The 72,089-nt window shown below is 39.2% G+C and overlaps 1 long non-coding RNA gene across 1 annotated transcript; it reads left to right on the forward strand.

The window, feature by feature from the left end:
• Positions 1-29,814: 29,814 nt before the first annotated feature.
• LOC142162855 (uncharacterized) lies at positions 29,815-51,870 on the forward strand. The gene is made up of 3 exons (XR_012694331.1): positions 29,815-30,414; positions 44,104-45,678; positions 51,580-51,870. It is a non-coding gene; the product is annotated as an uncharacterized LOC142162855 (long non-coding RNA).
• The last annotated feature ends 20,219 nt before the right edge of the window (positions 51,871-72,089 follow it).

Consider the following 72,089-nt stretch of genomic DNA (forward strand, 5'->3'; position numbering starts at 1 on the left):
GTGTTGATGTGCCGTTTGGTTGGTTTCCAGTTGAATTTCGTCTGGGGTTCTAACGTTTGGAGGTCCGTCTCTTTCCACCTCTTTGATTACCTGTGAGATGGTTTTAAGCATGACATTGATTTTTTACATTTGTTTGAGTCATTGAGTCTTTCAAGTTGGTCTTAGAATCTCTTAATACACAAAGTGTTGGTTGTCGATTTTAGTTGAAATTGAATGTTTTGTGTTATGTTTGAGCTTGACGGTTTAATGGGAAAGCATTTCTATAGTTTAAATTTTAAATTAGCTTGAGGTCAGATTGCCATATGAATTAGTGCTTAAAATATTTTGCAATGTCCATAATGTTAGTGATCAATTATAGTGATGGGTTTCTCTTCCAATGCAAGTTAATATTTGGCCATTTTCTCGTCTAAATTAGGTACTGTTAGTTTTAAAGGGACAATATTATGCTTCAGGTTGCTTTTATCTGCCTTGTTATTCTCATCACTTCTTATTTATTTATTTTGCGTTTTGTTTTCTCTGAATACCATATGTTTCATTGCATGTGTATATCTTATTGATTAAATATGAGGCCAAAAATCAGAACTTTGCTAGTCGCTATAATTTTGAATAGTGATAATAATAAGATAAAGATATTATAAATCCGGGTGTACATTTCATGTGACCCGATTCTAATTTTCAACAAGGTTAAATAGGACGTGTCGTAAACCACGGGTGCATTTCATGTGGCGTGACTTGCGATATGTTTTAAATAACCTTGAATTTTTCTGAAATATTAAAAGCGGCTAAAAAGTTAAACAATGGACATAGGTTTAAAAGTGTTTTAAAATCAGATAATTAGGCTAATAATAACAGTTGAGCGACCATGCTAAAACCACGGAATCCGGGAATGCCTAACACCTTCTCCTGGGTTAATAGAATTCCTTACCCGGATTTCTGTGTTTGCGGACTGTAGAACAGAGTCAATCTTTCCTCGATTAGGAATTTGAACCGGTGACTTGGGACACCATAAATTATCCCAAGTGGAGACTCTAAATTTAAATAAATAAATAATCCCATTTCGATTGTCACTTAAATTGGAACAAACTCCTTTATACCCTTCCGGGGTGTAGGTAAAAAGGAGGTGTGACAGCTCTGGTGATTCTGCTGGGGACCGAACCCAGAATCTCTGGTTCATGGTTCAGAATAAGAGCTTAGATTAATTGTTATATTTGGCTTTATTTATTATCTGGTTTTATTCACATGTTTGAGCCTAATGTGCTAAATGTTGCTTTTTACTGCTTTGATATTGTTTGGGCTGTATATAAATTGTTACGAAACCTTCCTCTCTCTGAGTCTTCTAAATCATCTGGGAAGTGTGCACCTCATGTGACTTCTCTTCTGTTAGAGTCATATCCCAATTTTAGAACGAGGTTCAGACAAGTTGCAAAGCCGGTGAAGCTTCTGTATTCCTGGTACGCTGCCCCCCCTCGGCTCGAGCTGTCCGCTCGGGTAAGCCAGGTCTAGAACAAATAAAACCACATTTTTAAACCTAGAATAACATAGCCTCATGCCAGATCCCTAGTAGGAACGCTTGTTTGCATCACGTGCATCTGACTTTGGGGACTCAGCACAGAGGTTGGGTCCGTCTAGGACAGGTGTACCCAAAATAACAGACCATCTTGATGCATCCTATGTGCTACATGTTGCATTTCTTCAGGGGTAAAAGGGTCATTTGACGGACCAACGATAGTTGAGAGCAAATGGAAAAAGAAAAAAATGAGAAAGAAAAGAGGTTGAAGTATAAAAATGAAGCAAGTGGGGCCCAGTTATAATTTTCTTGCACACCATTTCAAAAAAAAATCAAAAATTGAAAATAAAAAAAATCCAAAAAAAAGAGTTTGCATTTTCCCCGTCATTTTTTTTTAAAAAGGATAAAAGAGAATCCAAAAAGATGTTTACATGTTTCATCATTTTATTTCAAAACAAAAGAAAAAAAAATATTGTTTTTCTTCTCTGAATTTAGTTGTTATTTTTATTTCTCGCCCATATCCAATTTGCCCGAACTACGCATACCTGATTCTCGTCTTTCGGGGCGTGCTACGTAGGCAACCCACATAGGGTCCAGTATTCCTAGTAAATCTTAGGTTCTTGGCTTTGCGGGGTCTTAGCCAAATTTTGCACTTCTAGCCACCTTTTGGCTAAATAAGTCATTTTGCAAAAATAGCCTCAATCATGTCTTGCATGTGTCTCACATAGCGTTGGTTTAAAGTTTTCTCATACAGATGTGGATCTACTTACTGGAGTTTAAGCATGACAAACACCCCGAGACCATCCAGTCAGGATCATTCGGGAGTTGCTTAAGGGGATTTTTCTTTTTGTGCTTTGAGTCTGTTTTTCTTTTTGTGTTTTCTTTTACCTTCTAGTTTTGTACGGTAATGTTGAGTCTTTTGTTATTGCATTTACTATTTTCATATTGAAAAAAGTGTGTTATAAATCAAAGAACCAAGAAGAAATTTTGTGTTTTCACATTCCCGTTATAAGTTTCTTTAGAATACTAATTCTAGAAATGAAAAAAAAAAATCTTTGAGTTGGTTTTTCCTTTAGGCAATTAATATCAAAATAAAAAATGCTTTTATTATTTACTTTATTATATTAAGACTAAAAATTCAACAAAAAAAAAGAGAGAATTTCCTTTTAGTACCTTTTTAAAAGTTTTCTTTAAGGTATTAATCTCAAAAATCCAAAAAGATTTTTCTTTTGAGGTTCTTCTTTGAAAAATTAATGAAAAATAAAAAAAATATTCTTTTATTTTCCCAAGAACTTTAGGACATTGTGCATAGAAGGAAAAAAACATACTTTATCTTTATCTTTAAAGTTTCTTTCTTAGGTAATCAAAAATCGAAATCCAAAAAAATATTTTTTATTTTTGTTCATTTCTCGTTTCGAAGTCTTTCTTCAGGGATACCAAATGAAAATTCGAAATATTTTTCTTTGGCTTATTGTTTGGACTTCATTTCAGAAAAAAAAAAAAAGAATGAAAGACTATTCTTCTCTTGTAGGATTTTTCCTTAATAATTTCTCATAGAGTGTTTGTTTCAAAAAAAAAAATATGCTCGTTAAGCTTGAGTTTATGATAGGTTATAGAACATGGAGTCTAAAAGATTCAAAACAATATTTGATTCTTTTATTTCTCTTTTCTCATCAGAGTAGTCACCAAGGTAAAAAGAAAAGAAAAAGAAAAAGAGAACGTTGGTTTGTTTACTTTATTCTCGATCTTCCAGAACTACGCAAAGATCTGATTCATGCAGGGTCATGATACGTAGGCAACCTACATAGGGTTCGATCGAATCATTTTTTATTAAAAGAAAAGAAAAAAAAAAGAAAAAAAGAGAAGAAAAAAGATGGTGAAATTATGGGATGTGAGAAATTAGAAGGAAGAAAAAGAGCGATAATTAGAAAGAAAAAAGGGAAAGAAAATGAGCGAGCTAAGAAGTGCGAGGAAAGAAAAGAATAGAGAAGATTCAAATGGACAAATTGGGATGATGCCAAGTGACCCTATGACCCTCGAAGTCATTCTAGAACCATTAATTGTTGCTAGGTGCATTGCACGCAATGTGATATTTTTGCTGTTAAATGCCCTAACGCTAACGGGATGACTCCATTTTGTTCCTTTTGATATCTTCATATCAGAAAGGTGGTTGGTTTGTGGTTTTCGAAGTAGTAACTCCTCTTCACAACATAAAGTCAAAAGGCAATGGCGGACAATAACAAAATTGGGTTGGTTGATACCGGTGCCCGAAAGCAGTTGGTTGAACATGACACTGGTTTGGCTGATGAGGTAATGATGTTAAGACAACACATGACGGACATGTATCAAGCCTGGATGACTGGGAAGGCACCACCCCCGCACCACCTAGCTTCCTAGATGTTACCCTTACCCAAACTCCGGTCATAGTGCCAGATGATTCCCCATACTCTCCAGATCCACCCGTTTATCACAACTTTCCCAACCGTCCTAGTAGCTCCATCACTCATCCTCCAATTACCTCTCCCCAAAATTTCCCTCCTGTCATATCCACTATTACCAACAATGAATACACACCCAAAGCTCATGATGCCCAATATTACCCCTCAAAGGTTGCCCACAAGGTTCTTGATTCATACAAGCAGAGCCCTAGGGGTGAGCCTCATGCTGAAAATGAAAAGGTCACGGGAAAAGAAGGGCGAGATGAGATATCCAGGAAGCTAAAAAGCATAGAATAGTCCTTAAAGAACATGCAAGGGATGGGAGACCAGGTTAACATGTCTTACAAAGAATTGTGTATGTTCCCTGACGTTCGCCTGCCCACGGGGTTTAAAGTGCTAAAGTTTAACTTGTATGATGGGTGTGGAGATCCGATAGCCCATCTGAGGGGTTATTGCAGTGAAATGCAAAGTGTTGGCGAGAAAGATGATTTGTTGATGGCGTATTTCAGTGAGAGCTTAATTGGGGCAACTTTGGAATGGCATAATCGTCAAGATGTCGGTAAGTGGCATACATTGGGCGACATGGCTCAAGATTTTGTTCGACACTTTCAATACAAATCATACATCACCCCAGACCGCTCCTCCCTATCTAAGATGGAAAAGAAATCGGACGAAAGATTTAGGGAGTTTGGGCTCAGATGGAGGGAGCAAGCTGCTCGAGTCAGTCCCCCGGTTGGTGAAGAAGAAATGGTTGAGCTTTTCCTAGAAGCCCATGGGCCCACCTACTTCATTCATTTGATCCCGGCCTTGGGTAAACCTTTCAATGATGTGGTAAAAATTGGGGAGATGGTAGAGAAAGGAATCAAGTCAGGCAAAATCATGAGTTATTCTGCATTGAAAGATACTACAGAAGACATTCAAAACATCTTAGTAAGGCTGGGTGGAAGAAAGAGAAATAGAAAAGATGTTATTGAGCCCAGTCAACGACGTGATCCAGCGGGCATTCCTGCTCAACGCTTTCAGCTTCAATACCGACCCCATGAACATCCCCAAACTCCACACAATCCACCCTAGTATTATACGCCGAACAACATCTGACCATCTGTCCAAAAACTACGTCATTCCCTAGGGCGAGCACCAACATCCCAAAATTCTCGTACACCTTTACAGCATTTTCAAGCATCCAACAACCCTATAAAATTGGGGCATGGAGGGAAACAAAGGCAAAGAGATAATTTCATGCCCATTGGAGAATCCTACACAAACTTGTTTGAAAAGTTAAAGCATTCTAGCCTGATCAAGTCGCTCCTCGGCTATACTCCGGACCCATATGCAAAAGGTTTTGATCCTACTGTACAGTCCATGTACCACTCTAATGTACAAGGGCATAATATTGAAGATTGTCGTGCTTTGAAAAGGGAAATAGAAAGAATGATTCAAGAAGGGGCAACTGTAATCAATGACAGTGACAGGGAGCATGCAGAATTCTCTTGGGAGCCTGCTGACTGAAGTTAATGATATTGAAGTTGTTAATGGTCTTGGCAATATTGATGTGGAATCTAGTGGCTAAGATGTCGTGCTTGGTAATGGGAAAGACGCTCCATCTCTTGGTTAGCTAGAGGGAGTTTTGGTGGTTTAGTTTGTTGTCATTTCTGTTGTTCGGGTTATTTTCAGGGTTGTAATCCGGATATTGTATTGTGACTCAAACCCTTCTATCCTTTTATTTGCCTAGTTTGTTTAGTCTTAGTAGCTCGTTTAGTGTTGTCTAGGTTTGTTCCAGGTTTGTAATCCCAGTTTACTTTACTTGTTTTGTTGTTCAAGCCTTTTCACCATCTGTCTAATGCAATTTTCTGCTTTTTATCATTTTTGTTTAGTTCTCTTTTCTTTTTATAGTTCTTTTCCTGTTGACTCTAGTGGCATGACATGCATGCGTAATTCCCAGCCTAGTCTTGAAAAGTCAGTTTAGTTATGAAACAATGAAACAATTTTGAAGAAGATAGGGACATTTGAGGGAAATAAGTAAAGGAATTTTGAGATTACTTCAAGCCCGAATTGTGTGAAACTGGGGCAGATAGAACATAAAGAAACCCTATTGAAATGCATCATGCCGCATCAGGCTGAAGCTAAAGGCAAGTTTTCCCTAAATTGTAGGGGGCCGTTCGTGGTAACGAGAGTGTTGTCCAATGGTACTTTGTATTTAACAGATGTAGAAGGCAAATGTCTGGATATGGCTATCAATTATGAGGCAGTCAAAAGATATTATGTATGATTTCTTCGGTTTGTTTAATTGTGTTGTTTGTATTTGGCATGCTTTGAAGATTGGAATGAGGAAGGCATTTTATTCTACTATCTAAACACTTTATCCTTTGTTACTCCTTTGAGCCTTATTTATTTTCTTTCATATCCTCCCTTTTGGAATCAGAAGCAGAGTCTAGAAATATGATACAGAAAAAAAAGGAGAGAAAAGAAAAAGAAGAAGAGAAGAAGAGAAAAAGAGAAAATTGAAAAAAAGAGTAAATAAAAGAAAAGAAAAGAAAAAAGAGAAAAAGAAAAAAAGAAGAGAAAACAAAGCAATTTCTATGTCATGAACTACGTTCGACCTGATTCCTTTTAAGGATACTTAGGCAGCCTCACAGTTCGGTCTCATCAAAGTAAAAATTCAAAAGTCCCCAAGCGAAGGAACTGGGGAAGAAGTTGTGGTTGTTGTAAGAAATCTTATTCCGAAAGTTGTAATCTTGAACCCATTTGAATTGTTTTGAGCCTTTTGATACCCTTTCTTTCTAACCCCATCCAAAAGGCTACATTATGGTCCAAAGAAAGACCTTCTGATCAGTCTTCGATGGATGCCAAGTCGAGCAAGTAAAGGTAATTCATATCAGGGACAACACTCTGGTCCAAACAAGGAAAACTGAAAAATGAGAGAGTCTTATTGGTAGAAATCCTCACAGGCACCGTAATGCGATGAAAGCTGAGAGATATCAAAAATAAGAGAGTCTTATTGGTGAAAACCTTCACGGGCACCTTGAGGCAACTGTAAGTTGAGAGAAAGAACAAAATGAGAGAGGCTTGATGGTGAAAACCCTTCGGGCACTACAAGTCGAATAAGGATTGTTAATCAGATTGGATAATCAGAGCATTGAAGCCCAGTTTCACGGTTTAAGGGTACAACAAGAGTTGAACATCAGACTTGCATTGACAGAATAGGCCATAGGTGCATGTCATGGTCATTAGAGTTGGTATTCACATTTGATAGGTTCCTACTTTGTAGTTTTCTTGTTAGGAATCATCTCTTTCCATTTTCCTTTACTCTGTTCCTTTTGTATTGTTTACTTCCTATTCCTAAGTCTGTTTGGTCAGAACAAGTGAGAAATTACTTCAAAATTTACCACCAGCTTTCCAAATTGCAAAAAACGGGATCTGGCTAGCACATCAAAGTGGCATAAGTCAGGAAAGAACAGCAAGCGCACTGAGTTGGTAACAATCAACATGCTTTGGGATTCATGTGAAATACAAAGGCTTGGTATATATCAATTCATGAACAATGCAACAAATGGAGGGTTAGGGGAACGGATCAAAGGTATTTTCTGTGATAAGATTGACAAAAAAGGGGTGGTAAACCAGTGACAAGCAAGATCTTCCAAGCAGAAATCAAAGTTATCATGGCAAGCGATAGGGCAATAGACCTCAAGGCCAAGGCCAATGATTTAAATCAGGAATGAACAATGTGCGCACTGAGTTGGTAACAATCAATATGCTTTGGGGTTCATGTGAAACACAAAGGTTTGGTAAATGTCGGTTTATGAGAAATGCAACAGATAGAGGGTATTGGGTCTGAACGGAGAAGAGGTATTTTCTGTGATAAGGATGACAGAGAAAGTGGTTAGTCAATAAGCAAGCAAGATCATCGAGCGGAAATTAATTACCATGGGAAATGAAGGAGCCATCGCCCTCAAAGTCAAGGTCTCAAACCAACCACCATATTTTTGAACTGACAAGATTGTTCTTTGATTTGAAATAGGGGCAGAAGATAGGTTTGACCGTAAATTCTCAGGACCCTCCTAGAAAATGAGACCTAGTTTAAAATTCAAAACAATCATGAGTAGCAAAGTCTAGCATAAATGTACCCCAAAGGAATATAAATTTGCTCCAAAGTCTTCATGCTTGAGATAAGATTCAATTAAGAGCTTTCAGGACCCTCCTGAATAATGGGACTTAGCGTTAAGATTTCCATTAGATAACAAGATTTATCGTAAGTTCTGTTGTAGGGTAGTATAATTCAGCCGTAAAAGTTGTCACTCTTAAGATAAGACTTGATTTTTGATTTTCAGGACCGTCCTGGATAATGGGATGTAGTTTTAAGACCCTATTAGATAACAAGGTTTAGTGGGAGTCATACCTTTAGAAGATATAATTTAGATTTAAAGCTGTCATTTAACTAGGAGTTCTCAGGACCCTCCTGGATAATGGGATTTAGCTTTCAAATTCTTAGAGATATTTGGTAACATGATTCAATTAACACTCACATATGCACCCAACACCAAACTAGGGCAGGAAAATTCCTTTTATTTTGTTTGTTTTGTTGTAATCAGGTTCAAAGGCAGCTATTTAAGAGGAACAGTTCAAGTTTCGGCAATCAGGCGCCCACATGGAGAGCAAGGGAATACAATTGAAGTTTCGGCAATCAGGTGCCCACCTGGAGAACAAGGGAATACAGTTGAAGTTTTGGCAATCAGGTGCCCACCTGGAGATCAAGGGAGTACAATTAAAGTTTTGGCAATCAAGCACCCACCTGGAGAGCACGGGAATACAGTTCAAGTTCAGCAATCAGGCGCCCACCTGGAGAGCATGGGAATACAGTTCAAGTTTTGGCAATCAGGCGCCCACCTGGAGAGCACGGGAATACAGTTCAAGTTCAGCAGTCAGGCACCCACCTGGAGAGCACAGGAATACAATTCAAGTTTAGCAATCAGGCGCCCACCTAGAGAGCACGGGAATACAATTCAAGTTCAGCAATCAGGCGCCCACCTGGAGAGCACGGGAATACAGTTCAAGTTTTGGCAATCAGGCGTCCACCTAGATAAAAGGAAAGCATCTTAGATTATAATTCGAGTTTAGCAATCAGGCGTCCACCTGAAGAAAAGAGAAAGTGTCTCAGATCACAATTCAAGTCGGCAACCTGGAGAGAACGGGAATACAGGTAAAGTTTCGACAATCAGGCGCCCACCTGGAGAGCACGGGAAGATATTCAAGTTTTGGCAATTAGGCACCCACCTAGAGAGCACGGGAATACAGTTAAAGTTTCGGTAATTAGGCGCCCACCTAGAGAGCACGGGAATACAGTTAAAGTTTTGGCAATCAGGCGCCCACCTGGAGGGCACGCGAATACAGTTCAAGTTTTGGCAATCAGGCGCAAATCTGGAGAGCACGGGAATAGTGTTAAAGTTTTGGCAATCAGGCACCCACCTGGAGAACACAGTAATACAGTTCAAGTTTTGTAATCAGGCGCCCACCTGGAGAGCAAGGGAATACAGTTCAAGTTTCGGCAATCAGGCGCCTACCTGGAGAGCAAGGGAATACAGTTTAAGTTTTGGTAATCAGGCGCCCACCTGAAGAGCAAGGGAATACAGTTGAAGTTTTGGCAATCAAGTGCCCACCTGGAGAGCAAGGGATATAGTTCAAGTTCAGCAGTCAGGCGTCCACTTGGAGAATAAGGGAAAGCATCTTATATTACAATTCAAGTCAGCAACAAAAGAAGCTCGTGGCAAGAATGTGAGATGAAAGATGTTAAGGAAAAAGAGAGAATGGCAAGAAGTTAATCAAATGCAGAAGTTGATGAAAGATGTGGGCTGCTCAAGACATGGCCGAGGTCACAAGCACTGCATGCCCGGTTTTGATTCGAAAAGCTGAACAAGAACGAGCTAGCACCTGCAACTAGCAAGCGTCAAGGTTCAAATCCAAAGTCTGCATGAAGAACCATTCAAGACTCAATATCAAGCTTCAAAAGACTTATAGATAGGAATCTTGTAACTCGTAGTTGATTAGCTTAGCTAGTCTTTTTCATGTTTTGATTTTTGATGTAACATCAGGACCGCAGACCGTAACCTCGGTGGAATGGCAACTCGACCGGCTCTCCACCTCGGCATACTCCATCATCTCACTCACCTCTGAACTACACGTGGCCTGATTCCTTTACAGCCAAGGATATGTAGGCAGCTCAGATACCAGGGCTCGGTCACATTCCCCTCTCTCTTAGTTTTAGTCTCTCCAAATAAGGGTCGGGTCAAAAAACCTATCTAGTCGTTCTTTGTGTGAAAATACTTCGTCTTTCCAGTCAAAGAGGGGCAGCTGTTGTCACACCTCCTTTTTCCTACACCCCCGTAAGGGTATATATAAGGGAGTTTTTTCCAACTTAAAGTGACAATCGAAACGGGATTTATTGTTAAAAGATTCAGAGTCGCCATTTGGGAGATTTATAGTGTCCCAAGTCACCGGTTGAATCTCGAATCGAGGAAAAGCTTGACTCTGTATTACAGTCTGCAAACCAGAAATCTGGGTAAGGAATTTTGTAAACTCGGGAGAAGGTGTTAGACATTCCCGAGTTCCGTGGTTCTAGCACGGTCGCTCAACTGTTATATTTGGCTTAATTATCTGATTTTAAACAATTATGAACCTATGTTCAAATTCTAACTTTTAACCGCCTTTTATTTATTTTTTAAGGAAGACTACAAAGTCATCAAAACACATCTCGAGCTACGTCACAGAAATGCACCCGTGGCTTTTGACATATTTTAACATCGTTGAGATTTAGATTTGGGTCACATAAATGCGCACCCGAATTTAGGAATGTGATATTATTAAACTAACGCGCCTAAAGCAATTTTGCATTTCCAACTTTGCGAGGGCCATGAAATTTACTAAATGGCACGCCTCGGGCTCTAAGGATCAATTCCAGATTAAGTAAAGTGAGGGCCATGCAAATGTCACTTTTGTTTGGCGTGACACACCTCGAATATCCTAATCAAAGTGTTTTTAAACTAACTCATGAGGGCTATAAGTTGTTATTGATTTTGAATGGCACACCTCATGTCAAACAAATCTATGAACCAAAAACAATTGTGAGCTTCTACTTGCCTAAATGAAATTGGGTTCCCACTAATTAGCCACCACAAATTGAAAGGCCATAACTGTTAATTAACTAAAGTAGCGACCTTATCCCATTTTTAAGAAAAGAAAACAATTAGCCAAATGAAACTTCTGAAGACAATGCGGATTAATTTTGAAGAAATGAAATCACCACGGTAGATTCCAAATTTGCACTAAGCCCAAAAACGATGAAGCGCTGAGAGGGGATTTGGGGCTCAAAGTGAAGCCCAGAAATGCGAGTAGAGCGACAATGGACATGGGCCGTTTACGCAGCCTAGTTGCGTTGCCCTTTATGATTAACCATTTATTGATAGAAACCAATTGCAAACAAATCGTGCATGCTGGAAACAATTAGTAATGAACTGAATCTACACTTTGAGCCATATTTTTCATGAATGTCCCTTATTATTGATGTCAACCAAACATTATTTTTTTGAAAAAATGAACCAAAACCATATTTATTAACAAGACATAATGAGATTTATTTAACACCTGTTTTACCCCTCTTCTAAGTTGACAATTAACTATCAAATTTACGAATCATCCATGTTAGCATACCTAGATACTACATATCTTCGAATAGTAAACAATTCAAAACCTTAATAAGTTCGCAAATGGCTCAATTAACAGTATGGCAAGAACTAAGAGCACACTTTGCTTCATCTCATACACTATCAAATTCTTATATTGTCAAACCATGAAAACTTTAACTGTTTAAACTTGGTAAACTCAGTCCACAGTAATTACATATACAATCAATTAATATCCTTAACTCAAATGCATTCAGAAGCATCCACATCTAATATGATACTGAGAAGTCTAATTTCAGATCCCTCCTTACATGATTAACAACAAATGTAATACTAAGCATTCATTAAAGATAGAATGATTCTTCGGTTCTAAGCTATGATTCAGAACAAAGCAAAAATAAAAAAGGGATTAGGCTATGATTAACAGACTGAAATCAAATTCCAGAATCCATCTTTACTTCACCATTCAAACCAAACATTCACATGATTCAAGTTACGAGCATGTACCTGATTACAGCAGTAACAAAAAAATTATGAGCTTAGATGACAGTAGCAGCAGTAAACCAAAGCAGTAAACTCTACAGCAGCGAGAAAACCCCCAGATTCAACCAAATGCTCAGTAAAATCAACTTGAACACCAATGAAACATACCCTTGACCCAGAAATTAGTACCCAAACATCAAAAGAATCAAGTTAAGCTATTTCTCACAATTAATGAAACTTAGATTGCTTTGCCAAATTGAAATTCACACGAAACTAGAATCGAGTTCAATAGAATAGTAGAATTTTTTCTGCCGTTTGGTATTTTCTGGACTTTTTATCTCTTAAACCATTTCCTTCTAAGGCAAGAAAGAGTCACTTTATATGCAAGCTAATAGGTCAACAGTAAAAGAAACAGATTTGCCACTTTAGTCCTCTTTGAATTATTGTTTTTAGCTTAGAAATGCCTAAAATTCTGACTTATTTTCCAAGTTACACTATCAAAAGTCTGAAATATCAAAAATAAACCTTCCCTAGAAACTTCTATTTCTGTTATCAGAGAGATTCCCCCCTCTAAACTCCCCAAAATACCCTCCAACTCCCCTGGATTTACCTCTAGTCTACCAAACAAGAGTCTGGGCCAAACGACCCAATTCAATGGGTCTGAATAGACCCAAGTGAATTTATTACCGGGCCTGCTAATTTCAAGGATTTAATCCAAACCAACCCAAATCCCCAATTTGGAGGACTGACTAAAACTCCCAAGAAAAGACTCAGGGGAACCAAAATAAACCAAGGGAGATCCAATTGTTTGACTAAATAAAACCTAAAATTATATAAACTAACTTCCAAATTAGTCTAGCTAATGTGACATGAAAAACAGAAGAATAAAAATGAACACACATAATAAGAAAACATGTGAAACAGAACAAAAAAATAAAGAAAACAGATTAAACTAACAAAGAGAAATACAAGGAGAAGAAGAACTTTGAATTAATACCTAACATTTGATGAAATAATCTAGAAAACACCCCCGAGCTCTTGACTCTTTAATTTCTGGCCTACTACGATATTAATCGTGTGTTCTTAATAAGAACACACGGGTAAAATCGAGATAGACCCAAATCTTCAACATGATCGACTTTGAGACCCTTTTGGGAATTAGGCATTTCTTTGATCCGGGATTCGAATAGTTCCGGGGAGATTTGAGGGAAAAGAGGTGCAGATTTGGAAAGAGGAGAAAGAGGAGAAGCTAGGGTGTAATTTTGGTGGCGATTGGAGACTCGCCGCCGCCGTAGGCGATTTCCGGCGGTGGTAGACGGTGAGTCAAGGCGGGGAATCGGTCTCTAGGGTCTGATAGAGAAGAGAGATGAGGGGGTAGGGGGAGGGGTCATTAGGACACTTTTATACTCACACACCCCAGCTTCTCAGCTGTTCGATCAAAGGAACCTCGGCGGCTGGGATTTGTTACAGGCAAAACGGGGTCGTTTGGTTAATTAATAGAGACGGACTGGGTCGGGGAGTTGGACTGGGTTGGATGGGTATTGCATTGGGCGTGGGAGAAATTGAAGAAGGCCCAACCGATTTTGCTCTTCTTTTCCTTCTTTCTTTCTTTCATTTTTTCTCTTTTTCTTTTCTTCTTCTTTTTTTTCCAAAATTTAATAAACAATCAAAATTAATTTCTAGAACTTAAAAAAAAAACTAATTAAACCTAAAATAATAATTAACACAATTAATTAAAAATAAATTAATAGAAAAGATACTCAAAATAAAAGCTAAAATTAAAAGTGCAAATTAAACTATTTTCTTTGTGATTTTTCCCATTTTATAAAACAACTAATTTTCTAATTAATCCTAAAATGTAAAATTAAACCCTAAATGCAAATGCCAAGTACTTTTTGTATTTTTCATTTATTGAATAAAATAAACATGCACAGCCAAATGCAAACAATTAACGGAAAATGCCACCAAATTCCACAAAATTGCAAATACTGAAAGAAATTATTTTGTGTTGAATTTATGGGAGTAATTCATATAGGACAAAAATTACGTGCTACAGCTGCCCCTCTTTGCCTGGAAACACGAAGAGTTTTCGTGCAAAGATAAAGTGAGCGGATACGAGCGATATGCCCGTTTGAATACTCTGTGGGAAACATTTTTTGAAAGAGTTGACCGCACCCTGCTTCTGAGGTTGCCTAAATTTCCTTGGCTGAAAAGGAATCAGGTCAGTGTAGTTCGGGAAGTTTTAGTAGCTGGGACTACTATGAAGCTTCAATTTCACTATTGCTGCTGCTGCTGCTGCTTACTGAGCTCCTTATTACACCATGATAAAATAAAAGAAGCTAGACTAGACTATGATCTATGCATTATAAAATCCCATCTATATCTTCAAACTTGCTCTTGTGGTTTTTATTGCCTTGTTGACTTGTATTCTCCCGGTGGAATCCTTTTGTTGCCGTCTTGAATTGTAATCTGAGATGTTTTCCTTTTCTCTCGGTGGATGCCTGGATGCCAACTACATTTTGAGATGTTTTCTTTTCTCCATGTGGACGCTTGACTGCTGAACTTGAATATATTCCCTGCTCTCCAGGCGGGCTCCTGATTTCAACAAAATAGACAAAAACAAAGAAAATTTTTTGTCCCCGTTTGGGTATCTGGGCACACATGTAAGTGTAAAACGGATCATATTACCAAATATCAATAAGAACTTGGAAGCTAAAACTTGAATTGTACTCCCTTGTTCTCTAAGCGGGCTCCTGATTGCTAACTTGAAATGTATTCCTTGCTTTTCAGGCGGGCTCCTGACTGCTGACTTGAAATGTATTCCCTGTTGTCCAGGCAGGCTCCTGACTGCTAAACTTGAATGTATTCCCTGCTCTCCAGGCGGTCTCCTAACTGCTGTACTGAAATGTATTCCCTTCTCTCCAAGCGGGCTCTTGACTGCTGACTTGAAATGTATTCCTTGCTCTCCAGGCAGGCTCCTGGCTACTGACTTGAAATGTATTCCCTACTCTCCAGGCGGGCTCCTGACTTCAACAAAATAGACAAAAACAAAGAAAAATTTTCTGCCCAAATTTGGGTATCTGGGCACATATGCAAGTGTAAAATGAACCACATTACCAAATATCAATAAGAACTTGAAAACTAAAACTTGAGTTATACTCCCTTGTTCTCCATGTGGGCTCCTGATTGCTGACTTGAAATGTATTCCCTGCTCTCCAGGCGGGCTCCTGACTGCTAAACTTGAATGTATTCCCTGCTCTCCAGGCGGGCTCCTGACTACTAGACTTGAACTGCTTCTCCCTATTCTCCAAGTGGGTACCTGATTTCAAAAAAAAATAGACAAAACAAAGAAAATTTTCTGTCATGGGTTGGTAACTGGGCACATATGTGAGAATTAAACTTAATCATATTACCAAATATTACTAAGAATTTGAAAGCTAGGTCCCATTATCCAAGGGGGTCCTGACAACTCTTAATTAAACGACAATTTTAAATCTAAGTTATATCTTCGAAAGGTGTAACTTATGCTAAGTTTTGCTATCCAAGCAAGTTTTAAAACTACATCTTATTATCCAGGAGGGTCCTAAAAGTCAAAATCAAGTCTTGTCCTAAACAATAACACTTTTACGACTGAATTATACTACCCTACAACAGAATTTACGATACATCTTGTGATCTAATGGAAATCTTAAAACTAGATCCCATTATTCGGGAGGGGGGGGGCCTGAAAACTCCTCATTGAATTCTATCTTAAATATGCAAACTTTGAAACCAACTTACCTTCCTCTATTCTATTCATGATTGTTTAGAATTTTAACTAAGCCACATTTTCCAGGAAGGTCCTGAGAGTTTACGGTCAAACCTGTCTGGTGCTTGCTTTTCCTTGCGGAGGGTTTCTCCGAAACAAACGGAATTTTCTGCCCCTGTTTCAATCAAAGAAACCTCTTGTCAGTGTAAAATGTGGTGGTTGGTTTGTGGCCTTGACTTTAAGGGCGATTGCTCCTCCACTTCCCATGATAATGGATTTCCACTCGAGGACCTTGCTTGCTTATGGACTAACCGCTTTCTCTGTCATCCTTATCACATAAAATACCTCTTCTCCGTTCAGACCCAATTCCCTTTATCTGTTGCATTGCTCATGAATTGACATTTACCAACCTTTGTGTTTCATCGAAAATACCTTTGATCCTTCCACCTAACACCCACCATATGTTGTATCGTGCTCTTGTGTTGACATGAATTCCAAAGCACGTTAATTGCCATCCACTTAGTGCGCATGCTGTTGGCCTTGTCCTTGAAGTCTATTGTTCCCTCACTTGTCACGATAACTTTGATTTCTGCTTGGAATACCTTGCTTGTCACTAGTTAAACACTTTCTTTGTTGATCTTATCATAGAGAATACCTTTGACCCGTTCACCCAACATCCTCTATCTGTTGCACTATTCACGAATTGAAATATACCAAACCTTTGTATTTCTCATGGACTCCAAAGCATGTTGATTGCTACCAACTCAGTGCGCTTGTTGTTCTTTCCTAACTTATGCCACTTTGATGTGCTGGCTAGATCCCGTTTTTGTGCAATTGGAAAGATGGTGGCAAATTTTGAAGTCATTTCTCACTTATTCTGACCAAACAGACTCAGGAAGAAGAAGTAAACAAGACAAAAGGAACAGAGTAAAGGACAAAGGAAGGAGATGATTCCTAACAAGAAAACTACAAAGTAGAAACCTATCAGATGTGGATATCAACTTTAATGACCATGCCATGCACATGTTGATTAAGTGGCCTAATCGGTCAAACAAGTCTGATGTTCAACTCTTGTTATACCCCTGAACCAAGAAACTGGACTTCAATGCTCTGATTATCCAATCTGATTCACAATCCTTATTCGACTTGTAGTGCTCGAAGGGTTTTCACCATCAAGCCTCTCTCATTCCGTTCTTTCTCTCAACTTACCGTCGCCTTATGGTGCCCGCGAGGGTTTTCACCAATAAGACTCTCTCATTTTCATTATTTTTCTGCTTGGACCAGAGTGTTGCCCTTGATATGAATTACCTCTCCTTGCTTGACTTGGCATCTCTCGAAGACTGATCGGAAGGTCTTTCTTTGGACCGTAACGTGGGCTTTTGGATAGGGTTAAAAAAAGGATATCAAAGGCTCAAAACAATTCACATGGGTTCAAAATTACATCTTTCGGATTCAGATTTCTTACAACAACCACAACTTCTGCCCCCGTTTCTTGCTTGGGTACTTTTGGATATTTATTTTGATGAGACCGAACCGTGAGGCTGCCTACGTATCCTTAAAAGGAATCAGGTTGAACGTATTTCATGACATAGGAATTACTTTGTTGTTGTGATTTACTCTTTTCTCTTTATTTTTCTCTTTTTGTTGTTTTTCTTCTTCTTCTTTTTCTCTTTTCATTATTTTCTTTCTCTTTTTCTCTTTTCTTTCTCTTTTTTTTCTTCTTCCTTTACTTATCTTTTGCGCTTGCATTTCTGAACTTTGCTAGTAATTCCAAAAGAGGGGTGTGAAAGAAAATAAATGAGGCTCAAAGGGGTAACAAATGATAAAGTATTTAGATAGCAGAACAAAATGCCTTCATCATTCCAAACTTCAAAACATGCCAAGTACAAACAACACAATTAAACAAACCAAGGAAAATATTCGTAACATCTTTTGATTGTACCAGACTTGATAACCATATCCACACATTCACCTTCTGCATCTATTAAATACAAAGCACCATTGGACAACACTCTCACTCTCATTACCATGAACGGCCCCTGTCAATTTGGGCAAACTTGCCTTTAGCTTCAAACTGATGTGGCATGATGCATTTCAACAGGGTTTCTTTATGTTCTATCTGCCCCAGTTTCACACAATTCAGGGTTGAAGTGATCTCAAAATGCCTTCACTTATTTCCCTCAAATGTCCCTACATCTTCAACATTGTTTCGTTGCTTCGTGACTAAACTGATCTTTAAAACCAGGTTGAGAATTACGCGTGCATGTCATGTAACTAGAGTCAATCAGGAAAAGAACTATAAAAAGAAAAGGGAACTAAATGAAAATGACTAGAAATTACAGAAAACAGAAAATTGCATTAGACAGATGGTGAAAGGGTTTGAACAACAAAACAAACAAACTAAACTGGGGTCGCAAACCTAGAACAAACCTAGACAACACTAGACGGGCTACTATGACTAAACAAACTAGGAAAAATAAAAGGATAGAAGGGTTTGAGTCACAAGACAATACCCGGATTACAACCCTGAAATAACCCGGACAACAGAAATGACAACAAAATAAACCACCAAAACTCCTCCCTGACTAACCAAGAAATGAGCGTCTTTCCAATTGTCAAGCTCGTCATCTTAGCCACTGAATTTCGCATCAACATTACTAGGACCCTCACAAACCTCCATCACCTTGTTCTTAATAAATTGCTTTTGGGTTCCCTTTGCTGGGTCGTTCTTAAGATCAACCTCTGATAGTATTGAAAACTTTACAGCGCGTGGACCTTCGAGGATCTTAGAATAATTCTCATATTCCTTTTCAAAACAAATCATACTTACCATATGCATCTCATTACGAACAAGCGATGGACTTTGGCTAGTGTCTGCTGCATCTGGATTTTGCATGACAATGTCACCTGCATCAATAAGCTTCTGAATTGCTTTCTTCAGATTCCAACACTTCTCTATGTCATGCCCCTGTATTGCACCTTTGAGAAAAATCAAACTTCTTTGACAGAGGGTTTGGCATTTTTATATGAATCGGCTTCAACATGTCCAATTGCTTCAACTTTTGGAACAAACTGGCGTATGATTCTCCAATAGGGGTGAAAGCCTTTTCTTTTTTCAGCAACCTCTCATTCTTAAATGCTTGATTGGGCTGGAAACCTGATCCAGGAGGTTTTCGGTAGGCTCGTGGGGGTGGATAGGCATTTTGTGGAGCTGAGTACTGGGAAAGTGATGTACGATTTTGGGAGTTCCGTGGAGAGAAGTGGCATTGGGGAGGATCATCTGGCTTACAAGGATATCTACGGGGACGATGTTGAGGCTAGAAGTGTTGATCGGGAAAGCCCATCGGATCATCTTTTCTGTTTCTCTTTCTTCCACCCAAGCTTACTGGGGTGTTCTGAATGTCTTTCGAACAACTCATGATTTTGCCTGACTTGATTCCCTCTTCCACTAGCTCCCCTATTTTTAACATATCTTTGAAAGGCTTTCCCAAGGCCGGAATCAAATGACTGAAGTAGGTGGGCCCCTGGGCTTATAGGAAAAGCTCAACCATTTCTTCTTCACCAATCGGGGTATTGACTAGAGCAGCTTGCTCCCTCCATCTGAGCCTAAACTATCTAAAGCTTTCCTCCGACTTCTTTCCCATTCTATATATGGAGGAGCGGTCTAGGGTAACGCATGATTTGTATTGAAAGTTTTGAACAAAATCTTGAGCCATGTCACCTAATTTAGGCCACTTACCAACATCTTGACGATTATGCCATTCCAAAGCTGCCCCAGTCAGGCTCTCACTGAAATACACCATCATCAAGTCATATTTCTCTCCAACACCTCTCATTTCACTGCAATAAACCTTCAGGTGGGCTACCGGATCCCCACACCCATAATACAAGTTAAATTTTGGCACTTTAAGCCCTACGGGCAGGCGAACGTCAGGGGACACAGACAGTTCTTTGTAAGCCATGCTTCCCTGGTCTTCCATTCCTTGCTTGTTCTTTAAGGACTGTTCTATGCCTTTCAGCCTCCTGGGTGCCCTATCTATCCCTTTTCTTCCTGTGAACCTTTCATTTTCAGCATGAGGCTCATCCCTGAGGCCCTGTTTGTATGAGTAGGGAACCTTGTGGGCAACCTTTGAGGGGTAATATTGGGTATCATGAGCTTGGAGATAAGCGGGTGGATGTGAAGAGTATGGAGGATCATCTGGCATTGTGTCCGGAGTTTGGGTAAGGACAGCATCTAGGAAGCTAGGTGGTGGCGGGGGTGGCGCCTTCCCAGTCATCCAAGCCTGATGCATGTCAGCCATGTGTTGTTTTAACATCTTTACCTCTCCAACCAACCCATTGTCCTGTTCAACCAACTGCTTTCGAGCGCTGATATCAACCAACTCAGTTCTGTTGTTGTTTGCCATTACCTTTTGACTTTATGTTGTAGAGAAGAGTTACCACTTTAAAACCACAAACCAACCACCCTTCTGCTATGAATATAACAAAATGAAGCCATTACGTTAGCGTTAGGGCATTTAACATAAGATAATCTCACTTTATGTGCAATGCACCCAGCCATAGTTATCGGTTCTAAAATGACTTCGAGGGTACGAAGGTCAGTTGGCATCATCCCAATTTGTTCATTTCAATCCTCTCTTTTCTTTGCTTTTCTAGCACTTGCTTGATCATTTTCCTTCCTCTTTTTCTAATTTCACTCTTTTCTTTCCTCTCATTTCTCACATCCCACAATTTTATCTCTTTTTTTCCTTTTTCTTTTTTTTTCTTTTCTTTTAACAGTAAAAAAATGATTCGATCGAACCCTACGTAGGTTACCGACATATCATGACGCCGCATGAATCAAATCTTTGCGTAGTTCTGGAAGATCGGGAATAAAGTAAACAAACTAACGTTCTCATTTTCTTTTTTTTTCTTTTTTTTTTCTTTTTTTTTTCTTTTTTTTTACCTTAATGACAACTGTGATGAGCAAAGAGAAATAAAAGAAGCAAATCGTTTTTCTTTTTATTTTTTATTTTTTTAGACTTAATGTTCTATAACCTATTCTAAACTCAAGCTTAACAAGCATATATTTTTTCTTTTTTGAAACAAATACTCTATGGGAAATTATTAAGGAAAATCCCTACAAGAGAAAAAATATTTTTTTGATTTTTTTTCTTTTTAAGAAGAAAATCTAAAGGCTAGACCAGAGAAAAACATTTTGAATTTTCACTTGATATCCTGAAGAAAAGACTTTGAAATAAGCAATGAAAAAGATAAAAAAAACTATTTTTGGATTTGAATTTTTTGATTACCTAAGGAAGAAACTCTGAAAATAAACCAAAGAAAAGGTATTGTTGTTTTCTTTTTCTTATATGTACAATGTCCTAAAGTTTTAATAAAAATAAAAGAATTCATTTTTTTCAAGTCATTTTTCATCAATTTCCCAAAGAAAAACCTCAACAGAAAATCTTTTTGGATTTGATATCTTAAAAGAAAACTTTTAAAGAGGTACTAAAGAAAATTCTCTTTTTTTTTTTAATTTTTGGTATTTATATACTAAAGGAAATATAAAAGCAATTTTTATTTTGATATTAATTGCCTAAAGGAAAAACAACCTCAAAGGAATTTTTTTTCATTTATAGAATTAGCATTCTAAAGGAAACTTATAACGAAAATATAAAAACGCAAAATTTCTTTTGTTTTTTTTAACAACATAATTGGGCCCAACTCGCTTTATCTTCACACTTCACCCTCTCTTTTTATTTTTTTTTCTTCTTTTCTTTCATTTTTCATTTGCCCTCAACTATCATTGGTCCGCCAAATGACCCTTTTACCCTTAAAAATTGCAACATGTAGCACATAAGATGTATCAGAATGGTCTTTTCACTTCGGGTACACCTGTCCTAGACAGACCCAACCCCTGTGTTGAGTCTCCAAAGTCAAATGTGCATGATGCAAACAAACGTTCCTACTAGGGATCCGGCATGAGGCTGAGTTATTCTAGGTTCAAAACCTGGGTATTTGTTCTAGACTTGTGCACCCGAGTGGACAACTCGAGTCGAGGAGGGGGCTACGTACTGGGAACCAAAAGGCCATCCGACTTAGTAACTTGTCCGAACCTCTTTCTTATTTCGAGGTCTGACACTAACAGAATAGGGAGTCTCGACCAGCGAACACATCCCCGAAGATGAGAAGAGAAGGGTTTCGTAGCAGTTTATATACAATTCATATAATATCAAAGCGGTAAAAAGCAGCATTTAACACATTAGGCCCAAACATGTGAATAAAATCAAATAATAAATAAAACCAAATACAACAATTATTCTAAGCTCGAATTCTGAACCCTGAACCAGAGATTCTAGGTTCAATCCCCAGCAGAGTCGCCAGAGCTGTCACACCTCCTTTTTCCTACACCCCCGGAAGGGTATATATAAGGGAGTTTTTCCAACTTAAAGTGGCAATCGAAAAGGGATTTATTGTTAAAAGATTCAGAGTCGCCACTTGGGAGATTTATGGTGTCCCAAGTCACCGGTTGAATCCTGAATCGAGGAAAAGCTTGACTTTGTATTACAGTCTATGAACCAGAAATCTGGGTAAGGAATTCTGTTAACCCGGGAGAAGGTATTAGGAATTCCCGAGTTTCGTGGTTCTAGCACGGTCGCTGAACTGTTATATTCGGCTTATGTCACGACCCAATTCCTGAACTTGGTCGTGATGGCGCCTCTCATGAAGACAAGGCCAGCCATTCAACCCAATTCATCCTTTTAAGATAATTAATTAACACAATTATAGTATAAACATGGCTTAATAATATCCAATAGCGGAAAGTATAGATAAAATACGGAAATCCAACCCAACTCAGCCCTAACCGGGGTGTCACAAGTCATGAGCTACTATAGAGTTTACTAAAATTCTACAAAGTATGGAATTAGGAACAAAGTCTGAAGATATCATAAATAACAGAAGATAAGGGAGAAAACAGGTCTGCGAACGCCATGTAGCTACCCTGATAACTCCGATGAAAATTGAACAGCAGAAAACTCGCTCTATGTCTCAGGAATACCTGTACCTGCACACATGGTGCAGGGAGTAATGTGAGTATTCCGACCCAGTGAGTAATAAATATAAATAATGACTAAAGGTAAGAAAACACGTTAAGGCACACAACATTCTATACAGAAGCAGTGAAATCATTTAAAATAACAATTTAGTGAAACATCATGTGAAATTTCTTTTAAACCAGTAAAATAGGTAATTTGATAGTAAAATGACGAGTAGAAATCTTCTCCTCGGGCTCAATATCAAAACAACAATTAGAAATCTGCCCCTCGGGCTCAGTATCAAAATAACAAGCAGAAATCTGCCCCTTGGGCTCAGTATCAAAATAATAATTAGAAATCTGCCCCTCGGGCTCAGTATCAAAATAATAAGTAGAAATCTGCCCCTCGGGCTCAGTATCTCAGAATAGTATCATCCCCTCAAGCTCAGAACAGTATGAAGCAACCAGTCAATGAAATAAGAGCACATAATTATTATGGCAGATAATGCAGATAAGGAATAAATGCATGAGTGCAATGCAATGCATATGACGGTACCCTCTGGTACCCACTGCGGCGTGCAGCCCGAGCCATCCATATTTATTTATCGTCGACGGCGCTCACTGGGGGTGTGTACAGACTCCGGAGGGGCTCCTACAGCCCAAGCGCAATATCAAGCCATCTCGTGGCATCAAATCTAGGCCCTCGGCCTCATATCAATATCATTATAATCACCCAGGCTCTCGGCCTCAATATCAATGTAATCAACCAGGCTCTTAGCCTCAATATCAATGTAATCAACCAGGCTCTCGGCCTCAATATGAATGTAACACTGTTGCGGCGTGTAGCCCGATCCATCCTCAGTCCATAAATCATCATAAGCCCCTTGGGCATTCGTAAAACAATAGTTCTCAGCCCAAAATATCATTTAGAAATATCATTTAAGTTTTCAAATCTTAGAAAGATGGCTGAGTTTGCAAAACAGTATTTAAAACCTTGAACTGAGATCAAATGATATGCAAAATATGCGAAAACAGTGATATCAATCCTTGAAGGATTCAAATAATTGGCAAGAAGCCCAAATGTAACAATCAAATCTAAGTAAGGATGATTCTCAATTTAGTTCAAGTAGAAAACACGGTAAAAACATCTCTCGGGACGGACCAAGTCACAATCCCCAATGGTGCTCTACCCCACACCCATTATCCGGCGTGCAAGTCACCTCAATATAGCGTTACGATGTGAAATTCCGGGGTTTCAAACCCTCAGGACATCATTTACATCAATTACTCACCTCAAGACGGCCAAAAGTCTAGCTCGCTATGCCCTTGCCACTCGAATTGGCCTCTTCGTGCGTCGAATCTATCCAAAATCAGAACGAATATGTCACATTATGCTGTCGGAACAATACCCAATCGAAAATAACTGAAAAACATCAAAATCCCAAAAATTAGCAAAACCCGAGCCCCGGGCCCACTTCTCGAAATTCAGAAAAATTAACATCAACGGATTCCTTATATCGCCACGAGTCTATACATATAAAATTTACCAAAATCGGACATCAACTCGACCCTCAAATCTTCAAATCTTATTTTCAAATCCCTAGGCCTAAATCCCCAATTTACTCCTCAAACACATGTAATCTAGTCGGATTATTCGATGATAATTCAGTATTATGGAGTAGAAATGATCACAAGTGACTTACCTCAAGATTTCCCATGATTTCTTGCTCAAAAATCGCCCCAAGCCGTGTTCTTTCACAAGAAAAACGTGAAAATGAGCTAAAAAACAGAACAACACTAATAAAGCCCATTCTGGTCGCTAAAAGACCTTTCCGGTCGCTAGAGGTGCCAAATCTGGTCGCTAAAGGTGAACACCAGAACCTTTTGCACCAGCAATATTTATTTTCACTAAAAAGGCTCTGACTCCGCCATATGAACTCTGAATTCGATGATTCTTATTCCTATGATTCACAAATAATGATACGAACATAGTCCTTCAATCGAAACTCAATTCGGAGCTCGTTTGCTCAGTGCGATATCCATTTCGCTCGTTAAACAATTAACGGATGTTTCACATCAAAAATCCAATCGCGACTTGATGAATTAGACCAAACTTTCCAGATCAGTCCTATAATTCATTATCAAAATTTCGGAAGTCTCAAAATCAAATTTCAATCTCTAGAACTAAAAATGGACCTTTGGATCATTACGTGCTTATGCTCAAAACGGCAAAAATCTTCCAAAAACTCTTCCAAAACTTATCCGAGCCTCATGTGACCCCGACCAAACATGCCAACACACCCCATAACATCATTTAAACTTTTTCCAATCAACAAAACACCTCAAACAACATCAAAACCATCAATTCACATCGAATTCAAGCCTAAGTTTTCCAAAAACTTCTGAAACACGCATTTGATCAAAAACCCGACCAAATCACTTTCGAATGACATGAAATTTTTCACACACATCCCAAATCACATAATGAAGCTACAGAAACTCTCGGAATTCCATTCCGACCCTTGGATCAAAATCTCATCTATCAACCGGAAATCGCTAAAATACTACTTTCGCCAATTCAAACCAAATTCCACACCGGACCACCAAAACAAATTACGATCGCGCTCCTAAGTCATAAATCACCTAATGGAGCTAGAAAAATCATAAAAATTCCTTTCCGAGATCATTTACACATAAGTCAACTCTTGGTCAAACCTTTCAAATTCAAAGCTTTCAACTGAGACTATTCTTTCAAATTCATTCTGATTTTTTTTCCTGAAAACCAAAACCAACGATCTACATCAGTCATAATACATAACATGGGGCAAGTCATGCCCGAGAACTGGCGATCAAAGCGCAAAAGCTCAAAATGACCGGTCGGGTCGTTACAGCTTAATTATCTGGTTTTAAACAATTATGAACCTATGTGCAAATTCTAACTTTTAACCGCATTTTATTCATTTTTAAGGAAGTCTACAACGTCATCAAAACACATCTCGAGCCACGTCACATAAATGCACCCGTGGCTTTTGACATATTTTAACATCGTTGAGATTTAGATTTGGGTCACATAAATGCGCACCCGAATTTAGGAATGTGATATTATTAAACTAACGCACCTAAAGCAATTTCGCGTTTCCAACTTTACGAGGGCCATGAAATTTACTAAATGGCACGCCTCGGGCTCTAAGGATCAATTCCAGATTAAGTAAAGTGAGGGCCATGCAAATTTCACTTTTGTTTGGCGTGGCGCACCTCGAATATCCTAATCAAAGTGTTTTTAAACTAACTCATGAGGGCCATAAGTTGTTATTGGTTTTGAATGGCACACCTCATGTGAAACGAATCTATGAACCAAAAACAATTGTGAGCTTCTACTCCTAAACGAAATTGGGTTCCCACTAATTAGCCACCACAAATTGAAAGGCCATAACTGTTAATTAACTAAAGTAGCGACCTTAGCCCATTTTTAAGAAAAGAAAAACATTAGCCAAATGAAACTTCTGAAGACAATGCGGATTAATTTTTAAGAAATGAAATCACCACGGTAGATTCCAAATTTGCACTAAGCCCAAAAACGATGAAGCGCTGAGAGGGGATTTGGGGTTCAAAGTGAAGCCCAAAAACGCGAGCAGAGCGACAATGGACATGGGCCGTTTACGCAGCCCAGTTGCGTTGCCCTTTATGATTAACCATTTATTGATAGAAACCAATTGTAAACAAATCGTGCATGCTGGACACAATTAGTAATGAACTGAATCTACACTTTGAGCCTTATTTTTCATGAATGTCCCTTATTATTGATGTCAACCAAACATTGTTTTTTTTTGAAAAAATGAACCAGAACCATATTTCTTAACAAGACATAATGGGATTTATTTAACACCTGTTTTACTCCTCTTCTAAGTTGACAATTAATTTCAAATTTACGAATCATTCATGTTAGCATACCTAGAAACTGCATATCTTCGAAAAGTAAACAATTCAAAACCTTAATGAGTTCGAAAATGGCTCAATTAACAGTATGGCAAGAACTGAGAGCACACTTTTCTTCATCTCATACACTATCAAATTCTAATATTGTCAAACCATGAAAAATTTAACTGTTTAAACTTGGTAAACTCAGTCCACAGTTATTACATATACAATCGATTAATATCCTTAACTCAAATGCATTCAGAAGCATCCACATCTAACATGATACTGACAAGTCTAATTTCAGATCCCTCCTTACATGATTAACAACAAATGTAATACTAAGCCTTCATTAAAGATAGAATGATTCTTCGGTTCTAAGCTAAGATTCAGAACAAAGCAAAAAAAAAAAAGAGGGAATAAGCTATGATTAACAGACTGAAATCAAATTCCAGAATCCATCTTTACTTCACCATTCAAACCAAACATTCACATGATTCAAGTTTCGAGCATGTACCTGATTACAACATTAACAAAGAAATTATGAGCTTAGATGACAGTAGCAGCAGTAAACCAAAGCAGTAAACTCAACAGCAGCGAGAAAACCCCCAGATTCAACCAAATGCTCAGTAAAATCAACTTGAACACCAATGAAACATACCCTTGACCCAGAAATCAGTACTCAAACTTCAAAAGAAACAAGTTAAGCCATTTCTCACAATTAATGAAACTCAGATTGCTTTGCCAAATTGAAATTCACACAAAACCATAATCGAGTTCAATAGAACAGTAGAATTTTTTCTGCTGTTTGGTATTTTCTGGACTTTTTATCTCTTAAACCCTTGCCTTCTAAGGCAAGAAAGAGTCACTTTATATGCAAGCCAATAGGGCAACAGTAAAAGAAATAGATTTGCCACTTTAGTCCTCTTTTAATTATTGTTTTTAGCTTAGAAATGCCTAAAATTCCGACTTCTTTTCCAAGTTACACTATCAAAAGTTTGAAATATCAAAAAAAGCCCTCCCTAGAAACTTCTATTTCTATTATCAGAGAGATTCCCCTCTCTAAACTCCCCAAAATACCTTCCAACTCCCCTGGATTTACCTCTAGTCTACCAAACAAGAGTCTGGGCCAAACGACCCAATTCAATGGGTCTGAATAGACCCAAGTGAATTTATTACTGGGCCTGCTAATTTCCAGGATTTAATCCAAACCAGCCCAAATCCCCAATTTGGAGGACTGACTAAAACTCCCAACAAAAGACTTAGGGGAACCAAAATAAACCAAGGGAGATCCAATTGATTGACTAAATAAAACCTAAAATTATATAAACTAACTTATAAATTAATCTAGCTAATGCGACATGAAAAACAGAAGAATGAAAATGAACACACATAATAAGAAAACATGTGAAACATAACCAAAAAATAAAGAAAACATATTAAACTAACAAAGAGAAATACAAGGAGAAGAAGAACTTTGAATTAGTACCTAACATTTGATGAAATAATACAAAAAACACCCCCGAGCCCTTGACTCTTTGATTTCTGGCCTACTACGATATTAATCGTGTGTTCTTAATAAGAACACACGAGTAAAATTGAGATAGACCTAAATCTTCAACAGGATCGACTCTGAGACCCTTTTGGGAATTAGGGCATTTCTTTGATCCGAGATTCGAACAGTTCCGGGGAGATTTGAGGGAAAAGAGGTGCGGATTTGGAAAGAGGAGAAAAAGGAGAAGCTAGGGTGTAATTTTGGTGGCGATTGGAGACTCGCCGCCGCCGTAAGCGATTTTCGGCGGTGGCAGATGGCTACTTAGGGCGGGGAATCGGTCTCTAGGGTCTGATAGAGAAGAGAGATGAGGGGGTGGGGGGGCCATTAGGACACTTTTATACTCACACACCCCAGCTTCCTAGCCGTTCGATCAAGGAACCTCAGCGGCTGGGATTTGTTACGGGCAAAACGAGGTCGTTTGGTTAATTAATGGAGATGGACTGGGTCGGGGAGTTGGACTGGTTGGATGGGTATTGCATTGGGCCTGGGAGAAATTGAAGAAGGCCCAACCGATTTTGCTCTTCTTTTCCTTCTTTCTTTCTTTCATTTTTTCTCTTTCTCTTTTCTTCTTCTTTTTTTTTTCAAAATTTAATCAACAATCAAAATTAATATCTAGAACTTAAAAAAAAACTAATTAAACCTAAAATGATAATTAACATAATTAATTAAAATCAAATTAACAGAAAAGATACTCAAAATCAAAGCTAAAATTAAAAGTGCAAATTAAACTATTTTCTTTTTGATTTTTCCCATTTTATAAAACAACTAATTTTCTTTTTGATTTTTCCCATTTTATAAAACAACTAATTTTCTAATTAATCCTAAAATGTAAAATTAAACCCTAAATGCAAATGCCAAGTATTTTTTGTATTTTTTCATTAATTGTATAAAATAAACATGCACAGCCAAATGCAAACAATTAACGAAAAATGCCACCAAATTCCACAAAATTGCAAATACTGAAAGAAATTATTTTGTGTTGAATTTATGGGAGTAATTCATATAGGGCAAAAATCACGTGCTCACAGCTGTAGACATGTGATTTTTGACCCTCCCTAAGATTTTTCATATTTTAGAGCGTAAATATTTAATTTAGGCCTAATATAGCTATTTCAACTCATTTTTACTCTTTTACTTTTATTTTATTACAAGAAAATAAAAATTACAAAAAATAGGATCATTAATGTTTTGTAGTCATTTTTTAATCTTGAAACAAATACCAAAAAATAGTTTATTTTAATGGTCAGTCTTATTTTAATAATTATTTGTACTTAATATTTTTGATAATATTTCTTTGTGGATAAAGTTTTAGTTAATTAAGCTAATTTTAAGCATAGCTAGTCATAAAGGCCTAAGTTTCTAGCCCATTCCTTAAGCTCAATACCCAATACCCATTAAGCTAACCCTAGGGACCCTTCTAGACTTTTCTTTGGAACAAAAAACAAATAAAAATACCATAAGGAACTAAGAGCAATAAGCTGAAAATACACAAATAAAATAGACCTAGACTCTAATGTCTGGGGAGAAGCGCCGCTGAACACGAAAGGAACCCCCACCTCCCATTGTTTCTATCTCCTTCAACAGAAGCCCTCCGTCGTTTTGCAATCAAACACAAATGACCCCCCCCTAATCGTCTTCTTCAACTCTTCTTCTCACCGGTCAATGGAGAACTTGCCAGAAAACACATCTACCTCCATCGCCACTGCTCCTTCTTCTTCGTCCATCACAGCTACAACAACCATGAAACCTGCTTGAATCCTCCGTGAAACAGTCCAAAAAGCCACCATTCAAACAAAAGATAAAAGGAAAAAGAACAAATCGAGAGAAAATAGCAGTGATGATATTCAGTCCAAAAACAGAACCATGAAACCCCAATATGAATCAATTCCAGATTTCGTGTCTTCAATGCTCAGAAACCAGCCGTTTAAGTCTGACATTCTGGTTCATGTTTGAGCTTTCTTTCAAGCTTTAGGGTCGTCGATGGTCGTTGTCTAGGGAGGCTCTATTTCAGTCGTGCGTTGATGTGCCATTTGATTGGTTTTCGGTTGAATTCCGTCCGGGGTTCTAACGTTTGGAGGTCCGTCTCTTTCCTCCTCTTTGGTTACCTGTGAGATGGTTTTAAGCATGACATTGATTTTTTACATTTGTTTGAGTCATTGAGTCTTTCAAGTTGGTCTTAGAATCTCTTAATACACAAAGTGTTTGTTGTCGATTTTAGTTGAAATTGAATAATTTGTGTTATGTTTGAGCTTGACGGTTTAATGAGAAAGCATTCTATAGTTTAAATTTTAAATTAGTTTGAGGTCAGATTGCCATATGAATTAGTGCTTAAAATATTTTGCAATGTCCATAATGTTAGTGCTTAATTACAGTGATGGGTTTCTCTTCCAATGCAAGTTAATATTTGGCCATTTTCTTGTCTAAATTAGGTACTGTTAGTTTTAAAGGGACAATATTATGCTTCAGGTTGCTTTTATTTGCCTTGTTATTCTCATCGTTTCTTATTTATTTATTTTGCGTTTTGTTTTCTCTGAATACCATATGTTTCATTGTGTGTGTATCTCTTATTGATTAAATATGAGGCCAAAAATCAGAACTTTGCTAGCCGCTATAATTTTGAATATTGATAATAATAAGATAAAGATGTTATAAACCCGGGTGTACATTTCATGTGACCCGATTCTAATTTCCAGCAAGGTTAAATAGGACGTGTCGTGAACCACGGGTGCATTTCATGTGGCGTGGCTTGCGATATGTTTTAAATAACCTTGAATCTTTCTGAAATATTAAAAACGGCTAAAAAGTTAAACAATGCACATAGGTTTAAAAGTGTTTTAAAATCAGATAATTAGGCAAATAATAACAGTTGAGCGACCGTACTAAAACCACGGAATCCGGGAATACCTAACACCTTCATCCGGGTTAATAGAATTCTTTACCCGGATTTCTGTGTTCGCGGACAGTAGAATAGAGTCAATCTTTCCTCGATTCGGGATTTGAACCGGTGACTTAGGACACCATAAATTATCCCAAGTGGTGACTCTAAATTTAAATAAATAAATAATCTCGTTTCGATTGTCACTTAAATTGGAAAAAACTCTCTTATACCCTTCTGGGGTGTAGGTTAAAAGGAGGTGTGACAGGCCTCACTCAGTCCGAAAATCATCACAAGCCCCTCGGGCATTAGTAAAGCAGTAGTTCTCAGCCCAAAACATCATTTAGAAATATCATTTAAGTTTCAAATATGAGTAATAATGGTTGAGTTTGTAAAACAGTAAATATCAACAGGACTGAGTTCAAGTAATAAGTCAAAACAGTGAGGAAATAGTGATAAAAATACCCGGAGGGTTCAAATAGTTAGCACGAAGCCCAAATATGGCAATCAGCCCAAATCATGATGCTAACAAACAGGTTTCAGTCAAATACGCAGTAAAATCATCAATTGGGATGGACCAAGTCACAATCCTCAATTGTAAACAACCCCACACTCATTATTAGCGCGTGTCTCACCTTAATATAGCACTACGATGTGCAATCCGGGGTTTTAAACCCTTAGAGTATCATTTACAATCATTACTCACCTCGAATCGGCTAAATCTCTAGCTCGCGACGCCTTTGCCCCTAAAATCGGTCTCCACGCGCGTCGAATCTTTCCAAAATCAGAATGAATACGTCACAATATGCTAAGGGAACAAAGCCCAAGCAAAAACAATCAGAAAATACCAAAAATTCCGAAATTAGCAAAACCCAAGCCCCGGGCCCACTTCTCGAAACTCAAATATTTTCACATCATTAGATTCCTTTCTCCTCACGAGTTCATACATATCAAATTTACCAAAATCTGACCTCATATGGTCACTCAAATTCTAAAAATTCACTCTCCAATTTCAAGCCCTAATTTCCCAACTCTTCTTCTAAATTCAACAAATTTTCATGATTAAACAATGTTATAATCACCATAAATACAAGGTATAAATCCCAAGTAGCTTACCTCTGCGGATACACTTGATCCCCTCTTGAAATCACAGCTTGGAGCTCCAAAATCGCACAAAAATGATGAACAAATGACTTAAAATCACGAAAGGGAATTTTTATACCATCTGCCCAGCCCTTTCGTACTTGCGATCCAGTAAGCGCATATGCGCTTCCGCTTCTGCGAATTTCACTTATGAGTCAGGACCCATTTCTGCGGTCCAAAAGCACACCTGCGGTACCGCATATGCGGTTCTCCCTCCGCTTCTGCGAAAATCACTTGCCGACCAAATCTCGCATCTGCGATCCTTTCCCCACATTTGCGGCTTCGCAGATGCGGTCCACATAGCCGCTTCTACGGTCTCAGCCCATCTGATCCTTTTTTGCTTCTGCGATGAATCACCTGCATCTGCGGTCTGCAAAAATACCAGAAGCTGCAAATCTGAAGCTACAACCAACATCTAACTTCTCTGATAACCATCCGAAATCATCCCGAAGCCCCCAGGACTTCAACCAAAAGTACAAACATAGCCCAATACCTTATTTAAACTTGTTACAATCATCAAAACACCTCAAACAACATCAAATCTACCAAATCATATCGAATTCAAGCCTAAGTTTCTAAAAATCTTCTGAAATACTCTTTTGATAAAAAACCCAACCAAATCACGTCCAAATGACCCGAAATTTTGCACACACATCCCAAATGACACAATGAAGTTACTGTAACTCTCGGAATTCCATTCTGACCCTTATATAAAAATCTTGCCTATCAACCGGAAATCGCCAAAATATCAATTTCGCCAATTCAAGCCTAAACCTACTCTGGACATCCAAAACCAATTCCGATCATGCTCCTAAGTCATAAATCACCCAACGAAGCTAACAAAATCATAAAAATTCCGTTACGAGCTCATATACAAATAAGTCAACTCTTGGTCAAACCTTTCAATTTCAAAGCTTTCATCTGAGACTGTTCTTTCAAATTCATTCCGATTTTCCAGAAAACCAAAACCAACGATCTACATCAGTCACAATACATTACTCGGGGCAAGTCATGCCCGAGAACTGGCAATCAAAGTGCAAAAGCTCAAAGCGACTGGTCTGGTCGTTACATCTGTAAAGACAAATAGAGAACTACTAGTTCAAATAGTCTCTAGTAAGAAAATCAGGAAGGGTATTATCAGACCCTTTTTTGTATATAATTTCGAAATCAAAAGGGGATAATAAATCTTGCCCCCTTGCAAACATTTGTTTAGACACATCATGTTTGAAATCTTTACTAAAGATAAATTTTGCTGCTTGGCAATCAGTTTTAATCAACAATTTTTGATTGTATAAATTAGTCTGAAATTTCATAACACATTTGACAATAGCAAGAATTTCTTTAGCTACAGTCGCATAATTTTTCTGGGAACCATTCCACTTACCAGAATAAAACTGAACAAGATATTCTTGTTTATCTATTAGAGAACATTATTTCAATATCCCACCATAACCGATATCAGAGGCATCAGTTTCTACAACCTTTGCCCAAGTGGGATTAGCAAGAGTCAAACAAGGAAGGTTATTAACCTTTTGTTTAGTTCTCTTGACTGCTTCAGTATGACTCTCAGTCCAAGCGTTAGGGTTCTTCTTTAGTCTTTCATAAAGAAGAGCTGTATCCTTAGCTAGATCCTTTATAAAAGGAGAAATATAATTTAAGCTTCCTAAAAATCGTTGAACATGGGTTTTATCAGTAATAATATCAGGGAACTTAGAAGCAAATTCAGTACTTCTATTAATAGGAATGATCCTACCCTTCTCAATGTTATGACCCAAAAATCTAACAGAAGTTTGGAAAATCATCATTTTTGGTTTTGATATAACTAAATCATTCTGAATAATAATGTTTTTAAACAAATCAAGATGTTTGAAATGAGACTCAATTTTTTTTGAAAATACTAAGATATCATCAATATAAACAATTATAAAATCCGTATAAGGAAGGAAAATATCATTCATAATTTTTTGAAATTCAGAAGGAGCATTTTTCAATCCAAAGGGCATAACATTCCATTCATATTGACCCATTGGAACATTGAAAGCCGTTTTATACCTATCTGATTCAGATATCTGAATTTGTCAATAACCTGATTTTAAATCAAATTTTAAATATAATGGCATCATGCAATTTGTTTAATAAATCCTTTTTATTAGGAATAGGATATCTAATCCATTTTAAAACCTTATTAAGGGTCTTGTAATTAATGACTAATCTAGGAACTCCTCGTTCCTGTTCAGCATGCTTATTTACATAAAAAGCAGTACAATACCATTTGAACTTTGAGAGCCTAATTAAACCCTTCTGCTGCAAGGAATCAATTTTCTTTTTGCATAACTCCAAATAATCAGAGTTCATTTGACAAGGTCGAGCCGTGGTAGAGATATTATCCTCAAAAAAGTCTTCTTCATAAGGAAGACTTATAATGTGCTTCTTCCTACTCCAAAATTGGCTTGGATGGTCACCACAAATAGAAGCAGAAAATTGATTTTTGAGAAAATTAATTTTTTCTACTAACTTAGGCTTTTTTAAATACTGTACAATGCTGATGGAACAAATCATATTTCTCAAAAATTCAATTTGATTGACTTTTGAAGAAATATTATTAGAAATAATCTCATTCAAAAATCTTTGAACTGGCTCAGTTATAAACTCAAAAGTGTACTTTTACCATTGTAAGTACCGGTAAAACTCTTTGTATCCCAATATAAAAAAGGCATTAATTTAATAAAAAATGGGACACCATGTATTACATCCCCATCAATATCTTTTACCAATACAAAACTTTCAGGAATACAGGTATCCTGTTGGCAAATATAAGCCCTAGGTAATTTGTATGAAATACCCATTGCACCACCACTAGCATTATTTAAACGGTGAGTGGTTTTATGAAAATATCTGGAGGGTATTACTCCTTCTTTTACACAATATAAATCTACTCCACTATCAAATAAAGCAACAAACTCTTTTTTTAAATTATAGTCAATTAAAAGTGTTATTTTTATTAAAAACTTTTGGGTGATAAAATATAGCAGTTTTTCTAGAAATTCATCTTCAGAAAAGTCCATAGCTGCAAGCAAAGTATTAGCAGTATTTTCTTCTGAAGAACTAGCCGTAGTATTTATCTCAGTAATCTTGATACTGGGATCTGCTTGGCAGAATTCTCTAATTTGAAAATCCTTTCATCTAAGACTACTTTTGAAGCCTTTAATTCCGAGATTTCTTTCTTGAGATAATTTATCTCAGTACTTAAATCTTGGACAGCAGCAAGCCTTTCAGGCTGAGACTTGTTTTTCACCATTTTTGTGATTTCAGACATGGTGTAAGGTCCTTTTTGAGATGGAATTTCTTCCACCTCTGTTCCTGCTTCTGAACTAGTAGGAAGTTTATCAATAAGTTGGGACCTTAATTCAGGGTCTTTAATAACCCTTAGAAGATCAATCATATTATCATTAGATAGAACATTGATCTTCAAGTCTCTAAATTGAGAGCAAATATTAAAAAGTTCATCGTCGGTATTGCAACAATGATTTGAGCATTGTCCCTTATTATAGAACTCTTGCTCTTCTTCAGAAGATGAAGTATAACTTTCTTCATGAAGGACCCTTAGGTCTTCACTTGTTGATGAATTATCTTCATCAGTGTCCGATATATCTGGGGAAGAATTTAAAATAATCTTGCATAAAAAATCTTTAATATGATCGTCTAAATCTAATTCCTTGATCTTATCCTTAATTTTGCAATCCTTTGCATAATGACCTACTCTTCCCCATTTATAACAGGCATGAGGGTTTTTTGGTTTAATAAAACCCTTTCTGGCTTTATGAAAAGCCTTTGTTCTTTGGGTCTTTACATGCCGTTTCTCCAGCGAACCCTTGTTCCTTTTGAAATCCTTTTTATGGGATTTCTTCTTCTTAGAAGGTATATCAATGGCGAAATGTTCACAGAATTCACCTAATTGTTGTCTCTCAGTGAGACAATATTTCTTAGTTTGTTGGTTTAGCTTGATCTCATAACACAGAGCTAAACCTTCCTGAGTGCATAGACTAAAGAGTTTACCATATGAGTAAGTATCATAATTGATACTCATCCCTGTGCCTCTAATGATTTTTCGAATCCTTTCAGCAAATAAGGGAGGGAGTCCATCAATAAATTTAGACTTCCAATGAGTACTATTACTTTCTAGTAATTCCATCACTCTGGATAAGAAAACATATTTATACCATCGAAAAGATGTGATGGTTTTACACCTCAAATTCTGGAGCATCGTTCTAATGGTCTTACTATTATCAGACCATCTTCCAGAAAAGTGTTCGATGATGTTCATGACTAAAGAATAGACTGAGTTTTGAATAGTCTTATCCTCTTCAGTCTTGGTTGCGTTCATTATTTGAAAACGCTGGCCATGAGTGAGATAATTATCCCACCAGCCTTTCAGCTGGCCAGTAAATCCGGCAATAATCATTTCTACAATTTCCCTATCTATATTCTTATTAACCTTACAGATAGTACTGTACATAAGCATTCTATGTACTATAGTATAGATCTGTCTTTCAACAAGACCATCTATATTCCATTCATAGATATCTGACTCACTATAACCCTAGTGATAATGGTCATTGTCCTGTTCTTCTATTAGGACATCTTGGGGGTAGGTCTAGGATAGTAAAACATTTTCTGGTATGGTTTTCGAGCATACTTTTCAGAGATTTTATTAATCTCGTCGTCTACCTTCAGATTGCTAGTAGACGCATGCTCTAAAGTTAGAGGGCTAGCTCTAAATTCACCTTACTTCTTAACAAGAAGTTCTTCAATATTCTCTAAACTTAGGTTATCCAGACTTTTCAATTTAAAGTCCTTTACCTCAGGAGGTGGTTGGACACTTGTAGTAGTGATTTGATCTTTACCTTTAGTATCCTTCTGTTGGATTTTTTGGACCTCAGCTATAAGCTTGTCCAATTTCTCATGAATTTTGATAGCCTGTTCACCCAAATACTTACATACATATTAGTATAATTGTTCTGAGTAAGCATAGTATTCAGGTTCTTCGCAGTTATAGCAGCAACATCATTTTCAAATATTTTTGAAAAAAGTAATGCAGTAAATAATCTTATCTTTTTCCCCTATATGAAAAGATTGTTGGGGTGGAAAAATAGAATTAACAATATTTCCATTAGTGAGCGTATAATCTCTTTCTAACACAGAAACATAGTTATAAACATGTTTTGACATAAACCAAGGAACAAAAGCAATAATCTTATTTTTTTTGCTAATATCCCCATAAAATCATTTCTAAACAATTGTATTAATTTAGGAGTCATGTTTTCATGAAATCATTTTCTGAAAACAACCCATTTGGATTTTAGAAATTCTTCTAAAATCATTTTTCTTGCCGGTGAACCCGGACTAAAATCTATTTGGTTTTCAATCATTTTTAAAACCATTTGTAAAATTCATATCGGATGGAGTAGGTTCAAAATCTGCAGTATTATTAATCTTGACAATATTATCACTACTGATGCTGATATCATTAACTCTATTATTTTCTCTAATTTGAGATGTGGATGCTCTAGATGGAAAATCTACCACGTAATCAATTGGAGAAATATATGAATAGCTTGATCTAGTTAATCTAGATAATAAACTGATATTATCAGTTTGCTCAGGTTCATTGAACCTGATTTTAACAGTGCCATCTGAGGTTTGTTTTATTTCTGTAACCTCAGTATTACTAGTGTTTCGAGGGGCAACTGCTTCCTCTATGACCCATTCCTTAGGGAAATCAATTTCATCCCATTTGATAGGTCTTTTGGTGTTTACTTTGGATTTACCAAAGTTGGTTTCTATAAGAATAGTTTCATTTTTGAAATCCATAATTTTTCACATAGGATTCAAAGTATATAACGGTTTGAAATAAATCCTATAGCAGATGCATATGACTTCTGTACTAGGCAAACAATTATAACCATGTAATATAATGCTAAGTATTAAAGCATTCAAAGAATTCTCATCATTAAGAGAAATCTGCAAATTAGGAATACATTAAAATAAACAGGGCCATAGGCCAAACTGGTTTGCACAGTCCCTATGAGAGACTTTTTCCAGTCCTGGTTTCTGCCATCTCTAAGAGCTGCAATAGAGCTTTCAGGTAAGCCTCTTAAAGTAAGTGGCTTAAAGGCAACTTGTATTAAACCTATATGTATAAATCTATATGAATCCCTATAAGGGACTAAATCACTTTCAGATAATAATCTGAACGTAGCATGATCACTATCTACAGTGATAGTCTCTTCAGCAGTTTTAACTACCTGTTTTAAACCTATTCTTTTAAAGGTACCTAACTGGTATATTACATTAGGTTTGATTAATGGGATAGTCCACTTATTAAGAAGGTCTAATTGTTGAGGTAATTCATACTCCTCTTTCCTACTGTTTTTAACAGCAGTCTTCTTCCTAATGATATTCATTAAGAAAATAGTGTTAAACTTAGTCTCTAATGTTTTTTACTAACATGGCTCTGATACCAAGGGGGTACAGGATCGCTTCCGAATGAGGCTCGGGAAATGAATTACAAGAATTTCAGCCCTAGCTAGCTACTAACCTCTAGGCAAACCTTAAACCACGATGCTCCTCACAACCCTTCAACGGCCACCTGCCTAACGGGTTTACGAGCACCACCGGTTAGGTTGGCCTAACCAAGGTTTACTATCGAGAATAGTAACTGCCTGGTTTATATAGTTCTTAACCCAAAACCTCATCGGAGTTATACAGTAGACTCCTAGCTACGAAACATGCATAGTAAACAACCTTCGAATACTAAGTCTAACACTTACATGTTTACCCGATCATTTAGGCCAACAGTGCTACAAAAATGAAAGAGGGAAGGAGAAGAACAGTACCAGACCAAAGACCCTTTGTTGTGGCCAAGTGACCTTTTTGATTTTTATTTCTGAATTGAAAATATTACAAAAGGGGTTTTTTACAAGTAGAGAGAGAAACTAGAGAGAAGTCAGAGCGTTTTGTAATGCCTTGGCTAATGCCTACTTCTCTGAATAATAAAATGATCGTTATATAATGGATCGGTCTACAAACAAACAAAACTAAAAAGTAAAACTGGCCAACAAAATAATTACAGGTGTGGCCGACAAGATAAAAAAAGTTCTATAATTAAGTCCGAACAAACTACTTTATAAAAGTAGAATCCCTTCAATAATGGAGGGGCCCGTTAGTTTATTAAAGTCGTCTTTACTACCCCAATAATTTATCTATTGGGGCCTTCAATAATTCAGACTTTGCTTTTCCCTTTGTCGTTTTTCACCAAAGATTCTTCGGCACTTTCCTTCAGCTTTGTAAGGAAATCTTCAATTTCTTCAATATTAATTTTTGTGTCAGAGGGGCTCTGTGCTTCACCTGCTACACATATTCCTTCATTTGAAGTGCTTTCAATGGAGGTCATAGAGATATCATCTCTGACTGTTGTTTCAAAATTTCTTACTAGATCCTTCTTTATTTCTTCAAAGTATGAAGCAAGGATCTCTTTCTTTGATATAGCTCCTTTCTTCATTTGGAGCCGCTTTGTGATCATTTCAAAAGGACTTAATTTTTCCTCTGCAACCTGTGTTCTGTCTAATTTGACAGTCTTCTATTTTAGCCTGTATTTGTTGAATCAATTCTTCACCATATAACTTGCCTTGCTGATTAGTCTGGAATAACTTAGACCAAAACTTATGATAAAAAATTCTGTTAAGGCAGGGAATTCCTTCATTGGTATAACCGATCTGTACATCCCATTTCATTATGCAAGGGATTGAAAATTCGATAAATAAATACATGGTAGCAATACCATTATAAAAGATATTATCATTTTGTAATGACAGAATTTGGGATATATGTCTACCCACTGAGAATATAAAGCTTTTAGTAGAGGGTTGAGTATTTCTAATGATGGACCGTATAACATCCACCACTTGAAGAACCAATTTGGAATTTGTTGTCCGAACATATTAGGACAGAGTTTAATAAACTAAGAATGTTTCCTATTAGGATTTTCATAAAGGAAAGTTTAATTAAAACTCTCTACATAGTCCCAATAATTGAACTTAACTGATACCTTTTGGTTAGGATATGTGTATTCACGATCCTTGAGAGTACTGATACCCCATTCATCAGAAGGTATGACCTTCATTATTATAATCTTCAAAAAACTATAATTTTTCCTAGTATTATCAGGATAAAAGTGCTGAATTTCAACAGATCCTGTTGTTGGGAGTATAATCTCATAGTGCATCCTGTATTTATAAGCAGGAGTAGTGTATAACGCTGTATCAAAATACCTGGCCATTATTTTCCAAGGATTATCCTTCCATTTAGGTCGGATTGTTCCAAAAGAATTATTAACTCTTTTGTCTCTTTTTGAGTATAAAACTCAAAATTCTCATTACTATCCTCTGATATAACTGAGGAGTAGGTTGGTACATTAGATGTGGATAATGTACCTTCATCTTTCTTGGATTGTATAAAATCCATGAATTCTTTGTATAAAGGATGTTCGGTATTACCTTCTGTTATATTGGCGGCTATTAGCCTTTGATTTCCAATTTGGGCGAGAATATTATTCCCTCTACCATCGGTAGATGCCCTACCTCTTCCTCGCTATGACGACCCAAAGGGTCATCACCTATTTTTAATTGTATTATGTGCTTCCTAGGCCTTGAAAACCTCATTTAGAGTCACCTCAATTTGTGTGCGCAGTCCGGGCACGTAGCCGGAAAGCTTAAATATGAAATTTTGTAAAAAATGATGAAATTTGAGTTTAAAATGAATAAATTTGACTTCGGTCAATATTTTGGGTAAACGGACCCGGACCCGTGATTTGAGGTCCCGGAGGGTTTGTAGGAAAATATGGGACTTGGGCGTATGCCCGGAATCAAATTCCGAGGTCGCGATCCTGAGAAATCAATTTTTTAAAGGAAATTATTTTTCTGAAATTATTAAGAAAAATTGAAATGAAATTTGATTAGAACGTGTTGGTATCAGGTCCGTATTTTGGTTCCGATGCCTGGTACAGGTCTTATATATGATTTAAGATGTTTCTGTAAAGTTTGGTTAAAATCGGACGTCGTTTGACGTGTTTCAGACTTGAAATGCTAAATTTGAAACTTGATAAAGTATTTGGAAAAATTCTTGATTTTGAGGTTTGATTCATTGTTTTTAAGGTTATTTAGGTGATTTGATCACACTGATAGGTTCGTACAATGATGTTGAGTTAGTGCATGTGTTTGGTTAGGATCCCCGAGGGCTCGGGAGTATTCCGGAGGTGTTTCATAGTGGTTTTAGACTTATGAAAGTTGCAGGTTTCCAGTTCTGGTATGGTCTTCTTCGCGTTCACGGGAGAACCCTTGCGAACGCGATGAGTAAATTTCCTGAAGGAAATTCCCTTCTACGCGAACACGTAGACCAGGTCGCGAACACGAGGCAACGTGGGGCTAGACCTTCGCGAACGCGTTCCTGGCTATGCGAACGCGAAGGCCAAGTGCCTGTGCAGGGGGAATGGGTAGAACACCCTACGCGAACGCGAGGGCTCAAGGAGCAACAGCTTCGCGAACGCGAGCCCCTATCCGCGAACGCGAAGGCCAAAAAGCCTGACCCATAGCAAACACGAGAGGTCTATCGCAAACGCGTAGAGTCATTTTGCTCAATTATTTTAAAGTTCCAAAACAGAACCACAAACGGGATTTCATAACATTTTCATAAACCCTTTCTTCTTCAAAGCTCCTAGGCGATTTTTGAAGCATTTCTTCACCAAAGTTTCTTAGGTAAGCATTGTTTAACTCGTTTTCTTCATTTTCCATCAACATCTATTGAAATTCTAGGCCTAAAACATGTAATTAAGGGTAGAAATTAGGGAATTGGGTAGAGCTAGGGCTTTTTGATTTTTCTTGATTTAGACCTCGTTTTGGGGTCGAATTTGAAAACAAATTATATATTCGGGCTCGTAGGTGAATGGGTGATCGGGTTTTGGTCTGAACATCGTGTTATGACGCAGCGGGACCAGGATCAATTTTTGGGATTTTGGGAAGAATGATTGGAAAGTTATAATTGAACATTGAAATTGGATTGTTTAGCACTTATTGATGATATTGAGTCAATTGTGCATAGATTCGATTGGGTTGGAGCCGAATTTAAGAGGAAAACCGGTGTTCGAGGCTTGAGTTGGCCGTGGAAGTTCGAGGTAAGTGTTCGGTCTAACCTCAGTTTGAGGGATTAGGAATTGAGTCCTATTTGCTACTTGCTTCTTGTTGAGTGTAACGTATAGGCATGGTGACGAGTATCTATACGTTGCTGTCGAGCAAGACCGTGAGTCTTAAATTTGAACGTTGTTGTGCTCTCATATGGCACTTCAGATGCTTTAATTAATGATCTCCTATATTGAGTAAAGATTGATTTTATCCTCGTAGATCTTAGTTATGATTGAGTATTGTCATTAATTGAGCCGAGTACAAAATGATTTAGGATATGGTTATAGCTGATTCTCCCTTGCCGGGATGACTATTTCGATATTGTTGTTCCCTTGCCGGGAAGTTATTATATTGTTTTTGTTCCCTTGCCGGGATTTCTTGAAATTTGTGATGACTTGTAAATGGGAGCGGGTGGTACGCCTACCACAAGATATAATGAAATGAGAGCGGGTGGCCTACCACAAGATATAATGAAATGGGAGCGGGTGGTACGCCTACCACAAGATATAATGAAATAGGAGCAGGTGGTACGCCTACCACAAGATATAATGAAATGGGAGTGGGTGGTACGCCTACCACAAGATATGATGAAATGGGAGCAGGTGGTACGCCTACCACGAGATATAATGAAATGGGAGTGGGTGGTACGCCTACCACAAGATGAAACTAAAAGTGAAAGTTGCTATATTTCTTTTTATCCGCATTAGAAGTTAAATTGTATTTTCCTTATTATTCTTTGATATTCTGTTTATCTGCTACCCCCGAAGCATGTTCCCTTTCCCCAACTTTGATTGCTTATTACTTGTTTACTTTTTCTGCCATATATTATATAACTGCACAGGTTTATCTGTAGTCTGGTCCTAGCCTCGTCACTACCTCGCCAGGGTTAGGACAGACACTTACCAGCACATGGGCTTGGTTGTGCTAATACTACACTCCGCACTCTGTGCAAATACCAGAGTAGTTTTTGATCAGCAGCAATAGCTCGGGAGCCAGCCTTCAGTCCACGGAGACACCAACGTAGCCTTGCAGGCGTCCGCAGGCCTGACGTCTCCTCTATCTTATTTCATATTCTGTTATCTCATGTATTATAGACAAACCATGCTATATTTATTTCAAATAGTTGTATTTAGTACTCTTAGTAGTCTGTGGATGTTGTGACACCAGGTTTTGGTTAGAGGCACGTGATGGTCTTTGAGACATTTTCATTTTCTATTTATTTAAGACTTCCGCTAAATTTCATATTTCGCTGTTATGTAACTGTTTATTTCCTTGTTATTATAATTGGTAAGAAGTTTTAAAATACGGGTCGTGACAAGTTGGTATTAGAGCTCTAGGTTATATAGGTCTCACAATTCACAGACAAGCTCAGTAGAGTCTGAGGGATCGGTACGGAGACGTCTGTATTTTTCCTCCATAGGCTATAGAGTTAGGAAAATTTCACATTTGTTCTTTCCTATTGTGCGGTTTTATTTCTCAATACTGATTGCCTTCCTACTCTGTTCTTTCGCAGATGGAGAGAACACGCACTTCCTCATCTACCGCTCAGCAGCCCGAGCCCCCAGCAGTAGCTCCTACGAAGGGCAGAGGACGAGGCCGAGGCCGTGCTAGAGGCTGAGGTAGAGGCAGAGCTCAGCCCCGAGCAGCAGCACCAGTGGCGGAGCCTCATGTTGATTTTGACGAGGAGGTTCTGGCCCCAGTGGTTCCGCTGGGCTCGGCTTAGGTCCCGAAAGGGTTTATCGCTACCCCAGTTCTTCAGGATGCTATGATCCGATTAGTGGGCCTCATGGAGAGTGTCACCTGAGTAGATTTGCTTCCTGTAGCACCAGCCATCTCTCAGGCTGGAGGAGGGGCTCAGACTCCTGCTATTCGCTCTCCAGAGCAGGTGGCTCCTCAGATTCAGACTCCAACAGTTTAGCTAGTTAGGGCAGTCCAGCCGGGTGTAGTAGCTCAGACCGGCGATGGAGCATCCATGTCTGCCGATGCTTTGTGGAGGCTAGGTAGGTTCACCAAGCTCTTCACTACTACTTTCAGCGGTGCTTCTTATGAGGATCCCCAGGATTTTCTATACAGTTGCCACGAGGTTCTCAGGAACATGGGTATTATTAAGACCAATGGGGTCGATTTTGCTACATTTCGCTTGTCTGGATCTGCCAAGACTTGGTGGAGGGATTATTACTTAGCCAAACCAGCCGGTTCACCAGCATTGACTTGGGAGCAGTTTTTAGTGTTGTTTCTGGAGAAGTTTATCCCCATTACTCAGAGAGAGACCTATCGGAGGCAGTTTGAGCGCCTCCAATAGGGTTCCATGACTATTACCCAGTATGAGACCAAGTTCATTGACTTAGCTCACGATGCTCTTGTCATACTTCCTACCGAGAGAGAGAGGGTGAGGAGGTTTATTGATGGTCTGATTCAGCCGATTCGTCTTCAGATGGCTAGGGAGACTGTGAGTGAGATCACCTTTCAGGAGGCGGCCAATGGGCACGTAGAGTTGAGATGGTTCTGTCGCAAGGAGGTGGTCAAGGGTCGGATAAGAGGCCCCGTCACTCAGGCAGATTTAGTGGTACCTCGTCTGGAGGTAGAGATTTATATGGTAGAGGCCATCCTCCTAGGCCCTTTCAGTCAGCTCTTCAGGTTTTTCACGGTGCTTCAGGTAGCTGTGGTCCTCCAATGTAGTATTCTGATAAGCAGTCCTTCAGTGCACCACCAACACCTATCAGTGCACCATCGCTTCAGAGTTTCCAGGGTTGTCAGCCCCAGCAGCTGAGGACTTATTTTACTTGTGGCAACACGAGGCACATTTATAGGTATTGCCCTCGAGCTTTGAGCAGTTCTCCGCATTAGGGTTCTCGTGCTATGGTTCATGCCCCAGGTGTTCCACAGGCCACCCAGCCAACTAGGGGTGGGGGTAGAGGTGCTAGAGGTGGAGGTAGAGGTCCTAAAGGTAGAGCTCAGGCCGCCAGAGGTAGAGGCCAGCCAGCAGCAGGCCGTCATAGAGAGGTAGTTCAGGGTGGTGGGGCCCAGCCCCGACTTTACGCCCTTCTAGCTAGGCCCGAGGCTGAGGCTTCAGATGTAGTCATTACAGGTATTATTCTGGTTTATGATAGAGATGCTTCGGTGCTATTTGATTTTGGAACTACGTACTCGTATGTGTCATCTTATTTTGCATCGTATCTGATCATGCCTAATGATTCATTGATGATCCTGTTTATGTGTCTACACTGGTAGGTGATTCTATTATGGTTGATCGAGTCCATCGTTCTTGTATTGTGGTGATCGGGGGTCTTGAGACTCGTGTAGATTTGTTGCTTTTAGACATTGTTGATTTCGATGTTATATTAGAGATGGACTAGTTATCACCTTACCACGCTATCTTGGATTGCCTCGCTAAGACTGTGACCTTAGCTTTACCGGGTATGCCTCGTTTAGAGTGGATAGGGACTCCTGGTCATTCTAGCCGCATTGTTATCTTGTATGTGAAGGCTCAGCGTATGGTCGAGAAGGGGTGTTTGGCCTATTTGGCGTATGTTCACAATTCTAGTGCTGAGGTTCCCTCTATTGATTTTGTGCCTATTGTTCACGATTTTCCTGAGGTATTCCCTTCAGACCTGCCGAGGATGCCACCCGATAGGGATATTGACTTCTGCATTGATTTGGCTTCGGGCACTCAGCCCATTTCTATCCCGACGTATCGCATGGCCCTACCAGAGTTTAAAGAGTTGAAGGAGCAGTTGCAAGACTTGCTTGAGAAGGGTTTCATTAGACCTATGTTTCGCCGTGGGGTGCGCCGATGTTGTTTGTTAAGAAGAAGGATGGGTCAATGAGAATGTGTATCGATTACTGGTAGTTGAACAAGGTTACAATCAAGAATAAGTATCCATTGCCGAGGATTGATGATTTATTCGATCAGCTTCAGGGTGCCAAGGTATTTTCAAAGTTAGTCTTGAGATCTGGCTACCATCAGTTGAGGATTAGGGCCTCCGATGTCCTTAAGACAGCTTTTTGCACTCAGTACGGGCATTATGAGTTCTTGGTTATGTTGTTCGGGTTGACAAATGCACCAACAACCTTTATGGATTTGATGAACCGAGTGTTCAGGCCTTATTTGGACTCGTTCGTAATCGTCTTCATTGATGATATTTTGATATATTCCCGTAGCCAGGAGGAGCACATGCAGTATCTCAGAGTGATTCTTCAGACTCTGAAGGATAGTCAGTTATATGCTATGTTCTCAAAGTGTGAGTTCTGGTTCAGTTCAGTTGCATTCCTGGGTCATGTTTGTGTCAGCAGAGGGTATTCAGGTTGACCCGAAGAAGATTGAGGCAGTCAAGAACTAGCCTAGATGAGCATCAGCTATAGAGATTCGGAATTTCTTGGGATTGGCAGGCTACTATTGTCGGTTCGTGGAGGGTTTTTCATCTATTGCAGCCCCGATGACCAGGTTAACCCAGAAGGGTGCCCAGTTCAGATGGTCGGACGAGTGTGAGGTGATCTTTCAGAAGCTCAAGACAGCTTTGACTATAGCACCAGTGTTAGTTTTGCTCACAGGTTCAGGGCCTTACACAGTCTATTGTGATGCTTCCCGTATTGGGCTTGGTGCAGTGTTGATGCAGGATGGCAAGGTCATTGCCTATGCTTCGAGGCAGTTGAAGATTCATTAGAAGAACTATCTGGTGCATGATTTGGAGTTGGCAGCCATTGTTCACGCATTGAAGATTTGGAGGCACTATCTGTATGGCGTGGCATGTGAGGTGTTCACGGATCATAAGAGTCTTTATTATTTGTTCAAGCAAAATGAGTTGAATTTGAGGCAAAGGAGGGGGTTGGAGTTGTTGAAAGATTATGACATCACTATCTTATATCACCCGGGGAAGGCCAATGTGGTGGCCGATGCCTTGAGTAGGAAGTCAGCCAGTATGGGTAGTCTTGCTTATATTCCGGTCTGTGAGAGACCACTTGCCTTGGATGTTCAGGCTTTGGCCAATCGGTTTGTGAGGTTGGATATTTCGGAGCCTAGTCATGTATTAGCTTGCTCGGTCGCTCGTTCTTTTTTATTGGAGCATATCCGTGATTGGCAGTATGATGATCCTCATTTGTGTGTCCTTAGAGACACGGTGCAACGTGGAGGTGCCAAGCAGGTTACCTTAGGTGATGGGGTTTTGAGATTGCAGGGTCGAGTTTGTGTGCCTAATGTGGATGGGCTTCGAGAGTTGATTTTAGAAGAGGCCCATAGCTCCAGGTACTCTATTCATCCAGGTACTGCAAAGATGTATTAGGATTTGCGGCAGCATTATTGGTAGCGTAGAATGAAGAAGGATATTGTTGCATATGTGGCTCGCTGTTTGAATTGCCAGCAGGTTAAGTATGAGCATAAGAGGCCTGGTGGATTGTTTCAGAGGATTGAGCTTCCCGAGTGGAAGTGGGAGCGGATCACTATGGATTTCGTTGTTGGGCTCCCGCAAACTCGGAGGAAGTTCGACACAGTATGGGTCACTGTTGATAGGCTGACCAAGTCAGCGCATTTCATTCCTGTGGCAGTCTCCTATTCATCCGAGAGGTTAGCTGAGATCTATATCCAGGAGATTGTTCGTCTTCATGGTGTGCCTGTGTTTATCATTTCGGACGGAGGTATGCAGTTTACCTCGCATTTTTGGAGAGCAATTCAGCGAGAGTTGGTCACTCAGGTGGAGTTGAGTACAACATTTCATCCCCAAACGGGCGGCCAGTCCGAGCAGACTATTCAGATTCTGGAGGATATGCTCCGAGCTTGTGTCATTGATTTTGGAGGCTCGTGGGATCAGTTTTTGCCTTTAGCAGAGTTTGCCTATAACAACAGCTACCAGTCGAGCATCCAGATGGATCCTTATGAGGCTTTGTATGGTAAGCGATGTCGATCTCCGGTTGGATGGTTTGAGCCGGGGGAGACTCGGTTGTTGGGTACGGATCTGGTTCAGGATTCCTTGGACAAGGTTAGGATCATTCAAGATAGGCTTCGTACAACTCGGTCCAGATGTGGATTTCATGGTTGGTGAGCGAGTATTGCTCCGAGTGTCGCCTATGAAGGGCGTGATGAGATTTGGGAAGAAGGGCAAGCTTAGCCCTAGGTTCATTGTCCCGTTTTAGATTATTGATCGAGTGGGAGAAGTAGCTTATAGACTTGCATTGCCGCCGAGCTTACTAGCCATGCATCCAGTATTTCATGTTTCCATGCTCTGGAAGTATCACGGCGATCCATCCCACGTGTTAGATTTCAGCACTGTCCAGTTGGACAAGGACTTGTCTTATGAGGAGGAGCCGATGGCTATTTTAGACCGGCAGGTTCATCAGTTGAGGTCGAAGAGTTTTCCTTCTGTTCGTGTTCAGTGGAGAGGTCAGCCTCCCGAGGCATCGACCTAGGAGTCCGAGTCCGATATGCGGAGCCGTTATCCCCATCTTTTCCCCGACTCAGGCACTTCCTTCTTCTGTCCGTTCGAGGACGAACGGTTGTTTTAGAGGTGGAGAATGTGACGACCCAAAGGGTCATCACCTATTTTTAATTGCATTCTATGCTTCCGAGGCCTTGAAAACCTCATTTAGAGTCACCTCAATTTGCGTGTGTAGTCCGGGCGCGTAGCCGGACAACTTAAATATGAAATTCTATAAAATAAATGATGAAATTTGAGTTTAAAATGAATATATTTGACTTCGGTCAACATTTTAGGTAAACAGACCCGGACAAGTGATTTGACGGTCCCGAAGGGTCCGTAGGAAAATATGGGACTTGGGTGTATACCCGGAATCGAATTTCGAGTACCCGAGCACGAGAAATGAATTTTTTAAAGGAAATTGTTTTTCTGAAATTGTTAAGGAAAATTGTAATGAAATTTGATTAGAACGTGTTGGTATCGGGCTCGTATTTTGGTTCCGGCACCCGGTACAGGTCTTATATATGATTTAAGATGTTTTTGTAAAGTTTGGTTAAAATTGGACGTCGATTAACGTGTTTCGGACTTGAAATCCTAAATTTGAAACTTGATGAAGTATTTGGAAAAATTCTTGATTTTGAGGTTTGATTCATTGTTTTTAAGGTTATTTAGGTGATTTGATCGCACTGATAGGTTCGTACTATGATGTTGAGTTAGTGCATGTGTTTGGTTAGGAGCCCCGAGGGCTCGGGAGTATTTCGGAGGTGTTTCGGAGTGGTTTTAGACTTATGAAAGTTGCAGGTTTCCAGTTCTGGTATGGTCTTCTACGCGTTCGCGGGAGAACCCTCGCGAACGCGATTAGTAAATTTGTTGAAGGAAATTCCCTTCTACGCGAATGCGTAGACCAGGTCGCGAACGCGAGGCAACGGGGGGCTAGCCCTTCGCGGACGCGTTCCTGGCTATGCGAACGCGAAGGCGAAGTGCCTGGGTAGAACACCTTACGCGAACGCGACCCCCTATCCGCGAACGTGAAGGCCAAAAAGCCTGACCCATCGTGAACGCGAGAGGAATATCGCGAACGCATAGAGTCATTTTGCCCTGTTATTTTATAGTTCCAAAATAGAACCACAAACGGGATTTCATAACATTTTCATAAACCCTTTCTTCTCCAAAGCTCCTAGGCGATTTTTGAAGCATTTCTTCACCAAAGTTTCTTGGGTAAGCATTGTTTAACTCGTTTTCTTCATTTTCCATCAACATCTATTGAAATTCTATGCCTAAACGTGTAATTAAGAGTAGAAATTAGGGAATTGGGTAGAGTTAGGGCTTTTTGATTTTTCTTGATTTAGACCTCATTTTGGGGTCAAATTTGAAAATAAATTATATATTCGGGCGAATGGGTGATCGGGTTTAGGTCTGTACCTCGTGTTTTAACCAAGCGGGCCCGGGCTCAATTTTTGGGATTTTAGGAAGAATGATTGGAAAGTTATAATTGAACATTGGAATTGGATTGTTTAGCACTTATTGATGATATTAAGTAAATTGTGTATAGATTCGATTGGGTTGGAGCCGAATTTGAGAGGAAAACCGGTGTTCGAGGCTTGAGTTGGCCGTGGAAGTTCGAGGTAAATGTTCGGTCTAACCTCAGCTTGAGGGATTAGGAGTTAAGTCGTATTTTCTACTTGCTTCTTGTTGAGTGCGATGTATAGGCATGGTGACGAGTATCTATACGTTGCTATCGAGCATGACCGTGAGTCTTAAATTTGACCATTGTTGTGCTCTTAGATGGCACTTCGGATACTTTAATTAATGATCTCCTATATTGAGTAAAGATTGATTTTATCCTCGTAGATCCTAGTTATGATTTAGTATTGTCATTAATTGAGCTGAGTACAAAATGAGTTAGGATTTGGTTATAGCTGATTCTCCCTTCCCGGGATGACTGTTTCGATATTGTTGTTCCCTTGCCGGGAAGTTATTATATTGTATTTGTTCCCTTGCCGGGCCTACCACAAGATATAATGAAATGGGAGCGGGTGGTATGCCTACCACAAGATATAATGAAATGGGAGCGGGTGGTACGCCTACCACAAGATATAATGAAATGGGAGCGGGTGGTACGCCTACCACAAGATATAATGAAATGGGAGCGGGTGGTACGCCTACCACAAGATATAATGAAATGGGAGCGGGTGGTACGCCTACCACAAGATATAATGAAATGGGAGCGGGTGGTACGCCTACCACAAGATATAATGAAAGGGGAGCGGGTGGTACGCCTACCACGAGATGAAACTGAAAGTGAAAGTTACCTTATTTCTTTTTATCCGTGTTATAAGTTAAATTGTAGTTTCCTTATTATTCTTTGATATTCTGTTTTATCTGCTACCCCCGAAGCATGTTCCCTTTCTCCAGCTTTGATTGCTTATTACCTGTTTACTTTTTCCGCCATATATTATATAACTGCACAGGTTTATCTGGAGTCTGGTCCTAGCCTCGTCACTACCTCTCCGGGGTTAGGCCAGACACTTTCCAGCACATGGGGTCAGTTGTGATGATACTACACTCTATACTCTGTGCAGATACCGGAGTAGCTTTTGATCAGCAGCAGTAGCTCGAGAGCCAGCCTTAAGTCCACTGAGACACCGAGGTAGTCTTGCAGGCGTCCGCAGGCCCCGACATCTCCTCTATCTTATTTCATATTCTGTTATCTCATGTATTCGAGACAAACAATGCTATATTTCTTTCAAACGGTTGTATTTAGTACTCTTAGTAGTGCGTGGATATTGTGACACTAGGTTCTGGTTAGAGGCACGTGATGGTCTTTGGGACATTTTCGTTTTCTATTTATTTAAGACTTCCGCTAAATTTCATATTCCGCTGTTATTTAACGGTTTATTTCCTTGTTATTATAATTGGTAAGAAGTTTTAAAATAAAGGAGTTAATGATTTCTAAGTTCACGGCTTGCCTAGCTTCTACGAGTAGGCGCCATCACGACTCCCGAGGGTGGGAAATCCGGGCTCGTTGTCGAGGAGGTTTATATGTAGGCCTCATAATTTGTAAAGACAAATAGAGAACTATTAGTTCAAATATTCTCTAGTAAGAAAATCAGGAAGGGTATTATCAGACCCTTTTTTATATATAATTTCGAAATCAAAAGGGGCTAATAAAGCTTGCCACTTTGCAAACATTTGATTAGACACATCATGTTTGAAATCTTTATTAAAGATAAATTTTGCTGTTTGGCAATTAGTTTTAATCAAGAATTTTTGATTGTATAAATCAGTCTGAAATTTCATAACACATTTGACAATAGCAAGAATTTCTTTAGCTACAGTGGCATAATTTTTCTGGGAACCATTCCACTTACCAGAATAAAACTGAACAAGATATTCTTGTTTATCTACTAGAGAACATTGTTTCAATATCCCACCATAATCGATATTAGAGGCATCAGTTTCTACAACCTTTGCCAAAGTGGGATTAGCGAGAGTCAAACAAGGAAGGTTATTAACCTTTTGTTTAATTCTCTTGACTGCTTCAATATGACTCTCAGTCCAATCCTTAGGGTTCTTCTTTAGTCTTTCATAAAGAAGAGCAGTATCCTTAGCAAGATTCTTTTTAAAAGAATAAATATAATTTAAGCTTCCTAAAAATCGTTGAAGCTGGGTTTTATCATTAATAATATCAGGGAACTTAGAAGCAAATTCAATACTTCTATTAATAGGAATGATCCTACCCTTCTCAATGTTATGACCCAAAATCTAACAGAAGTTTGGAAAATCATCATTTTTGGTTTTGATATAACTAAACCATTCTGAATAAGAATCTTTTTAAACAAATCGAGATGTTTGAAATGAGACTCAATATTTTTTGAAAATACTAAGATATCATCAATATAAACAATTATAAAATCCGTATAAGGAAGGATAATATCATTCATAATTTTTTGAAATTTAGAAGTAGCATTTTTCAATCTAAAGGGCATAACATTCCATTCATATTGACCCATTGGAACATTGAAAGCTATTTTATACCTATCTGATTCAGATATCTGAATTTGCCAATAAACTGATTTTAAATCAAATTTTGAAAATATAATGGCATCATCCAATGTGTCTAATAAATCCTTTTTATTAGGAATAGGATATCTAATCCATTTTAAAACCTTATTAAAGGGCTTGTAATTAATGACTAATCTAGGAACTCCTCGTTCATGTTCAGCATGCTTATTAACATAAAAAGCAGTACAAGACCATTTGGACTTTGAGGGCCTAACTAAACACTTCTGCTGTAAGGAATCAATTTCCTTTTTGCATAACTCCAAATAATCAGAGTTCATTTGACAAGGTCGAACCCTGATAGGGATATTATCCTCAGAAAAGTCTTCTTCATAAGGAAGACTTATAATGTGCTTCTTTGTCACAACCAAAACCCCGAACCCGGTCGTGATGGTGCCTCTCGTGAAGACAAGGCCAGCCAGTCCAAAACAGTACACTTCTTTAAGCAGTTAATTATCATAAAACTCTTTAAAGCATGATTTAATAGCAATAATTCGTGGAAATATCGATAACAATAGAAGAAATCATCCCGACACAGCCCAAACCGGGGTGTCACAAGTCATGAGCAACTAAGGATCCCGATACGAGTCTACTAAATAAATATCTGGTACAACTGTTTGAAGGACATAAAAGTAATAAGATAAGGGAGACACGGGGGCTGCGGACGCCAACAACTACCTCGTAGTCTCCGAAACACCGCCTTGATTGGAGGGATCAGCACTCAGGAGCGGGACCTGCTACGCCTGAATCTGCACACAGGGGTGCAGGGAGTAAACTGAGTACTCCAACTTAGTGAGTAATAAACATAAATAATGGCTGAAAGCAAGAAATCACGTGAAAACACAAAGCAATCTATACTGAAACAGTAAAATCACTTAAAATAGTAAATCAGTGAAATATCAAGTAAATTTTCCTTTTTCAACCAGTAAAACAAGTAATTCGGCAGGTAATTAACAAATAGAAATCCGCCCCTCGGGCAACAACTCAGAACAGTACCAGCCCCTCGGGCTCACTCTCAAAATAATATCAGCCCCTTGGGCTCACTCTCAGATCAGTATTAGCCCCTCGGGCTCACTCTCAGAACAGTATCAGCCCCTCGGGCTCACTCTCAGAACACAATGGGTACCCGTGCTCACTAGGGGTGTGCAGACTCCGGAGGGGCCCCTTACGGCCCAAGCGCAATATTAAGCCATCTCGTGGCATCATCTCTCCGCTCTCAGCCTCACATCACTCAAGCCACCTCGTGGCGTGTAAATGTATATCAGACCCTCAGCCTCATATCACTCAGTGTATCCTCACATCTGGCCTTTGGCCGCACTCAGTCAGAAAATCATCGCAAGCCTCTCAGGCATTTGTAAAACAGTAGTGCTCAGCCCAAAACATCATTTAGAAATATCATTTATGTCTCAAAACTGAGTAAGAGTGGTTGATTTGTAAAACAGTGGAAAAACAACAGGACTTAGTTCAAGTAATAAATCAATACAACGAGGAAATATTGATAAAAATCCCCAGAGGGTTCAAATAGTTGGCACGAAGCCCAAAAGTGGCAATCAGCCCAAACCATGATGATAACAAATAAGTTTCAGTCAAATATGCGGTAAAATCATCAATCGGGACGGACCAAGTCACAATCCCCAATAGTAAATGACTCCATGCTCATCATCAAGCGTGTGTCTCACCTCAATATAGCACTACGATGTGCAATCCGGGGTTTCAAACCCTCAGGACATCATTTACAATCATTACTCACCTCGAACCGGCTACAACTCTAGCTCGCGATTCCTTTGCCCCTCCAATTGGCCTCCACGCGCATCGAATCTATCAAAAATCAGAACGAATACGTCACAATATGCTAAGGGAACAGAGATCAAGCAAAAACAATCGAAAAATATCAAAAATCCCGAAATTAGCAAAACCCGAGCCCTGGGCCCACTTCCCAAAACTTAGAAATTTTCACATCGTTAGATTCCTTATCACCCCACGAGTTCATATATATCAAAAGTTCTCTAATCCGACCCCAAATGGTCCTCCAAATCCCAATTCAAAAGCTCAAAATCCCAAGCCCTAGTTCTTCCATTTTTAGCTTAAGTTTCATGATTTTCTTGGTGGATTTCACTATATATTCGAGTTTTTGGTCCGAAATCCTTACCTCCAAACGTTTCTCCTTGAATCCCTCTTCGATTTCCTTCAAAAAGCTTTTGATCCAACTATGGAGTAAATGAGATTAAAAATCGCGAGTGAAATGAATTAAAACATTCTGCCCAGGGGTTTTCGCATCTACGACCCCAAAGCCCGATTCTACGGTACCGCTTCTGCGGTCATTTCTCCGCATCTGCGGAATTCACTTAACGAGCCAAAACTGCATCTACGGTACACTGCCGCATCTGCGACTCCGCATGTGCGGTCCTTATCCCACATTTGCGGTTCTTGACCTCTCTCCTCAAATCCGTATCTGCGGAAAATCCTTCGCACCTGCGGTCCCCAAACTACAGGTGCAAAAACACTAGAAGCAGCAGAAATTTTGCAATCACTTAAGTCCAAAAATCTTCCCATTAACCATCCGAAATCACCCCGAGGCCCCTAGGACCTCAATCAAAAGCACAAATATAACCCAATACCTTATTCAAACTTGTTCCCATCATCAAAACACCTCAAACAACATCAAATTAACCGAAACACATCGGATTCAAGCCTAATTTTTGAGAAATCTTCCGAAATACGCTTTCGATCTTAAACCCAACCAAACCACATCCGAATGAACTGAAATTTTGCACACACATCCCAAATGACATAATGAAGCTACTGCAACTCTTGGAATTCCATTCCGACCCCTATATCAAAATCTCGCCAATTCAAGACAAATTCTACTTCGGACCTCCAAAACCCATTCCAATCACACTCCTAAGTCATAAATCACCTACCGAAGCTAACCGAATCATCAGAATTCACATCCGATCCCTCTAACATGTAAGTCAACATCCGGTTGGCTTTTCCATCTTAAACCTTCTTAAAAGAGACTAAGTGTTTCATTTCTTACCAAATCCACTCTGAACACCAATTAATCCACTCGATCACATAAAATATGGATAACGGAGCAAAAAGAAGTAGAAATGGGGGAAATGGAGCGGTAACTCATGAGATGAATGGCCGGGTCGTCACATCCTCCCCAACTTAAACAAACGTTCGCCTTCGAACGAGTCAAGAAACATACCTGAAGTCTCGAATAGGTGAGGATATCTGTTCTGCATGTCCCGCTCGGTCTCGTAGGTAGCCTCCTCCATGGGCCGACCTCTACACTGCACTTTCACTGAAGCTATATCCTTTGACCTCAACTTCCAAACCTGATGACCCAAAATAGCTACTGGCTCCACATCATAGGTCAAATCATCATCCAACTGAACTGTGCTGAAGTCCAAAATATGAGACGGATCCCCAATATACTTTCGGATCATAGAAACATGAAATACCGGATGCACACTCGACAAGCTGGGTGGCAAAGCAAGCTCATAAGCCACCCCCAATCCTCCAAAGCACCTCAAAAGGCCCAATGAACCGAGGACTCAATTTTTCCTTTCTTCCCAAATCTCATAACACCCTTCATGGGTGATATCTTCAACAGAACCTTCTCGCCAACCATGTAGGACACATCTCGAACCTTCCAGTCCGCATAACTCTTCTGCCTCGACTGCACTGTACGAAGCCTCTCCTGAATCACCTTCACCTTCTCTAAGGCATCCTGAACCAAATCTATCCCCCATAGCCTAGCCTCACGGGCTCGAACCAAGCAACTGGAATCTACACCGCCTCCCATACAAAGCCTCATATGGAGCCATCTGAATACTCGACTGGTAGTTGTTGTTGTAGGCAAACTCTGCAAGCGGTAGAAACTCATCCCACGAACCTCCAAAATCAATAGCACAAGCACACAACATGTCCTCTAATATCTGAATAGTATGCTCGGACTTCCCATCCGTCTGAGGATGAAAAGCTGTGCTCAACTCCACCTAAGTACCCTACTCTCTCTGCACGACTCTCCAAAACTGCAATGTAAACTGAGTACCCTGATCTGAAATGATAGAAAGTGGAACACCATACAGCCGAACAATCTCCCGAATGTATAACTCTGCTAACCTCTCTAAAGAATAAGTAGTACACATAAGAATGAAGTGCGCGGACTTGGTCAGCCGATCCACAATCACCCAAATAGCATCGAACTTCTTCAAATTCCGTGGAAGTCCAACAACAAAGTCCATAGTGATCATCTCCCACATCCACTCAGGAATAACCATCTACTGAAGCAAACCACCTAGTCTCTGATGCTCATATTTCACCAGCTGACAATTGGGACAAGGAGCTACAAATCCCACAATATCTTTCTTCATTCTTCTCCACCAATAGTGCTGCCTTAAATCCTGATACATCTTCGCGGCACCCGGATGAATGGAATACCGCGAGCTATGGGCCTCCTCCAGAATCAACTCTCTAAGCCCATCCACATTGGGCACACAAATCCAACCCTGCATCCTCAACAACCCATCATTACCAATGGTCACATCTCTAGCATCATCATGTTGAACTCTGTCCTTAAGGACAAGCAAATGTGGATCATCATACTGGCGCTCTCTGATGCGATCATACAAGGAAGACCGAGAAACTACACACGCCAACACCCGACTAGGCTCCGAAATATCCAACCTCACGAACCGATTGGCCAAGGACTGAACATCAACTGCAAGAGGTCTCTCCCTAATATGCCAAACTCCCCATGCTCACTGCCTTTTGGCTCAAAGCATCGGCCACCACATTGGCCTTTCCTGGATGGTACAATATAGTGATATCATAATCCTTAAGCAACTCCGACCATCTCCTCTGCCTCAAATTAAGATCCTTTTGCTTGAACAAATGTTGAAGACTGCGATGATCGTTGAATACCTCACAAGATACGCCATACAAATAATGCCTCCAAATCTTCAATGCATGAACTATGGAAGCCAACTCCAAATCATGAACAGGATAGTTCTTCTCATGGGGCTTCAATTGACGAGAAGCATAAGCAATAACTCTACCCTCCTGCATCAATACACAACCAATACCAACTCTCAAAGCATCACAATACACGGTATATGAACCTGAAGCTGATGGCAAAACCAACACTGGAGCTGTGGTCAAAACTATCTTGAGCTTCTGAAAGCTCTCCTCACACTCGTCCGACCATACAAATAAAATACACTTCTGAGTCAACTTGGTCAAGGGCGATGCGATAGATGAGAATCCCTGAACAAACCGGCAATAATAGCCTGCCAACCCAAGAAAGCTACGAATCTCTGTGGCTGAGGACGGTCTAGGCCAACTCTGAACTGCCTCAATCTTCTTCGGATCAATCTGAATACTCTCACTGGACACCACGTGCCCCAAGAAAGCCACTAAACTAAGCCAAAACTCACACTTTGAGAACTTTGCATAAAGCTTCAACTCTCTCAATCTCTGCAACACAACTCTCAAATGCTCCGCGTGCTCCTCCTAGCTACGAGAGTACACCAGAATATCATCAATGAAGACTATAACGAACGAATCAAGATAAGGTCAAAACATGTTGTTCATCAAATGCATGAATGTTGCTGGGGCATTGGTTAGCCCAAAAGACATCACAAGGAACTCATAATGAACATATTTGGTCCTGAAAGTAGTCTTAAGAATATCTGAATCCCTGATCTTCAACTGGTGATAGCCCAAATAAAGATCAATCTTGGAGAACACTCTCGCTCCCTGAAGCTGGTCAAACAAATCATCAATTCGAGGCAAAGGATACTTATTCTTAATTGTTACCTTGTTCAATTGCCTATAATCAATGCACATTCTCATGGTGCCATCCTTCTTCTTCACAAATAGGACAAGCGCACCCCATGGTGACACACTAGGCCAAATGAACCCCTTATCTAGGAGTTCCTGAAGCTGTTCTTTCAATTCCTTCAACTCCGCTGGTGCCATATAATATGGCGGAATAGAAATGGGTTAAGTGCCCGGCACCGGGTCAATACCAAAATCAATATCCCTGTTCGGTGGCATGCCCGACAGGTCTACAAGAAACACATCGGGAAAATCCCTCACAACTGGAACAGAATGAATACTGGGAGTCTCAGCTCCAACATCTCTCACAAATGCTAGATATGAAAGACAACCCTTCCCAACCATACGTTAGGCCTTCAAGAAAGAGACCACTCTACTAGGAACATAATCAGTCACACCACGGCACTCGATCCGCGGAACACCCAGCATAGCCAAAGTGACTATCTTAGCATGACAGTCTAGAATAGCACGACACGGAGATAACCAATCCATGCCCAAAATGACATCAAAATCTACCATGCTCAATAGCAATAGATCCACTCGGGTATCGAGACCCCCAATAGTCACCACGCATGACCGGTACACACAGTCTACAACAATAGTATCGCCCACCAGGGTATATACATGAACAGGTAAATCAAGAAACTCACAGGGCATACCCAAATAACGAGCAAAGTATGATGACACATAAGAAAAGGTGGAACCGGGATCAAATAATACAGAGGAATCTCTGTGGTAGAGTGAAACAATACCTGTAATGACAGCATCTGAAGCAATGGCATTGGGTCTGCCTGGGAGTGCATAGAAATGGGCCTGACCACCCCCTGATCGACCTCCCCCTCTGGGGCGACCCTTGGTTGCCTGACCTCCACCCCTAGATGGCTGGGCGAGTGGTGAAGTAATTGGAGAAGAAGTCGAAGGCTGACCCCTTTGCTGGGACGAACTAGCAACACGACGAGGACACTGCCTCCACACATGCCCAAACTCTCCACACTCAAAACAACTTCCATGTGCTGGAGAAGGGGACTGAAGGGAACCCCTCGCACCGGAGTGACTAGATGATGCACTCGGCATAGAAGAACCCTGAGCTGGCGGGGCACGAGATAAACTCTGAGCTAGGAGGGCGCTGAGTGATGGCTGGCCCTGCTGAGACCCATGATAACCACTAGTGATATCAAGCACCTCCTCAAATGTAGCACCCAACACCCTCTCTCTGGTCATAAGAATACGGAGATGATAGATAAGGCCAACAACAAATCTCCTGATCCTCTTACGATCTGTCGGAACCATCCAAACGGCATGACGAGCCAACTCAGAAAACCTCGACTCATACTGTGTCACAGTCATGTCCCCCTACCTCAACCACTCAAACTGTCTACGCAGCTTCTCTCTGCGAGACTGCGACACATACTTCTCCAGGAAGAGAACGGAGAACTCCTGCCAAGTGAGGGGCGCTGCTCCCACAGGCCTACGCCTCTCATACGCCTCCCACCAAGTAAAGGCAGCCCTAGAAAACTGAAAGGTGGTAAATTCCACACCACTAGACTCAAGAATCCCTGCTGTACGGAGCATCCGCTGGCACTTATCTTGAAAACCCTGGGCATCTTTGCCCTCAGCACCACTAAATAATGGAGGCTGGAGTCTACCAAACCTCTCAAGATGACACTGCTCATCATCCGGTATTACTGGTACCATGAACTCCTGAGCTGGTGCAACCAGCTGGGCTGGAGGTGCCCCCGACGTCTGAAGTCCCTGCACTACCTGCTCAGGTGTGCGAGCAACGGGGGTCTGATTGCCTCCCCTGACCTGTGATGTAGATGCTGTTGTAGTGGCTGAAACTGCCTGAGCCAGGCCAGTGCAAACTGATAAGATCTGTGCCAAGGCCTCCTAAAGACCCAGAATCACAATGGGCACAGCTGGTGCCTGAACTGGTGCTGCTGGAGCATCCATAGCTGGAGCCTGATCTGGAGCTATGGCAGCTGGTGGATCTATAAGTGCTGCCCTCGCTGCTCTGCCTCTGCCACGACCACGTCCACGGCCTTTGGTGGTCTCAGCTGGGGGCACTGGTGGTCGTCTAGTAGCTCGTGTCCTCAACATCTATGAGAGAATAGAATAACAGAAGTTCAGTACTCGGAATAACAAGTTCGTATGACAAGGATTTCAAGAATGTGAAGTTTTTCCTAAATGTTCTGTAGCCTCTCGAGGATAAATACAGACGTCTCCGTACCGGTCCACGAGACTCTACTAAACCTGATAATGAATCGTGAAACCTAAGTAACCTAGGCTGTGATACCAACTTGTCACGACCCAAACCCCGAACCCGGTCGTGATGGCCCCTCTCGTGAAGACAAGGCCAGCCAGTCCAACACAGTACATTTTTTTAAGAAGTTAATTATCATAAAACTGTTTAAAGCATGATTTAATAGCTATAATTCGTGGAAATATAGATAACAATAGAAGAAACCATCCAGACACAGCCCAAACCGGGGTGTCACAAGTCATGAGCAACTAAGGATCCTGATACGAGTCTACTAAATACAATATCTTCTATAACTCTTTGAAGGACATAAAAGTAATAAGATAAGAGAGACATAGGGGTTGCGGACGCCAACAGCTACCTCGTAGTCTTGGAAACACCGCCTGGACTGGAGTAAATCAGCACTCAGGAGCGGGACCTGCTACGTCTGAATCTGCACACAGGGGTGCACGGAGTAAAGTGAGTACTCCAACTCAGTGAGTAATAAAAATAAATAATGGTTGAAACCAAGAAATCACATGAAAACACAAAGCAATCTATACCGAAGCAGTAAAATCACTTAAAACAGTAAATTAGTGACATATAAGGTAAATTTTCCTTTTTTAACCAGTAAAAACAAGTAATTCGGTAGGTAATTAACAAATAGAAATCCGCCCCTCGGGCAACAACTCAGAACAGTACCACCCCTCGGGCTCACTCTCAGAAAAATATCAGCCCCTCGGGCTCACTTTCAGATAAGTATTAGCCCATCGGGCTCACTCTCAGAATAGTATCAGCCCCTCAGTGTCACTACCCCAACCGGCCCGGTCGTAATGGCGCCTCTCGTGTAGATAATGCCAGCCAACACAACACCCATATTAACCCTTTAATCATTAATAGTCATTTTTAAGCATTTATTTAAACAATATCTCATAACATAAGTCTGAATGAACAGTGCTGAAATAACATATAAGCCCGACATCGGGGTGTCACTAGTCATGAGCATCTACTAAGGTCTGAATACAACAAAAATAGTCAAAAGTGTACTAAGTACAGTAATGAAAATGAGAGGAAGAAAGTAGTGCTTGCGAACGTCATGCAACCACCTTGCTAACTTCGATGACTCCGTGTCTGAGCAATCAACACCCGTTACCGGGTTTCGAAATACCTGAATCTGCACATGAGGTGCATGGAGTAATGTGAGTACTCCAACCCAGTAAGTAATAATAGTAAATAAAGACTGAGCAGTATGAAACAATGAATCCACATATATGATAAACTCAATACGCACAACGGGCTTCCAAATCAGAATACGAGTCGATCGCCTCATTTAAAATCTAGCCTTTTGGTAAAAATCATTTGAAAATACTTTCCGACAGTTTCAGTAGGGGTTCAATACCGTTTATAATAAAAGAGATGAAAACCATAATCAGCCTCTCGGGAAAAACATAGTTCGTAAAACAACCAACAATAATCATAAACACCTCATAACTTGAAAATATCAGTGGAAATAACCGATGTCAAATCAGTGATCAAATTCTGAACACCTCATAAACCCCAGCTTAAATGAAAGTTGTTTTTAAAACATTTGTTCAACACTTCGATAGAGGCTCAATATAAAAATGAGTGAAACAGTCAATAAATCAACATATTCGATAGAAACTCATTCTTAAGAGGAGTGAAAAATCAATAAGTTTATAAACAGGCCATTCAGGCAAGTATCACTCATGTGCATGTATATATCTATCGCCCCTCGGGCTAGCCTCTTAGTCACTCGTGACTCAACTCTTACCAATCAGCGCTCACACTCAGCACTCATGCTCAATAGGTACCATATAGTAACTGTTGCGACGTGCAGCCCGATCCATATATTGCTGCGGCGTGAAGCCCGATCAATATATCTCGTCGACTGCGCTCACTAGGGGTGTGCAGACTCCGGAAGGGCTCCTACAGCCCAAGCGCTCATATCGCTGTGGCGCGCAACCCGATCCAATATATATATCGCTGCGGCGTGCAGCCTGATCCATATAAGTATCGTTGCGGGATGCAGCCCAATCCATAAATATATAATCCTCACAACCAGGCCCTCGGCCTCTCTCAATCATTAACCTCACGATCACTCGGACCATCAGTAACACAGGGAACTTAGCCCAAACAGTTTTCATATTTTTAAGAAATAAAGTGATAAACCAGATTTAAACAACCAACAGGTAAAACATGACTTAGGATATGCTTTCAAAATAAATAGAGTTGAGGAAAATAGTGAAAGTTCCCCTAAGGGTCTAATCAGGTCAGCACAAGGCCCCAAGCATGGAATACAACCCAAACATATAATATTAATCTCTAGAATATGGAACATCACAAGATTTCAAATCAAATACGCGACTTAACAGTCGTACGGTACGGACCAAGTCACAATCCCCAATGGTGTACAACTCCACGCTCGTCATCTAGCATGTGCTTCACCTCAAAGTAACACAACGATGTGTAATCCGGGGTTTCAAACCCTCAGAACAGCATTTACAATCATTACTTACCTCGAACCAGCTAAATCTCTAGCTCGCGACACCTTTTCCCCTAAAATCGGCCTCCACGCGCGTCGAATCTATCCAAAATCAGAACGAATATGTCACAATACGCAAATGGAACAAAGCCCAAGCGAAAACAATCGAAAAATACAAAAATCCCGAAATTAGCAAAACCCGAGCCCTGGGCTCACTTCTCAAAACTCAGAAAATTTCACATCAACGGGTTCCTTATCTCCCCATAAGTTCATACATACCAAAAGTTCTCAAATTCGACACCAAATTGTCTTCCAAATCCCCAATTAGAATTCCAAAATCCCAAGCCCTAATTCTTCCATTTTTAGCTTAAATTCCATGATTTTCTAGGTGGGTTTCACAATATAATCGAGTTTTAGGTTCAAAATTCTTACCTCCAATCGATTTCCCTTGAATCCCTCGTTAATCTCCTTCAAATATCTTCAAAAATGAGAACTTATGGGTGAAAATAGACCTAAAATCGCGGACAAGATGACTAAAAACATTCTGCCCAGACATGACTTTCCTTCTTCACGAACGCGGTCAACCACTCGCGTTTGCATAGCACAAATTTACATTAACTAAATTTTACCTTACGCGAATGCGACACGCCAGTCGCGAACACGATGCTTCCTCCGCCTTGACCTTCGCGAACGCATTCGCTCCTTCGCGAACGCGATGAATAACTGACCTCGGACCCATCAGACCCAAAACCTCCTTCGTGATCGCATATACTCACTCGCGAACGCAATGCAATCCCCTCACAAGCCTTCGGGAACGCGGCCTAGACCCTCGCGAATGCGAAGCTTAGGAAACCTGGCCCTTCGCGAACGCGAAGGCCAAGATACCTGCAACTGCTGGAGCAAAAATCTGCAATTTTCCAAACTCCAAAATGGTCCGATTGACCACTCGAGGCCCCCATGACCTCAACCAAAGGCACCAATACATCCTAAAACCTTATTCAAACTTGTTACAATCATCAAAACACCTCAAACAACATCAAATCGCTCAAAACACATCAGATTCAAGCCTAAGTTCCTAAAATCTTCCGAAATACGATTTTGATCAAAAACCCAACCAAACCACATCTGAACGACCTAAATTTTTGCACACACATCCCAAATGACACAATGAAGCTACTGCAACTGTCGGAATTTCGTTCCGACCTCTATATCAAAATCTCATCTATCGACCGGAAAACGCCGAAATCTCAATTTCGCCAATTCGAGCCTAAACCTTCCACGGACTTCCAAAATGCATTCCGATCACGCTCCTAAGTCCCAAATCACCTAACAGATCTAACTAACTCATAAAAATCCCGATCAGAGATCATATACAAACAAGTAAAATCTTGGTGAAACCCTTTAAATTTAGAGCTTTAAACTGAGAACTGTTCTCCCAAATTCATTCCGATTACCCTAAAAACCAAAACCAACGATTTACATAAGTCATAATACATTACACGGGGCAGGTCATGCCCGAAAGCTAGCGATCAAAGTGCAAAATCTCAAAATGACCGGTCGGGTCGTTACACTCGAGCTCACTCTCAGAACAGTATCATTCCCTCGGGCTCACTCTCAGAACACAATGGGTACCCGCGCTCACTAGGGGTATGCAGACTCCAGAGGGGCCCCTTACGACCCAAGCGCAATATCCAGCCATCTCGTGGTATCATCTCTCGGCTCTCGGCCTCACATCACTCAAGCCACCTCATGGCGTGTAAATGTATCTCAAGCCCTCGGCCTCATATCACTCAGTGTATCCTCACATCTGGCCCTTGGCCGCACATAGTCAAAAAATCATTGCAAGCCCCTTAGGTATTTGTAAAACAGTAGTGCTCAGCATAAAACATCGTTTAGAAATATCATTTATGTCTCAAAACTGAGTAAAAGTGGCTGAGTTGTAAAACAGTGGAAAAATAACAAGACTGAGTTCAAGTAATAAATCAATACAGAGAGGAAATAGTGATAAAAATCCCCGAAGGGTTCAAATAGTTGGCACGAAGCCCAAATATGGCAATCAGCCCAAACCATGATGATAACAAACAAGTTTCAGTCAAATACGCGGTAAAATCATCATTCGGGACGGACCAAGTCACAATCCCCAATAGTAAACAACCCCATACTCATCATCAAGCGCGTGTCTCACCTTAATATAGCACTACGATGTGCAATCCGGGGTTTCAAACCCTCAGGACATCATTTACAATCATTACTCACCTCGAACCAGCTACAACTCTAGCTCGCGATGCCTTTTCCCCTCGAATTGGCCTCCACGCGCGTTGAATCTATCCAAAATCAGAACGAATACGTCACAATATGCTAAGGGAACAAAGCCCAAGCGAAAACAATCAAAAAATATCAAAAATCCCGAGATTAGCAAAACCCCAGCCCCGGGCCCACTTCCCGAAACTCAGAAATTTTCACATCGTTAGATTCCTTATCACCCCACGAGTTCATACATATCAAAAGTTCTGCAATCCGACCCCAAAATGGTCCTCCAAATCCCAATTCAAAAGCTCAAAATCCCAAGCCCTAGTTCTTCTATTTTTAGCTTAAGTTTCATGATTTTCTAGGTGTATTTCACAATAGATTTGAGTTTTTGGTCCGAAATCCTTACCTCCAAACGTTTCTCCTTGAATCCCTCTTCGATTTCCTTCAAAAATCTCTCAAAAGATCAACTATGGAGTAAATGAGCTTAAAATCACGAATGAAATGAATTAAAATATTCTGCCCAAGGGTTTTCGCATATGCGACTCCAAAGCCCGCTTCTACGGTCATTTCTCCGCATCTGCAGAATTCACTTAACGAGCCAAAACTGCATCTGCGGTACACTGCCGCATCTGCGACTCCGCAGGTGCGGTCCTTATCCCGCATCTGCGGTTCCTGACCTCTCTCCTCAAATCTACATCTGTGGAAAATCTTTCGCACCTGCGATGCCACACCTGCGGTCCCCAAACCGCAGGTGCGAAAACACCAGAAGCAGCAGAAATTCTGCAATCACTCAAGTCCAAAAATCTTCCCGTTAACCATCCGTAATCACCCCGAGACCCTCAGTACCTTAACCAAAAGCACAAACATAACCCAATACCTTATTCAAACTTGTTCCCATCATCAAAACACCTCAAACAACATCAAATTACCCAAAACACATCAGATTCAAGCCAAATTTTTGAGAAATCTTCTGAAATACGTTTTCGATCAAAAACCCAACCAAACCACATCCGAATGAACTAAAAGTTTGCACACACATCCCAAATGACATAACAAAGCTATTACAACTCTCGGAATTTCATTTCAACCCCTATATCAAAATCTCGCATATCAACCGAAAATCGTTTAAATATCAACTTCGCCAATTCAAGCCAAATTCTACTCCGGACCTCAAAAACCCATTCCGATCACATTCCTAAGTCATAAATCACCTCCCGAATCTAATAGAACCATCATAACTCACATCCGAGCCCTCTAACACATAAGTCAACATCTGATTGACTTTTCCAACTTAAACCTTCTTAAAAGAGACTAAGTGTCTCATTTCTTACCAAATCCACTCCGAACACCAATTAATCCACTTGATCACATAAAACACAGATAACGGAGCATAAAGAAGCAGAAATGGGGGAAACAGAGCGGTAACTCATGAGACGACTGGCCGGGACGTCACATTCTTCCTACTCCAAAATTGATTTGGATGGTCACAACAAATAGAAGCAGAAAATTGGTTTTTGAGAAAATTAATTTTTTCTACTAACTTTAGATTTTTTAAATCCTATTCAATGGTGATGGAACAAATCTCATTTCTCAAAAATTCAATTTGATTGACTTTTGAAGAAATATTATTAGAAATAATCTCATTCAGCTCAGTTATAAATTCAAAAGTGACACTTTTACCATTGTAAGTACCGGTAAAACTCTTTGTATCCCAATATAAAAATGGCATTAATTTAATAAAAAATAGGACACCAAGTATTACATCCCTAGCAATATCTTTTACCAATACAAAACTTTCAGGAATACAGGTATCCTGTTGGAAACTATAAGCCCTAGGTAATTTGTATGAAATACCCATTACACCACCATTAGAATTTTTTAAACAGTGAGTGGTTTTATGAAAATATCTTGAGGGTATTACTCCTTCTTTTACACAATTTAAATCTGCTCTACTATCAAATAAAGCAACACTAGCTAAACGGTGAGTGTTTGGGCAACACTGCTCCGTTAATAAGGTTTTAAAATGGATTAGATATCATATTCCTAATAAAAAGGATTTATTAGACAGATTGCATGATGCCATTATATTTTCAAAATTTGATTTAAAATCAGGTTATTGGCAAATTCAGATATCTGAATCAGATAGGTATAAAACAGCTTTCAATGTTCCAATGAGTCAATATGAATGGAATGTTGTGCCCTTTGAATTGAAAAATGCTCCTTCTGAATTTCAAAAAATTATGAATGATATTTTCCTTCCTTATACGAATTTTATAATTGTTTATATTGATGATATCTTAGTATTTTCAAAAAATATTGAGTCTCATTTCAAACGTCTCGATTTGTTTAAAAAGATTATTATTCAGAATGGTTTAGTTATATCAAAACCAAAAAATGATGATTTTTCAAACTTCTGTTAGATTTTTGGGTCATAACATTGAGAAGGGTAGGATCATTCTTATTAATAGAAGTATTGAATTTTCTTCTAAGTTCCCTGATATTATTACTGGCAAAACCCAGCTTCAACGATTTTTAGGAAGCTTAAATTATATTTATCCTTTTATAAAGGATCTTGCTAAGGATACTGCTCTTCTTTATGAAAGACTAAAGAAGAACCCTAAGGTTTGGACTGAGAGTCATACTGATGCAGTCAAGAGAATTAAACAAAAGGTTAACAACCTTCCTTGTTTGACTCTCGCTAATCCCACTTGGGCAAAAGTTGTAGAAACTGATGCCTCTAATATCGGTTATGGTGGGATATTGAAACAATGTTCTCCAGTAGATAAACAAGAATTTCTTATTCAGTTTTATTCTGGTAAGTGGAATGGTTCCTAGAAAAATTATGCAACTGTAGCTAAAGAAATTCTTGCTATTGTCAAATGTGTTATGAAATTTCAGACTGATTTATGCAATCAAAAATTCTTGATTAAAACTGATTGAGAAGCAGCAAACTTTATCTTTAATAAAGATTTCAAATATGATGTGTTTAAACAAATGTTTGCAAGGTGGAAAGCTTTATTAGCCCCTTTTGATTTCGAAATTATATACAAAAAATGGGTCTGATAATACCCTCCCTGATTTTCTTACTAGAGAATATTTGAACTAATAGTTCTCTATTTGTCTTTACAGATTATGAGGCCTACATATAAACCTCCTTGGCAACGAGGAAGAGGAAGGGCATCTACCGATGGTAGAGGGAATAATATTCTCGCCCAAATTGGAAATCAAAGGCTAATCGCCGCCAATATAACAGAAGGTAATACCGAACATCCTTTATACAAGGAATTCATAGATCTTATACAATTCAAGAAAGATGAAGGTACATCATCCACATCCAATGTACCAACCTACTCCTCAGTCATATCATAGGATAGTAATGAGAATTTTGATTTTTATACTAAAAAAGAGACAAAAGAGTTAATAATTCTTTTGGAATAATTTGACCTTAAATGGAAGGATAACCCTTGTCAAATAATGGCCAGGTATTTTGATACATCGTCATACGCTACTCCTGCTTATAAATACAAGATGTACTATGAGATTATACTCTCAACAACAGGATTTGCTGATATTCAGCACTTTTATCCTGCTAATACTAGAAAAACATATTGTTTTTCGAAGATTATAATAAAGAAGGTCATACCTTCTGATGAATAGGGTATCCGTACTCTCAAGGATCGTGGATATACACATCCTGACCAAAAGGTATCAGTGAAGTTCAATTATTGGGACTATGTAGAGAGTTTTAATAAAACTTTCCTTTATGAAAATCCTAATAGGAAACATTCTTTGTTTATTAAACTCTTTCCTAATATGTTCGGACAATAAATTTCAAATTGGTTCTTCAAGTGGTGGAAGTTATACGGTCCATTATTAGAAATACTCAACCCTCTACTAAAAGCTTTATATTCTCAGTGGGTAGACATATCTCTCAAAATTCTGTCATTACAAAAAGATAATATCTTTTATGATGGTATTGGTACCATGTATTTCTTTATCGAATTTTCAATCCCTTGGATAATGAAATGGGATGTACAGATCGGTTATACCAATGAAGGAATTCCCTCCCTTAACAGAATTTCTTATCATAAGTTTTGGTCTAAGTCATTCCAGACCAACCAGCAAGGCAGGTTATATGATGAAGAATTGACTCAACAAATACAGGCTAAATAGAAGCCTATGTCAAATTAGACAGAACACAGGTTGCAGAGGCAAAATTAAGTCCTTTTGAAATAATCACAAAGCGGCTCCAAATGAAGAAAGGAACTATATCAAAGAAAGAGATCCTTGCTTTATACTTTGAAGAAATAAAGAAGGATCTAGCAAGAAATTTTAAAACAACAGTCAGAGATGATATCTCTATGACCTCCATTGAAAGCACTTCAAATGAAGGAATATGTATAGCAGGTTTAACACAGAGCCCCTCTGACACAAAAATTAATATTGAATAAATTGAAGATTTCCTTACAAAGCTGAAGGAAAGTGCGGAAGAATCTTCGGAGAAAAACGACAAAGGAAAAAGCAAAGTCTGAATTATTAAAGGCCCCATTAGATGAATTATTGGGGTAATAAAGGCGACTTTAATAAAGTAACGGGCCCCTCCATTATTGAAGGGAATCTACTTTTATAAAGTAGTTTATCCAGACTTAATTATAGAACTTTTCTTTTTATCTTATCGGCCACACTTGTAATTATTTTGTCGGCCAGTTTTACTTTTTAGTTTTGTTTGTTTGTACACCAATCCATTATATAAGGATCATTTTATTATTCAGAGAAGCAGGCATTAGCCAAGGAATTACAAAATGCTATGACTTCTCTCTAGTTTCTCTCTCTACTTGTAAAAACCCCCTTTTGTAATATTTTCAATTCAGAAATTAAAAACAAAAAGGTCACTTGGCCACAACGAAGGGTCTCTGGTCTGGTATTGTTCTTCTCCTTCCTTCTTTTATTTTTGCAGCACTGTTGGCCTAAATAATAGGCTAAACAGGTAAGTGTTAGACTTAGTATTCAAAGGTTATTTACTATGCATGTTTCGTAGCTAGGAGTCTACTGTATCACCCCGATGAGGTTTTGGGTTAAGAACTGTATAGACTAGCCAGCTACTATTCTCGACAGTAAACCTTGGTTAGGCCAACCTAACCGGTGGTGCTTGTAAACCGGTTAGGCAGGTGGCCGTTGAAGGGTTGTGAGTAACATCGTGGTTTAAGGTTTTCCTAGAGGTTAGTAGCTAGCCAGGGCTGAAGTTCTTGTAATTTATTTCCCGAGCCCCATTCGGAAGCGATCCTGTACCCCCCTTGATATCATATTATTATTGTTATTGTTATTGTTAATGTTATTATTATTATTGTTGTTATTATTATTGTTGTTGTTGTTATTGTTATTATTATTATTATGATTATTATTATATTATTATTATTGTTATTGTTGTTATTATTGTTGTTATTATTATTGTTATTATTGTTGTTATTCTTATTGTTATTATTGTTGTTATTATTGTTATTGTTATTGTTATTATTGTTATTGTTATTGTTATGTTATTGTTATTATTGTTATTGTTATTATTGTTATTATCGTTATCGTTATCGTTATTGTTATTGTTATTGTTATTGTTATTGTTATTGTTATTGTTATTGTTATTGTTATTGTTATTGTTATTGTTATTGTTATTGTTATTGTTATTGTTATTGTTATTGTTATTGTTATTGTTATTGTTATTGTTATTGTTATTGTTATTGTTATTGTTATTGTTATTGTTATTGTTATTGTTATTGTTATTGTTATTGTTATTGTTATTGTTATTGTTATTGTTATTGTTATTGTTATTGTTATTGTTATTGTTATTGTTATTGTTATTGTTATTGTTATTGTTATTGTTATTGTTATTGTTATTGTTATTGTTATTGTTATTGTTATTGTTATTGTTAACAGATTGGTATTGGGTGTATGCTAATGCAGAAAGGTAGAGTGATTTCTTATGCTTCGGTTAGTTGAAAACTCATAAGAAAAACTACCCTGTGCATGATTTGGAGTTGGCAGCCGTTGTTCACATACTGAAGATCTAGAGACATTATCTTTATGGCATTTCTTGTGAGGTGTTCACGGATAACATGAGTCTCCAGGACTTATTCAAGCAAAAGGATCTGAACTTGAGGCAACAAAGGTGATTGGAGCTACTAAAGGACTATGATATTATC

Source organism: Nicotiana tabacum, chromosome 8 (assembly GCF_000715075.1).
Source record: "Nicotiana tabacum cultivar K326 chromosome 8, ASM71507v2, whole genome shotgun sequence".
Lineage (NCBI taxonomy): Eukaryota > Viridiplantae > Streptophyta > Magnoliopsida > Solanales > Solanaceae > Nicotiana > Nicotiana tabacum.